A 72,089-nucleotide genomic window follows, 5' to 3' on the forward strand; every position below is an offset into this window, starting at 1 on the left:
TGTTCATTTCTAAAGAAGGCAGATAAGCCAGTGTAAAACTAATTAGTTGGATCTTTAATTGTATAACTAAGGTGCTTTATGAGTAGCCATGTGGCTCATGGTAGTTAAGAAATTTCTTACAATTCACAGAGAAGACTATGGGAATGAGTTGGGGATGTTTCTATTTCTTCATGTTTATCATACTCATATCAGAATCTTACCATGTGTATTGAGGTCAGACTCTGGAGTAGAGTCTTATGCATAATACATATTTCTAAGTTCTTTCATTTTCATCCTATGACATAAGACAAGAATATTTGAAACTCTTGACAATTGGGATGAGTTTGATATTCTCACATTGTTCAATGGATGACATTGAATTAACCAGATAAGACATTTATTGACATTTAGATTCCAAATTTAATTATTTTCTTAAGACATTTTTATTTCTTAAATGATTTTCTTTTTTAAAATAAAAGACTCATTTTCATTACGTTTAATGTGTATTGTGGTAAAAAAGAGGAGAGCTGGATTATTTTCATTTCAGTTTTTATATTTAAATTCTAAGATTCTTTGTGCATAGAGTGTGCACAGGCCAGTAGGTATGATAGGTTAGTGTGTATATCAAAAGCATGCTCCCTGCTGGGCCCTTTGTCATGTCTCAGAATAGGCCAACATACTAGTATTTTGAAGATAGAGCTGACAGTACTTGCATCTTTATTGATTGAGTCTAATGAAAGGAGAGAATCAAGGAGTCTTCTGTTTTTAGCAGGAAAAAGGTGTTAAATGTGGTACATATTTACTAGGAGAAAAGTGAAACTGAGAGAGTGCATTGAGACTGAATTTTTGTACCATCTCCCCTAATTCATATGTATGTCCTATTCATCAATGTGATGTTATTTGGAGGTGGGATCTTTAGGAGATAATCATGAATGTGGAGCCCTCAGTAATGGTATTAATGCCTATATAAAATGAAACATGAGAGACTTTACTTCCTCTCTTTCTGCTCTCCACCATGTGAGGCTACAAAGAGAAAATAGCTGTGGTCTGCTAACCAGGAAGCAGGCTCTCACCAAACATGGGATATGCTAATGCCTTGATCTTCAACTTTTCAGCCTCTAGAACTGTAAGAAATTAATGTTTATTATTTAAACCTTCCACCCTCCCCCGCATTGGCTCCCCCACAAAAATTAGTTAGCCTCAGGAAGGGCAGCCTTTCTTTAGCCAAAAAGTTTTTTAAGATGTCCAACATAAAACTATATAATAAAGAGGTAATATGCAAAATGACCATCACTCCAACACACAAGATGGCTGCCCCCATGTGGACAAAAGATGGCCTGCAGGGGAGGGCAGTTGGGAGGGACCAGGCCTGCAGGGGAGGGCAGTTAGGAGGAACCAGGCCTGCAAGGGAGGGCAGTTGGGGCCACCAGGCCTGCAGGGGAGGACAGTTGGGGAGGACCAGGCCTACAGGGGAGGGCAGTTGGGGGGACCAGGCCAGCAGGAGAGGGCAGTTAGGGGTGACCAGGCTGTCAGGAGAGGGCAGTTAGGGGCAATCAGGCCACAGGGGGATGGTTAGGGTTTGATCAGGCCGGCAGGCAGAAGCAGTTAGGGGCAATCAGACAGGCAGACGAGCAGTTGGGAGCCAGCAGTCCTGGATTGTGAGAGGGCTGTATTGTGAGGTGGAATTGAGCCTAATCAGGCAATTGGACATCCCTCGAGGGGTCCCAGATTGGAGAGGGTGCAGGCTTGGCTGAGGGACACACATCCCAATCCCCATGCAAGAATTTTGTGCGCTGAGCCTCTAGTTATATATAAAACGTCAAACATATATACAATACTCAGTAGATAAACCAATCTCAACATCAGTGAGGCAGAGATGTATATACTTTTTTTCAGGAGGCCCTGAAAAATCACATAGCATTAGGTAGAGCTGTACAATTCACATACAGAGAAGTGGAGCAAATATTTGGGAGCAAGAGTATAATCTATCACTAGAGTTAAAGACAGTTCATAAAAGCATGAATAAGAATGACTAGCAAAATACACATATTTAGCTAAAGTAGTAAAAACATATAAATTAATAACATAATGGTAATTTCTGGTGCAGATGGAAAAATAAATTATTTTAACTTCCCTGATGATGACTTGACCTTAAATATTGGGATCTTTACTCTCAGAATTCCATCTTGATCAGAAGCAAAGAATATAATAAAATACATTTCAAAAATTACCATAATTACATTAATCACAAAGCCAGTTGAAACTCTATTTTGTGAAGTAACACACTTGAATGCATTGAGGAACCCATTATATTACCTGTGATTATTTCTGTTTATTTGAATAATGGATGACCTCTTTGAATCAATTTGCATTTTTCTGATTATTTTATAAGTAACAGACATTGTATGAGATTAAAAATATATTTTTAAGAAGTTGAACCATGCAAACTCATAATTTTTAGTAAACATTGCCTACACAGGACAAAACATTTTGTCTCTGTGTATAAATCTAAGGAAAGACAAGTTAAAAACAGTTATCAAGGCTGGCTACATGGGATAACCTCTTCTAGGGCTCTGTCAAGTGAAACATTTTTAGACATTTCAGACACATACACACTGTGCACCACTCACTTGCTCCCTGTCAGAGCCTTTGTGTCCTATAATTTTAAACTCTAAAAATACTCAGTGGTGAAATATTGATTTCCTCTCTAGTTTCTGCGCAGATTTTACTTGGAGACCTGGTAAGGATTACACTCTCTGAGATCAGTACTTGACCCCACACTTTGTTCTTTAGTGAAGACACACGTTGTATCTTTATATGTTCACCTCAGATAGTCTATGTCTTTTTCCTGCCATTTGTGTTATAGTATATTCATAGGAGGATCATTGTTTTATTTTAAAAACAGCTAATGATAAATATCCAAGGTGTGTACAGGTTTTCTAAGAAGGCAAACACAGATTAACAAGTCAGTAACTATATTTATTTGTTTATTCATAAGTAAATGGCCATAGGTTAAACTAAACAATGTTTATAATTTTGTAATATTATCTGAGTATTATTTATAATGAGTAACTAAATTATTATCTCCCTGAAAGCAGGAAGATTTATTTAATCATTTTTGATTCATATATAGTATATATTTAGTCTCTCTCTCTCTCTCTCTCTCTCTCTATATATATATATATATATATATATTATATTATATTTAGTATAAAGCCGGTGCATCATAGAAGAGAAAAAATATCTAGTAGCAAACACAGCATATTCAAGAATTTAATATATAATTCACTCATTTAATCATTTATTTTCTCAACATATATTTATTTAATTATAGACTTAGTTAATTATTAATTTATTAAATAGTTTAGTGTAAGACTATAAGATAAACAATGCTTTCAAACAGTTGAAAGAGATAATCAATGAGTAAATAATATTGGGACAATTTGGATAAGCCAAACCCAATGTCACTGAGGCCAAGATGCATACACTTTCTATAGGAGGTCCTGAAAGTCGTAAGACATTGAACGATACAATGTAGGATAAAACAGGTTCCTGATAGGTGAAAAACATTTTAAAGTTTTTATAAACTATGTTCTAACACATTTGACTACAGATAAGATTGTATAAAGCAAATCCTCATTTTATTTGGAAATCTACCAAGATAGCATTCAAGCTTTTAGCATGCAAGCTTTTTAAAAAAATAACAAAAATGAAAAAGTATTAGTTTTATGGCATGAGGAGGATTACAACTACATGATTCCTAATTTAATTAGTGTTCCACTGTTATGTTTCTTTGTCCTCATTGAATTTTCAATTATTCGAAGTCACATCTTGGGAATCAATAAGTATGAAAATTAACACATTCACCCCATTTCTTTCTGCCTGTGAAACACAGAAGATTCTTGTGGATCAAGATATATTTCTGATGTCTAAATATTGCTTAATTTCACATTGGTAACTATAAGATTTACATGATGTCTTCTTTGATCTGAGATTTTTATGATATTTATTAGAGATGAATTGAACTTTATTTGATACACATTAGTTGATTACTATCTCTTATGGGGTTTGAGAAAATTAGGAAAATGATTTCTAAATAGGTATTTCATTCTTAAAATTTATTAAAAATGAAGTTTTACCTCATGTGACAATAGCAAATTCCCTATTTCATAAATTATTAAATTAGAAAATTTATTGATTTATTTTCTTTATGTAATGTTTTTTAACTTCTATTATTTTATTGTGTCGATGTATCTTTCTATCTAATAAAAGAGAAACATGGTAATTAGCCATACCTCCACTACCCTTCCCATTGGCTAATCAGGGAGATATGCAAATTAACTGCCAACCAAGATGGTGGCCGGCAGCCAGGCAGTTTGAAGAGAACAGGGAGGCTTGCTTGCTTCAGTGATGGAGGAAGCCAAGCTTCCCCGCCTGCCTTGCCGGCCTCTGAGCTGCAACTCTAAGAAACATTGTAACAAATATAGAAGCTAAACCAAACCCCAGAAACCTGCTTTAGTCAGCCAGGCTTCAGCCAGCAGGACCACAACATTGTTTCAAATACAGAAGGTAAACAATGGCCAGAAACCTGCTTTCAGCAGCCAAGGCCTCAGAACTAAAGCTGGCCCAGAATAAAAAAAAATAAAAAAATAAAAAGGAGCGGTTGGGAGCTTTAGTCACCCTCCAGCCTGAAAACGGCCCTCAGCCCCTCACCCAGACTGGCCAGGTACCCCAGTGGGGACCCCCACCCTGATCCAAGACACCCTTCAGGGCAAACCAGCCAGCCCCCACCCGTGCACCAGGCCTCTATTCTATATAGTAAAAGGGTAATATGCCTCCCGGCACCGGATCAGCGTGACAGGGGGCAGCGCCCAAACCCCCTGATCGCCCTGCGGCTCTGTGTGTGACAGGGGGCGGGGCCACAACCCCCTGATCAGCCCTGCTCTGTGCCTGATAGGGGGGAGCTCCCCAACCCCCTGATCGCCCTGCGGCTCTGTGTGTGACAGGGTGCAGTGCCCTAACCCCCTGATCGGCCCTGCTCTGTGGGTGATAGAGGGCGGCGCCCCCCCCCCCCACGGGCCCTGCTCTGTGTGTGACGGGGTAGAGCCATAACCTCCCCATCGGCCCTGCCCTGAGTGTGACAGTGGTGGCGCCCCAACCCCCTGATCTGCCCTACTCTGTGTGTGACAGGGGGCGGTGCCCCAACTCCCCTATTGTCCTTACTCTGTGAGTGACAGGGGGGAGCTCCTCAACCCCCTGATTGGCTCTGCTCTGTGTGTGACAGGGTACGGAGTCCCAAGCCCCCTGATGGGCCCTGCTCTGTGCATGACAGGTGGTGTCGCCGCAATTTCCCTATCGACCCTGCCTTGAGTGTGACAGGGGGCGGTGCCCCAACCCCTCAATCGGCCATACCCTGAGCGTGACTAGGGGTGGCATCGCAACCTCCCGATCTGCCCTGCTCTGTGCATGACAGGAGGCAGCGCCCCAACTCCCCTATTGGCCCTGCTCTGAGCCCGACAAGGGGCTGCACCTAGGGATTGGGCCTGCCTTCTGCCACCCGGGAGCAGGCCTAAGCCAGCAGGTCGTTATCTCCTGAGGGGTCCCAGACTTCGAGAAGGCACAGGCTGGGCTGAGAGACCCCCCCCGCCCCCCGAGTGCACAAATTTTTGTGCACCGGGCCTCTAGTATTTAAAGAAAACTCAAAACATTAATGGATAGGAAATTAGAAGTATCTAAATACTTTGTACTAAACATTACAGTGATGAATAAATTCTTAAAGTAGTCTGTTAGTTTAACTTAGGTGAACTTTCAAAGAAATAGAAATATTTGCCAATAATTGAAACACTGTAAGATAATAAAAAGGGGAAATATCCCAAAAGTATGATGTTTAACTTTTAATCACTAAATGTTCAGAAATGTGGAGAAATAGCAGATTACTTGAAGAGTAAAATTATTTGAAGAGTTATTTAAAGTGTTCAAAATCTCATTTTCTAAAGTAAATATCTTAAAGATTTTTTGGACTTTTATATAAATGTTTTGAAAAAGGACTATTATGAAAATTTCTTTTTTAAGATGTTATTTACCTTTGCTTCTGGGGGAAAAAAATCATCCTTGCTCTATTTGTAGATGCTTTATACATTTCAATATAAATTATTTAGCAAAGTAGTTAAGGCTAAATATCTTCTACTGAACATTTTCATCATAATATCTTTTAAAAGTTATAGATATTAAGTAATAATTCAAGGATTGCAATGACTGCTATGGCTATGGCAATTATTATTGCTTTTTGAGAGGCAGGGGTTACCCATTATCAGAGTTATAAGTTCCATTCTATTACTTTATTGTGAAACAAAGTAAAACAAAACATTTTCATGAATTAATTTAGAATGTTATCAAATAATTTTTCTGAATGTTTTTGTGATGGCGTTATTTTTCTTCATAGTAATATAGTGAGTGACATTGATTGATTTTCAAATATTAAACCAAATCATTTCTTTTTAAAAAAATTAAATTTATTGTTCAATCTAATATGTAGGCTTCAGGTGTGGGTTTCTGTCACAAGATCTGTATATTGCACTGTGTGCCCACCACCAATAAACTCTACTGGGTCTTGCAGCAGCAATACTCTCCAGTCTGATGGATTCAGTTTAGTATAGTGTCAGAAAGGATTTTTGCTTCTACAATCATGGGAAGTTTGGCAAGTAATTTTCCTTTCTTATAAAAGCCATATCATGTTTTGTTCTTAGGGCTGAGTTGTTTTTATAAAACAATTGATTTCTCTTTGGAAGGAAATTTTCATAGGAAGATTTTAAATTACAAATGCATTTCTAATATATTAACTACTATTTTATGTTAATTCTAGTGTCAGTTTTTAAATTTAAATGTGTGTTTTCAACAAATTTGTATATTTTATATAATTTTTCAAATTTATTGGCATGAATTTGTTTATAATATACTTTCTTTTTTTTTTTTAAGTTTTTATTTCTTTTTTTTTTTTTTTTTCGCTAAAAGTATTACAAAGGGTATTACATAAGTGTCCTTTTTTTCCCCCCACCCTTGACAAGCCCCTGCCCTCCCTTACTCCCCAGTGTCTTATGTCCATTAGTTATGGTTATATGGATGCATACAAGTCCTTCAGTTGATCTCTTATATACTTTCATTACCTTTTAATGTTTATAGAATTTTTAGTGTATCTTCTTTTCATTTCTGTTGTTGATAGAAATTTTTCTTGATTAATATTTGTAGGAGTTTGTTAACTGTATTAGTCATTTTAAAAAATAACTTTCAAATTTGTGGAATTTATTATATTTTTCTTTTCTATTCCACTGATATTTACTATTATTATTTTTTCCTTTTATTTTATCTTATTTTAACTTAGTATTCTTTTTCTAGCTTCTTGAAATGCTTATGTCATTGATTTCCAGCTTGAGTATTATTGAAATTTCATTCTAAAAAATACCTTATTTGTATTCCAAATGTTTTAATGGGTTGCATTTTCATTACTACTAAAGTTCACATTTCTAATTTCCATTTCAGTTATTTAGAAAAATATTATTTAATTTTCAAAATAAAAAAAATTATCAATTTATTATTGATTTCTAATTGTGTTGTTCAATTTTATATGTTTCTGGGTATTTTTGTGTTTGTCCTATCAGCCTAAGAGACATATGTTAAAATTTCTAGTCAGTATGTAGATCTATCTGTTAGTAATGTTTCTGTTCATTCTGTGCTTCATTTATTTTTTAGCTTGTATGACTAAGTTTATACCGATTCACAGAACTAATTAAATGCTAATTAATGTTTATTGAATCAAAAATACTTGAGTTTTTGTCAAATATTTAATTTTCACATGCAATTTGGAATATTAGTACAACTTTGTATATTACTATTGGAGAATAATGTGTTTGTATAATACCATTTGTGGCCTGGTGCATGAAATTTGTGCACATTAAAAGGGGATTAATTAGAGGAAATATTTTAATATTGCTAGTTGCCCTTTCTCTATAATAGAAGTGTCAGAGATGAAAGAAAATTAGTAATATGTATATAAAAATTTTCCTCCTGTCAGAATCTGGGGCACACCACGGGACCCAGAGTCAAGTCCTCGCCCACCCACGTGCACCTCAAAATCTTGTGAGGCCCAGACCTGGCCGACCCCCCTCATTGAGATAGATCCAGACCTGGCCATTTCCACCCTTGCCAAGCCCTGTCGGGTGGGGGCGCAACCTGAGGTCCCCTGTCAAGCCCCAACGGGTGGGGGTCATGCCTTGAGGTCTCCGTCAAGCCCCGCCAGGCGGGGACACAGCCTCAGGTCCCACGTTAAGCCCTACTGGGCGGCGGGCATGGCCTGAGGTCCCCCGGCCTGGGGTGAGGGGAGTAGCCTGAGGCCCCCCATCAAGCCCTGCCAGGTGGGAGGTGTGGCTTCAGGCCCCCTGGCCTGGTGCCAGGGTGGGGGTGTGTGGCCTCAGGTACCTTGGCAAGGTGCCAGGGTTGGAGGCGTGGCCTGAGGTCCCCCGTTTAGCCCCGCCGGGTGGAGGACGTGGCCTGAGGTCCCTTGGCCTGGCGCTGGGCAGGGGACACAGCCTGAGGTCCCCTGGTCTGGCACTGGGGGAGGGGGCATGGTCTGAGGTCCCCTGTCAAGTCCTGCAGGGCAGGGGACACAGCCTCAGGTCCCATGTTAAGTTCCATCGGGAGGGAGGGCACAGCTTCAGGTCTCCCGTCAAGCTCTGCTGGGTGGGGGGCACGGCCTGAGGTCCCCTGGCCCAGGGTCATGGCCTGAAGTCCCCTGTCAAGCCCCATAAGGGTTTGGGGGGTGCAGCCTCTAGTGTCTACTGATTACTCATTAAGGCTCATTATGGGAACTTAGCCTCTGCTGTGGGTGTAGCCATCTTTGTGGCAGAGTGATGGTCAATTTGCATATTCCTTATTTATCATATAGGATATTAAGAATTTTTGTAATTTTTAATATATTATATGCACTTAAGCCTTATAAAGTATCTGAACCTAGCTCCCAGAAGTCAATAATCTAATATCTTGTGGTAGAAACTTGCTCAGACTTACATGTAGATAAAATTTTATAACCTGTCCTTCTTTATAGGTAATACTAGAGACCCAGTGCACAAAATTTGTGCATGCGGGAGAGGGGTAGTGTGTGTTCCTCAGCCCAGCCTGCACCCTCTCCAATCTGAGACCCCTCGGCGGATGCCCGACTGCCGGTTTAGGCCTGATCCCTGTGGGCAGTTGGATATCCCTCTCACAAACCGGGACCGCTGGCTCGTAACAGCTTGCCTGCCTGCCTGCCTGATCACCCCTAACCACCTCTGACTGCCTGCCTGGTTGCCCTTAACCGCCTCTGTCTGCCTGCCTTATCACCCCTAACTGTCTTTGCCTGCCTGCCTGATCACTTCTAACCTCCTCTGCCTAACTGCCTGATTGCTCCCTAACCACTCCCCTGCTGGCCTGATCACGCTCCTAACTGCTTGCTCCCCCACCCCAGCTTGATTGTGTCCCTAACTGTTTGCTCCCCCATGCCAGCCTGATCATGCCCCTAGCTGCTTGCTCCCCCACGCTGGCCTGGTTGCCCCCTAACTGCTTGCTCCCCTGCTGGCCTGCTGACCCTTAACCATCGCTGCTTCAGCCCCTGCCACTGTGGCTTTGTGAGGGAGGAAGTAGGACACCTAGAAGATGTCCGCTCGACCTGGTCTAATTAGCATATTACTCTTTTATTAGTATAGATTTTGATGAAAATGTAGAGCAAGTTTATCTGAAGGAAACTAGAGCTTTTAGATTCCTAATGCTAATGGCGGAAAATTTGACTGCACTAAATATGTTGAAAATTTAGCCTTGACAGCTTGAAAAGATAAATGAAATCCAATTTTGCTACTGAGTCATTATTTAAGTTTTTGCTTGGGGTTAAGGTAAGCCTTGAAGCCATCACCTTCATAGATCACCTGCATTGCTTCTGGATGCTAGGAAAATTGGCTCAGCACAGATGATTTATAGGGAATGATATTTCTTGTATACCATGTACATGTCACTAAATTATACCAGGAAATTTAAAAAGAAATAAATTTAGGAAAAAAATTAAGTATATAAATAATTTTAGAAATCCTAGAAGTTAGTAAATAGTTCAGTTTCATTGGGAATCTTACAAACTAAAAGCCCTAAACATAACTTCTTAAGCAACTGCTCAGAAATCTGACTTTTAAAAATTGTCAAAGAGCAGAGAACCGGAGTAGAAATCATACATTTCTGTATATGTCAAAAGAATAAGGTTATGTAATTTTTCCCCCTCTGGATCGGATATCATAGAGGTTAGAGTCTTGGTTTCCTATGTAAATGTATACAATTCATGTTTAATGCCTAAATACTAAATGAATGACTCAATTTATGCTTCACCATTGAATTAAACATGATAATTATAGGCCTTTTCTTTCAACTTAATAATAATAGTCTATATGAATTGAGCACATATCCATTATGTGTGAGGTACTGAGGGAAATGAACAGATAAGGAATGCACAGGATCTGCTTTTAAGGAATCATGGTTTAGTAGAAGACAGAAAACAGACACTCAGGAAAAGATGGATCATGTTCTAAGTACAGATGTTCCCCTATCTTACAATGGTTCAACTTACAATTTTTCAACTTTACAATGGTGTGAAAGCAATATGCATTCAGCTGACGCCATATTTCAAATTTTGAATTTTCATCATTTCCTGGACAAACAATGCGAGGTCATACTCTGTCAGGATGCTGGACAGTGGCAGCGAGCTGCAGCTCCCAGTCAGCAATACCATCATTAGGGTCAACAACGAATACTCCATAGTTATTGTGTTGCCAGCAATTTTTAGATATTGTGTTTTGTCTTTTCACATCTCATCACATCTATAAAATGCCAATCTGTGTCTCCTGCTTCTGGTGAGAAGAGGAAACCAATTACTCTTGAGTTGAAATTCAGAGGTGACACTAGAACTCATTTCTTGGTTGATTTTTCTTTGTTAAATGGCATTTTGAATATATAAAATAAATATCAAAAATATAAGTCTTTTTGTTTTACTATGGTTGCAAATATCAAAAAATTTCTATATGTGAAGTGGCACCAGAGTTAAGTTAGGGTTTTTCAAAATGCTGACACGCCGAGCTCAAAAGGTTCGCCATCACTGGTTTAGGCTAAGCTATGATGTTCGGTAGGTTAGGTGTATTAAATGCATCTTTGACTTACTATATTTCCCATTTACGATGTATTTATCAGGATGTAACCCCATCTTACATCAAAGAGCATCTGTAGTAAATTAATGACCATCATTAAGTAATAAAATCATGCTGAGGCACTAAAAAATAGAATACTTCCAGCTCTGTTAGTCAGGTTTTCCTTTTGTTTTAAATGGGGGTCATGAAGGCAATTATATTTGAACTGTCTCTTGAAGAATGAGTAAGATTTAAATGAATGTAAATTACTGGGAATTTTTCCACAGAGGTGTATTAGTAAACATGCAAAGAGGAAAACATAGGCTACTGATGACAATTCATGGAAGACAGGTGTGAGACAACTGTGAAGGGAAGTTGGAACCTTGTTTAGAATGGGCATTGGATCCTGAGACAGCAATGTAGATCCAGAAGTAACACTAGTTCTCCATTTCTCTGAATAGAAACAAAAATACACCAATTTTAGAAGATGAGAGCAAGAGAGCATTTCAGGAAACAATTTACTGTGTCTATTACCCAATCAATGAGTCTTCTTTTATAATCTGCAAGGGAGTTGTATGATTGAAACAGTGCTCTGATAGTTCTAGAAACATTGCGAGGGGAGCAGTGAAGCAAGAAGGCCATAAAGATGCCGTTTAGTGCCTCATCACCACGTCTTAAGCTAAAGGGAAACGAGGACAGGGGATTCTTAAATCTATTTGTATGAAAAATGAATAAAACTTGGAAAGTGATTATTGTAGATCTTAGAAATAATTCCAAGAAAAGTAATGACTCCATGAATAAAATACACAGATCGGGAGAGACAACTGGAAAGGGCAATACAAATGGAAATTCCCACCACATTGTTTCTTACCAGGGAAGCAATTTGGGGGCTAAGTCATTGCTGAAGGAAAATATTTGTAGTCATCAGTATAGTTATGAAGATCGAAGCCAAGAGTGTGAGCAGGCTTCTTACCGAGTTTATACAGGATGAGAAGAGTCATATAGCAAAGGCTATATGCTTAGTGCTTTCTCCCAATTAATTCTATAAATAATCCAGTAAAGGGCAAGGAAATGAGTTTTCAGATAATTAAAAGGATGACAGGAGATGGAGTATAACTGAATTCAATAAAATTTTAAAAGGAAAAGTTGGTAGTTATATGAGGTACAACAGAGAGATGGACAAAAGTAAGGACTGGTAGTCAAGCATTCTAATGTATAGTAGTGAGGCACCTGTGGGATTCCAAGAGTGCAGTTTTCAGAAATTGAAGAATTCAGGCATGACAAGGTATCAATTTTGTTTTTTCTCCATCAGTCATTCACAACATATTTGTGAAGAACTGCCAATGAGTTTTAGGTATTGGGGATATGGTTGTGAATAAGAATTCCTTCTCTCATGCTTCTTACATTCTCATGGGGAAACTGTCAATAAACAAATATGTAGTAGGTGGTTATGAATAAGAATAAAAATAGGAAAGGATGGAGAGAGCTATGGAATTTATAGTCCCCAACTTAAAAGGAGATGCTTTTCTTCAGTCATGTCTCAAGGCTCCACCCTGGAGTCAGAAACAAGCATGACCACAGGCTTGTTTCATCAATTAAAAAATTGCAAAGTGGCATTGGAGAGGATAACTCCTTAGTTTTTCCCTTTCTTACAGAGAACAGTCCTCAGAATGTATAGGACTCTGTTCTTTCATTTATACGTGAGAATAGCCTTTCTGCAAAAATTTAACAGCTTTGTAGATGTTGTGAAGTGAGTAGCAAAATAAAATTGCAGAATATATTGGCAGTACCCAAATACCTTTTTTGCCTCTGTCTGTCTTAAACAGATCTGGAAGAAGAGCAAGTTATTTCATTTTAAATTACTAGTTGCCTTAAATATATTAAGGGCCAAGTTAACAGAATAATGCACTTGCCTCCTACTGACATGGCTTGATCATATTCTCAACTAAATTCAATGAAATTAACAAATATGAAACCTCTTGTAATGATATATGGGTCCATGTTGGGAGAGTTATAGACTTTAGCATGCACAAATAAGAAATTCCTAAGCAGGCTTTGATTTAATTTAATACTTTGACAAGTTCAGGTTGTTTAATTAAGCATCACAGTTCAAGAACAATCAAAGCTAGGCATTGGGGAGAAGGCCCTTTCACTATCTTGATTAGCTTTGCACTATTTTCTTTCGCATATATATAAATATACATTTATATATATATATATATATATTTATATATATTATTGATTTCAAAGAGGAAGGGAGAGGAAGAGAGAGAGATAGAAACATCAATGATGAGAGAGAATCACTGATGACTGCCTCCTGCACGCCCCCTAATGGGGATGGAGCCCACAACCCAGGCATGTGCCATTGACTGGAATCAAACCCAGGACCCTTCAGTCCGCAGGCCGACACTCTATCCAGTGAGCCAAACCAGCTAGAGCTGCACTATTTTCTTAAAATGAAAATATCTGTAAACCAGAAGGTAATTAAAATTGCCTTATATACTGTTTAGTGGAAGGTATGTAATGACACTCTTCCTTTATTTAAAACCACCTTTGGTATTAGATGTTGTCCTAACTAAAAAGTAATACACCACAATGACTTTTATTACAGAAGATAATTTATGAAATAGGTAGCCAATGGAATTGATGTCAGACTTGTATCCACAAGCTTTATTTACTTTCATTTTGCTCACTATTTACTAAGGTTTGTTATTGTAGTAGTCACTATCTCAACTGACATTCTGCCTGTTTATATTTTTTAAAGTGGTTTTGTTTCTTTATTCTCACAGAGCACTGGAGCTAATTACAGCTGCTCGCTCTTCTATTTCAACCCTCAATGCTCTCAGTTTTCTCTGGGTTTTGCTTTCACTGACAGTCACAATAGTTTTTTCCATTTTGTGTCTGATCCTCTTTCATATACAGCCAGGAGAGGAGCATCCTATGCCGCAGAGAATGAAAAGGCTTTTAGAACTAATTTTCATTTTCTGTGCAATGCCCATGGCATTCTCAGAGTGTGTGATGTGCTATCATCAGGCTTTGATTATGCAATTGAAATGCAAAAAGTTTAAAAGCTCAGCTTTATTGGCCTTATCAGCAGTTTGCACTCTTCCAAAAGCTCTTTTAGAACAAATACATGGTCAATTTTGGTCAAAAATTACTACATGTTTTAGGAAAAGGATTCTAATAGATGATGCTTAGAGAGGAACTGGCATTTTGAAATGTTATAGTCTATTTTATACCAATTTTATTAAGTTTTTTCCTATTAAAAACTGTATAATTTGAATATGATTGGAATTTGGGAAAAGTACCCAAATGTACCTTTTTTCTCAATTTGCTGGCAAAGACTTAGAAGAATAGATCTTTATAAACATATCCTATATAGAGGGAAATGAAGTGAAAACTTGCAAGTCTTCCTCTTTGCGGAAGCTATTCTGAACTGGAGTGGACCTTGAATAACTAAAAAGCAAAGCAATCTAGCCTGCCTCAGGAAGGACCTGAACGTGTGTGTGTGTGTGTGTGTGTGTGTGCGCGCGCACGTGCGCTCATGTACATGCTCACATAATTCTAGACTGGTCCAGAAAAGACTTCAATAAAAATGCAGAATCCGAGAAACATCAACTGGGATTTATGAATCTTGCAGTTGCTTCCTTAAGACAAGAGTAGAACTAAAAAAATGAGCTAGTGAAAAATGTGAATTGCTGTATTTTTTTCTTCCTCTACTGATTGAGATATTGCTTGGAGCATATAGAAGCTGATATAGGGTAAAAGATTGGACTATACCAAAATAAAGGATAGTTTTATTTCTTTTCAAAAACTGATATATTGTTATTCGCATTAAAATGATGTTGTGGCCCTGGCTGATGTAGTTCAGTTGGCTGGGCATCATCCAGTGCACTGAAAGGTTGCCCATTTGATTCCTATCAGGGCACATGCTGGGATTGCAGGCTCGATCCTTGGTAGGGAGAGTGCAGGAGCCAGCTGCTTGATGCTTTGCTCTCACATCCATGTTTCTTTCTCTCTCTCCCTCTTAATCGCTACAAAAAAATCAATTAAAAGTCTTTTTAAAAATGATATTGAGGCCATTTCAGAAATTGGAGAGTAAATGCTGAATTACAGAATTACTATCTAGCTTATCCTATCTAATAAAAGAGTAATATGCAAATTAACCATCACTCTGTGACAAAAGATGGTGACGCCCATAGTGGCGGGGCAGGATGCTGGCGGCGTCACCCTGGCAACATGAGCTCAGCAGGCATTGCCTCTGCGACCTGCAGGCAGGTCACCTGGCACTCGAGCAGGCAAGCATGGCCTGCAGGCAGCCCCCAGCAGGGCCTGCTCGCGGGTTGCTGTGGGGATCCGCAAGCAGGAAAGTGCAGCCCACAGGCAGCCCCCAGCAGGTCCTGCTCGTAGGTCGCCATGGCAATCCGCAAGCAGGCAAGTGTGGCCCACAGGCAGCCCCCAGCAGGCAGTACCCAGCAGGGACTGCTCCCGGGTAGCCGCAGTGATTCATGAGCAGGCAAGCATGGCCCGCAGGCAGCACCCTGCCCTGGCCACAGCTCAAGGGAGAGAACAACATGCAGGGGAGGCCAGGAGCCTGAGAGATCAACACAGAGGGGCGCCTGCTCCAAGCCTCTGCGGTGTGGCTGGGGGCAGGCCCCCAGAGGACACACACACACACACACACACACACACACACACACACAGGGCGCCCGCTCCAAGCCTCTGCTGCCAGACTGTGGCCATCAGTAGGACATCCACTGAGGGCTCCTGGACTGTGAGAGGGGGCAGGCTGGGCTGAGGGACCCCCACCCCCCAGTGCACAAATTTCATGCACCGGGCCTCTAGTCCTATATAATAAAAGCCTAATATTCAAATTGCCTCCTTGGGTGGCCATTTGACGGGGAGTTCAACTGCTCGCTATGATTTGCGCTGACCACCAGGGGGCAGTGCGGAACATGGAAGGTGTCGGCAATGCAGCACTGGCAGTGGGCAGCAGTGAAGGTGCTACTGGTCCTAATGAGCTCCAACGAGAGGGGCACTTTGGTGGGATGGTGCAGCAGGTGAGTGGGTGGTGCCAGGCCAAGGCGGGTGTGAGCGGGGGCCCAATTGCCCCACCAATCACCCCACAGACAGTGACCAGTGGCAGCGGCAGGGGGTAGGGCCACTGCCTGACTCCCAGGCACTGAGGGAGCCAGGTGGGGGGCCAGGCCCTGATCGATCACCCTGCTGGTGGAGCAGGTGAGGGGGCGGCACCAGACCAAGGCAGGGTGCCAGGTAGGTGGCAGGGCTTCAAGGCTGGGGGCATGAGCTGGGGCTGCGAGGCTGGAAGCATGAGCTGGGGCCGGATCTCTGCAGGCCAACCCGAGGGATCCCACCTGTGCACAAATTTGTGCACTGGGCCTCTAGTCTGTATATGTAAAAGCTTAAGTGACTGAATGACTGAAGACTGAATGACCAATCGCTATGACACACACTGACCACCAGGGGCAGATGCTCAATGCAGGAGCTACCCCCTGGTGGTCAGTGCACCCCCAGAGCAGGAGTGCTGCTCAGTTGACAGATGGTCACCAGACGCAAGGCTCACGGTTGGCCACCACAGCCCGGAGACTGCAGCGGAGCTGCAGCGAGCCTACCAAGTGGTGGCGGCAGGCACAGCTGGGCCAGAATGAGCAGGAGTGGCTGGCAGGAATGTAGGTGGCATTGGACTGCCGGTTTTGGTCCGATCCCCACAGGCTACTCCAAGGGACCCCACCAGTGCACGAATCCGTGCACCAGGCCTCTAGTTTTTATATAAGACATCATGTCCTTAGATCTTAGAAGAACACATGTCACATTTTTACAGGATAGATTAAGTAGCCTTGGAAATAATAGTGATCAAGTTACCCTTCCTCAACCATGAATATAAACTGCCATATTAGATTAGCAATATTGACCTCACTACATTAGGTTCTACTCATGAAAATGAGATCTGTATGTGACAAAGTCCTAGCACCAAGGAAACCTGGGGGAGAAAATGAACTGCAGATTCCTTACAGAATGAAAGATCAAAAGATATGTTCTATTAAACTTTAAACCAGAGAAATTCATCTGTCTGCCCCAGTGCCTGGTGTCAATCAATGACTCAGCTTTAACTGGATTATGGTTAAGCCAGAATGGTCATGCAAGAGAGGATTTCAGACAACCAGTCCCTGAAGAGATTGCTATTCTAAGACTCAACATGAAAGAGAAAGGTTTTTGCTGCTAGCAAAGAAACCTCATTCACCTCTCAAGATATAGCAAAAAGAACTGTACACCATATTTGCCATACTCACACACAAAAATAGGATAATTATTAGAAATGTGACACAAATGGATAGATATTTTGTGTCTTATTTCTTTCTACGGATTTGTGGCCTTTCTCTTCCTTTTAATTTGATTAGTATAATTTAAATTAAGATTCCCATAGGCTATGGAGCTAAGCAAACTGGTGATAATCTAAAGTCTCAATGTAAAGCTATAGCTTTTATAGTTATTAACAGTTTATTAAGGAATTCCAACTCATTGCAATATCAAGAGGAAACTTTTTTTCAGTAACTATCTGCTACCTGTGCTTTGTTGAATCTCCCCTTTCCACTGATTGGGCCATTTCTTTGCAACAATTTAGTCAAATTCCTGTAACTTTTTAGTTGTGCCAGTTGTTAGAAAAGTCTCAATTTTGTTATTAAAACCCAGGCCTATTCATTACAAAAGTTTAATATGTCAATTTCAATGTTATGGTTCACTTTGAAAAATGCAGATTCAGAAAGTCACATTGAGATTCATACATGTTCAATGGCATCATGTGAGAAGTTGATCTTGTGGTACAAGTAGAAATTACAGATAAAATAATGTCTGAATTAAAATATTTTTATTTTAATCTTCACATAAAACCAATGAAATAGATTAAGTCTGCATATTTTCTGTTGGTTAGTTGCAATTTGGTTTTTCACTTTTATGTCAGAAGAGAAATTTAATTTAGCGCATACATTGACTACATGAAATGAGTCAAGATTTGTGACTCCTTTGGCCATAATTACATATAAAATCTTTGAAACATGAATAAGTTTCTTTTTTTAAGCAGAGTGTGGGGAGATTTTAAATTGATATTGTTTGAATTTATATACATTATATATATTGACTATATATGTTATATATAATTTTATAGTGAATTAATGAGGCTGACATGTCAACCTTTTAGGTATGATTCAATTTTATTATCAACACTCAGTAGATAAAATATTAATCTGTATAAATATTTCAAAACTGGGTAACTCTTTGACTTATTCAAAAGTATTTGAAAAAAATTATTTTCTAATAGAAAGCTGGTCAAATATTAACATTTTTATCCTAGTTGCAGAAACACCCATGAGATGGAAAGCATGCTGACCTGCGTTCTGCATCATGGGTTAAACAGGAAAATAGATGAAGGATAACTAGAGATCATGGTGAGATTGAAGTGCCATCTGTGTATCTCCGCAGCGTCTGTCATCGTGGCACCTGGGCGTGACAGGGAAATATGCCTGTGCACATTTGCAGCACAACTTTGAGGTGCAGAGTCCTGGTGACCTCAAAGAACTGAGGACTTGGAGTGGTTTTATGGATTTCCCTTTCCAGTCTCTGGCTCAGCTTCCAATATATCTCATTAACAAATAGTAATCAAATAATAGTTTTCACTTGGCTGCTTATAATAAAATGACCCTCTCCACTTTATGGCTTCTACTCAGACAAAAAGCGCTAAATGCCAAAGTAGAACTATAGCTCCTGTTTATAGTCTTTTTGCATATAAGGAATGCAACTGTGACTGATGTTTATAGCTAAGCCTTTTAATTAAATAACGGTCTTTCTTTGAACAGTGAAAAAATTTGAAAGGTAATTTGTGTTCATTAAAAACATTGCCTTACTTTCTTCCAAACACTCCAGTGTTTTCTTCTAAAAGATGTTGTTTTGTCATCTTCTGATTCAGCGTCTTAATTATTTTACTTTAATGGAAGAAACTCTGATAGCAAAAAGTAACCGCTTATTAAAACAGCTTATTTATCTATGACTCTTTATAATCAGTTCAATTGGATTATGATTTAGGTTATAATGCCTGTAGCATGTTTACTTATTAAAGGGCAATCATCAGGAATGACTTGTGTTTGTATTTTGACCTTCCTTCTAAACATTTAATACCACCTTTAAGACAGTGCACTAATAAAAGTACAGGTGAAATTCATTTGAGCACTGTGTAATGAAGAGGATTATATAAAAGCATCTAACTCCACAATACCTAGCCCATAGCTTATCTCTTTACTTCCTTTTCCCCATTTCTAGATATTGAGAATTTTGAATTTTTAAAATATTTCAGTAAGATAATTGACATATAATATTGTGCAATTTTAAGGTGTACAACATTTTTATTTGATACATTTATATATTAAAAATAGAGGCCCAATGCATGAAATTCATGCAAGAGTAGGCCTTCTTTCCCCCAGCTGCCAGCACCAGCTTCCTTATGGCACCCGGGACCCAGGCTTCCCTTGCAGCCGGGCTTCATCTGAAAGGCCATCCGGAAGGATGCCGGGTCTAATTAGCATGTCACACTTTTATTATTATAGATATGGTTACCACTGTAGCATTAGCTAACATCTCTAACATGTAAAAATAATTATCAGTTTTTTTATGTGGTGAGGACAAGTAATCTAGTTTCTTGAAGTTTATAATACAATATTAGTGGCCTGGTGCACGAAATTCATGCACGGAAGGGATGGTTCCCTCAGCAAGGATAGGGCCTAAACCAGCAGTCGGACATCCCTCTCGAAATCTGGGACTGCTGGCTCCTAACTGCTCACCTGCCTGCCTGCCTGATCGCCCCTAACTGCCTCTGCCTGCCTTCCTGATTTCCCCTAACCCCTCTGCCTGCCTGCCTGATCACACCTAACCTCTCTGCCTGCCTGCCTAATCACCCTTAACCTCTCTGCTTCCTTGCCTGATCACCTCTAATCTCTCTGCTTGCCGGCCTGGTTGCTCTCAACTGCCCTCCCCTGCTGGCCTGATCTCACCACCAATTGCCCTCCCCTGCAGGCCTGATCTTGGCCCCAACAGCCCTCCTCCTTCTAGGCAGCATTGGCTCCTCACAGTTGACCCAGATTTTGTTCTTATTGGTCCGTTTCTATGCCAGTCAGTATCAAAAGCTCCGCCTCCTAGGCAGCCATAGGCTCCTCACAGTTGACCCAGATTTGGTTCTGACTGGTTGGTTTCTATGCCAGTCAGCATCTCTGGGCCTATCAACAGGGCCTGATCAGAAAGGCGGGGCTGATCAGCAGCCCTGGTGAAGGCCTGGAGAGAAATGGAGGTGTGGCTGCTGGCCCAGCGGGGAGAGAAAGAGAGAGGCAAGTGCTGATCAACAGCTGCCACACAGGCTATGGATCAGACCCTGCTTCTCTCTTTAGGCCTCTCTCTGGGCCTGATTCACAGTCAGTGCTGGGTCACTGCGCCTGCAGCCACAGCAGTCATTACTGGGTCACCATGGAAACCCAGCGCTGACTGCAGGACTGACTTCCGGTTGGTGGAGCCTCCAGTAGTGACAGACCCAGGGTTTTTACATATTAGGATTATTGACTATAATCTCTAGAACTCCAGGTCTTATTTATCCATTAGTTATAAGTTTGTACCCTTATACTATATCTCTTCAATTTCTCCCACCTTCTAAACTCTGTTTTCAGGATTTTAAAAAATTCTAGATATAAGTGAAATCATATAGTATTTTTCTTTCACTGTCTGACTTATCTCAGCATAATACCTTCAAGTTCATCCATGTTTTATAAATGTCAGGATTTCCTTCTTACTTATAACTGAATAAGATTCCATTGGTTGAACACATTTAATTGAATACCTCGCATGTTGAAGATGCCCTGGGAAGTACTATAGGGAATACAAAGATGAATCAGGCACTAACAAGTATGTGGGGAAGATGGACATGGAAAAGCTTCTTGAAGAGAGATAACATGCCTTTTCTTTGTGTAATCTCAGAAAACTAGCTTAGTACATGATCAATATTTGGTACTCAAAAATTGATTGATTCAGTAAGTTTAATTTGTAAGAAATAATAATAAGTGGAACCATATACAATATACTGTAAACCCTAAGTTAATACATTTTATTTGAAGAACAAAGGTATTGAAGAGTGGCATTTATTTAGGATCTTAAAATATTGGTAAATTATGATAGGGGAATAGGGCATAGAATATGTAAAAATTACCTATATATGGATATGGTAGTATTGGTGTAGTTTTGCACTAGGAGTGGTTGCGATTTTTGTCATTAAAGTTGCATATGTGAGGAAAGACTCAGTGAGATTGAATCTGGAATGTCAGGTTCAAATCAATAACTTGAAGACTTCAAACTTTTTTGCATCCCACGTCTATGAAAAATGAAAGAATAATAGGCCACGTGCATGTACTCTCTGAACTTGACTCCCGCTTTTCCTATTAAAGCTGAGTTGTTCTTTCTATGCTTTGTAATGTTTTTATGTTTGTTCTCACTTTTAGATAAGTAGTGACCTTGTTTTTAGTCTATCTCCAGTTCCCAGAAAAATCTTTGGTGCAAAATATGAACTCAATAAATATTCTTAAATCACTGAATATGTAAGTAATTCCACATGATTCCATATGAAATTGTCAGCTATTGAAGATTTTTTGAGTAAAGACATCTCACCTCTGTTTCATTAAAGTCACCTTAAAAGTTGGCTTGAACACATCTATCCATTGAATTGCGTTTGTGCTTATTATGGATGAACTGAATGGTCTATTATCAAAGATTAATCTTTCTATTTCCCATTTGCCTATCCAAGGTCATTGCTGTAGAAATATTTCTTACATTCAATTTTGACCTCTCTTTGGACCATTTCCATTGTCAAGGAAACATGCTGTTATTTTCCCATCTTAAAAAACAACAACATAGCATACAACTATCTTGACTCTATTTCCTCTGTAACTACTTTCAATGGCATTTCATAGGGTTGGACACTGTTTTTAAGATAATTTCTTCCTTTGGCTTGTGGGCATCATATTCCTTTTATTAGTTCCTTCTCAATTTCATTATCTGCCTCCTCCTTACCCTTCTAATATATTAATTTTGGAGTGCTTTAAGGCTCAGTTCTATATCACTTTTAACACTCATCCCTTTGGTGAGCCCACCCAATATTATGACTTTTTATACCAATCCTACATTAATGGCTCCTAAGGTTACATACAGCAGAAACTTTTGTCTGAAATTAAGACTTGTGTGTCTGATGGCCTTTGCAATATCTCTTTATTGCTCTCTAGGGAATATTTCCAGTATCTCCAATTAAACTAAAACCTTTTATTCCTATCCTTTCAAACTTCACCATCTTAGTAAAAGTCAACAACTTAGTTCTAGTTGATCAAGTTCAAGACTTTAGAATCATTCCTGATTTTCTTTTACACCTTTCATCCTATCCATAAATAAATAATGTTAGATCTACTTTCAAGAATATTTCTTACCTCTCTGCTACCATCTTTCAAAACTGATAATTGGAATATTTTCATAATTTGTATTATTTTACCCATCTCTACTTTGCCTCCTTAGTCAATTCCCATCCCCACAACTAAAGCGAACCTTAGAAATGAAGTCAAATCATATTACTTCTCTGCTAAAATCTCCCAATGTATTTCCATCTCATTCAAAGAAACAGTCAAAATCTCTACACAATCTAGCACTCATCATTTTCTCATCCCTGTTTTCATCTACTCACCCTATTATCTCTTCCAGTTTTTCCACACTCCTAATTCCTAACACACATCAGGCATGCTCTTGTCTCTGAGAAAGAAGACTAGAGAAAAAGAACCACAACGAGTAATATAAAATAAGGGATTTATTATAGGCACTGACCATATGCAGTAGTGAGTATTTGTTAAATAGTCTATTGAGTTACAGTCAAGTTGGTGACATAGGTAAATACTTGAAGTACAACTAAACTACGCCCATCATTCAGAACCACCTGAAATCTAGCTGAACAGAAGTCCTACAAATAAGGATATAAAGAAGAAACCACATCAGGAGTGGGAGGGGTAGAGATACAGAATGAGCTGGGTCCACACCCATATGTGGTGGATTAAAGGATAAAAATTGGAGGTATATCTCAGGTGGAGTTTCCTCCCTGAGATGAAAGGGGTCCAAGCTGCATACCAGCCCCCTTGTCCAACTGCCCCCAGGCCAGGGTTTCAGTGTGAGTAAAAGAAGTCCCCATAACTTCTGGCTGTAAAAATTAGTGGGGATGTGGCTGAGAGAGATGGAGGGTTGCTGGAGTCTCAGAAGTTTTTCTTGAAGGTCCTCACTTGAACTTATTCAGACTTAGTTTCTCTAAACTCAAGCACTGGAGCAGCAGCGAGAAAGACACCAGGGACACATGGGAGGAACTAAATTGTCTGACACAAGGGTGAGAGCTGGAGGGGCAGCTTTCTCCTTAAACAGAAGTGCTAGATGACACCATTGTTTCTTTTCTGGTCCCTTCCCTCACAGAGTCAGCAGGCAGGGATCATATCTGAGTCTCCATCAACCTGGTTAACACTATCTGCCTCACCATGGTGATTCCCTGAAACCCCACCCCACCAAAGTTTCTGGCTCATAAAAGCTGTTTTCTAATGGCTTTTCTATACAAATGACTTATCTCGGCTTCTGCTTCAGACTTTCTAAAATCTCTCAAACAAGCGGCATCTGGACTCACCATGCCCAGTACCTCTCAATAAGTGTCCCCAGGCCCAGCACTAGTGACAACCAGTCTTGTTTTCCATCTTGGCCTCTCCTGGGCACCTCAAAGTCCAGCACAAGTAGCAGCCATCTGAATATCACTTTATAGCTCATACTAGGTAGACTTGGGCAGGACACAGGTGGCAGGTGACCTTGGTTGCACCTCCTGGGAGGTGTCAGAACCATGTCCACAAGTGACACACTCAAGGGGTGGACTCAGTGGACATCAGAGCTTCGCTAAAATAAGTCCTACTCCATGAGGTGGGCTCTTGAACACTGGACTTCCACGATGGTCACTTGTAGTAGATTGGCCCGGGGGCAAATCCCACTGATATGCCAACAGCAATCAAGGCTCAACTACAACAGAAGGATGTACACAGACTACATGGAGGAGGGGGGTGCACCTGGAGTACCCAGCTTGGGTGATCGGGAAGATTGTGTCACTGGACTCTATGGAACACCTACTACATAAAGCCATTCTACTAATACAGAGAAACCAACATAGGAAGTCTGCTAAAATGAGAAGCAAGAAAACATGCTCCAAGTAAAAGAATAGAACAAAACTCAGGAAAAAGAACTTAATAAAATGGAGACAAGCAATCTTCCAGATGCAGAGTTCAAAACACTAGTTATAAGGATGCTCAGTGAATTTAGGGGAGGAGAGGTGAATTTAGTGAGAACTACAACAAAACATAAAAACATAAAATTGGAATTAGAAAACATGAAAAAGAACCAATCAGAAATGAAGACACTCTAACTGAAACAAAGAATACATTATAAGGAATCAACTGTGGAATAGATGAAGCAGAATATTAAATCAGAGATTTTAAAGATAAGAAAGCAGAAAACAATCAGAACAGAAAAAGAATCTTAAAAAAAATGAGGGCAGTATAAGGAACCTCTGGAAAAACTTCAAGACTACCAACATTGGCATAATCGGGGTGCCAGAAGGAGAGGAGAGAGAGAAATCAAGAAATTGGAACCTGTGTGAAAAAAATAATGACAGAAAATACCCCTAACCTAGTGAAGGAAATAAAAATACAAGTCCAGGAAATGCAGAGAGTCCAAAACAAGATGAACCTAAAGAGCCCTACACCAAGACACATCATAACTAAATGCCAAAAGTTAAAGACAAAGAGAGAATCTTTTAAAAAAATATATTTTATTGTGTTGTTTTTGTTTTTTTTTTTTTACAGAGAGGGAAGGAGAAGGATAAAGAATTAGAAACAATGATGAGAGAGAAACATTGATCAACTGCCTCCTGCACACCCCCAACTGGGGATGTGCCCTCAACCAAGGTACATGCCCTTGACCAGAATCAAACCTGGGACCCTTCAGTTTGCAGACCAAGGCTCTATCCATTGAGCCAAACCAGTTAGGGCAAAAAGAGAATCTTAAAAGCAGCAAGAAAAAAGCAGTTAGTTATCTACAAGGGACCTCCCATAAGACTGTCAGCTCATTTCTCAACAGAAACTTTGCAGGCCAGAAGGGATTGACACAAAATAATCAGTGATGAAAAGCAAGGACCCACAACCAAGATTATTCTACCCAGCAAAACAGTCATTTAGAATCAAGGGATAAATAAAGAGCTTCCCAGACAAGAAAAAGCTAGAGGACTTCAAACCAATATTATAAGAACTGTTAAAAAGTATTTTTTTTAAGACTTTTAAGATTACCTCTCACACTTAAATTAGACATGGCCATTGACCTGCTGTGGCAAATGAAATATGTGCACAAATGAAGTGTGTCAGTTTCTGGTAGGAGGATTTAATTGTAGGCAATTGGCTTTAAAATTCTTTTTTCTCCCAGGTGGTGCTTGTAGTAGCCAGGGCTGAGATGGAGCCTTCATGAGCCTTGGGCTTTGCGTGAACAATGAGCTGAATATTATACTGCTCTATTTGGACACTGAGGGCAAGTGAGATATAAACATTTGTTGTATTAAGCCACTGAGAATAGATGGTGTCTGTTATTGAAGCCTAACGTAGCCCATCCTGACTAGTAAAGATGGTGATTTGTAGTGCATGTATCCTAAAGAAGAACCATCCCAGAATGTGCAGTTTAAAGTCACTTAGTCTCTTGTCATAAAATTCATACAGTGAGGAAGGGACCACAGATCCACAGATGGTGGGCAAATTCCTTGGTGGTTGGTATTAAGAGAACAAGTGTTAAGCCTAGGGAGAATGTGTGGGTAGCCATCTGTCTTTGGCCATGTGAACATACTAATGTTCCAGGTCTTTAAGCAAAAGCAGAAAAGAGATGACAGCTTTCAGCTCAACAGATAATTTCAAGATGCCAAGCTGTTTTTGCTCTATTCCTTATTTCTCTAAGAAACCTTCAGATCCGTTATTCTCAATTATCAACAAATAACTATATGTAAGCATAAACTTATTTTTATCTTATTGCTTGCAATAAATGTTTTGGAGCATTTGATTAGCTTGACCATGCATATTTGATGAAAAATGTGCACTGTTAAGATAATGTCACAAAACTCTTAGCATATTTAATTTACTTTATGTTGAAAAAGCAATACAATATTGTGGGAATTACCCTAAAAATGTTTCATAGAAAGATGAATATTAAGTACATTTGGAATATGCTTAATCTCTTTATTTTGAACAATAACATTTAAAATGATTATTAATTTAATAGAAACTATTAATGACTAGTGCTTCACAATTATTGCTGAGAGAATTGGAATGCTTGTTAATTCCATGCTACTATAGTCTTTAGGACAATGCAATTTTATTTTTTTCAGACTAAACTAATGTGCATGCATAAAGTAGTATAATACAGCCCTAACTGGTTTGGCTCAGTGGATAGAGCATTGGCCTACAAACTGAAGGGTTCCGGGTTCAATTCTGGTCAAGAGCATTACCTTGGTTGTGGGCTCCATCCCAGGAAGTGACATAGAGGAGACAGCTGATCAATATTTCTCTCTCATTGATGTTTCTAACTCTCTCTCCCTTCCTCTCTGTGAAATCATTAAAAAATATTTTTTAAAAACTTAAAGTAGCCCTAGCCGGTTTGGCTCGGTGGATAGAGCATCGGCCTGTGGACTGAAGGGTCGCAGGTTCGATTCCGGTCAGGGGCATGTGCCTTGGTTGCGGGCACATCCCCAGTGGGGAGTGTGCAGGAGGCAGCTGGTCGATGGTTCTCTCTCATCGATGTTTCTAACTCTCTGTTCCCTCTCCCTTCCTCTCTGTAAAAAATCAATAAAATATATAAAAAAAAAAAAAAAAAAAAAAAAAAAAAAAACTTAAAGTAGTGTAATACAGTTACTAGTCAAAGTCCATAATAACTTTACCAGCCCATCTATTTAAAATTGCCTGGACTTTCCTTACATTTGATTAGGAAAGAGAGGTTTTTGTAAAATTTCTCAGGGGATATTAAAAGATCTCATATAACTTTTACACTAATACCTATGTCAAAGCCAATAAACACTTAATATGAACACATTATATGTCAAACACTGTGCTAAATACAAAGACACAGTGAAGAGCACAAAAAGGACCCATTTGAATGTACTTTATAGACCACATTCAGATCAATATTAAGCAATTAATTACACAAATAATTTGTTATGTTCTGATAAGTGCTACAAAGGGGGGCATGTAAGCTATTGTGAAAGAAAGTAATAAACATTTTTATCTGTAGTTCAGAGCAGTTTTTCTAGAAGAATAAAGTCTAAGCTAAGAGAACTACTTGAAAGATAGAAAGAAAGCAGGGGGAAAAAATCTTCCAGCTAGTGGAATCAGCTTTGCAAAAGCTAGGTAACTGGAAGTAGTATGATTCACTCAAGGAAAATAAGTGGAGAGAGAGAGAGAGAGAGAGAGCAGGGGAGATGGTGTTAGCAGACTGGTTTGGGAATATACCTTTGTGGCTTGCTGAATATATATATATATATAATGAGTGAATTAATTTTCCTAGGGAGTGCATTTAGAAAGAGAACAAAGAACCTCTTCAGGACTTAGAAATCAGTGTTGAGGAAATCTTATGTTTAAAGTTGGAGGGTGATGCCAGGCTGGCATGGGCCAGTGTAGAGCATCGCCCTATGGGAAAGAAACTGTCAGTGAATCAGGAAGAAAAGAAAGAATACTGTCACAGAAAGCAAAGAAAGTCTTTCAAGAAAATGGAGTGGTGGCTGGGCCCCATCTCAAGCCAAATATTTTCACATAGAAATAGAGATCCTGTGTTGTGAGATCTGATTTTATTTTTTTAAAAGCAGAAATCTAGATTATGTGAAATCCCTCAATTTTAATCAAGACTTAACTGGTAAAATTGTACAGATTCTGCCAATGAGTTTAAAATGGTGCCATTTATGTTGTCTTATACCAAGATTTATAACCCATAGTGATAGCTATTTGGTTCAATCAGATATCTAGAAAATTAGCAAAAAGATTTGACTGTGATTCTTAATTTAACAGACATTGAAATGTTGTACAAGCAGAAACAGGAACCTACTGAAAAGAGAAAATCTATTGAAGTTTTACAACCAGAAATGTTCAATTAATTGACAACTCTTGGTTGGAAGGCCTACTCTATACATGAGAGCATTAGATGTAGTCATAGTCTTAAAACTAGGAAAAAATGTGTACATAAGCAAAACTAGGCTTTATTACATATTCTTTTACTGCTTGCTCTACCTAATGCATAAGAAGAAAACCTCTTTCATCTTCCCTAATTCTAATTTCATCAGACAGACCCTTAAGTACAAGAAAATTTGTTGACATCTTTGATAACGTAATTGTTACCTTCTCAGCAGAATGGCCAGCACTGCTGTGCACAGCCTGCATCTCTACAAGGATGTATTCCAGGAAATGCTAGTATATAAATCTCTCAGATTCCAGGCTGCAATGTGTATGGTGGAGCTCTGCTTCTGCATTGGCCTCAACTGAAGCGTGACTCCTTCTCTGGAAGTCCCAAGTACTTTTTCTTTTACTTGACATTAGACTGGTTGCTGTATGTGAACAGCGACTCTTTCCTCCCTGCTAAAATCTGAAATGCACCTAAAAGCAGGAGGGAAGCCTGCCAATGTGTACTTACATTAGACTTTGAAGGAGGTTGACAAAGAAAGAATTTGAATAGAAAAGCTGACTACTAACTCAGTACCCAGGTCAAGTTCAAAATAATCTCTCCTCTTCTAAATCTAGACTTTGAAATAATACGTTTGATGTTTCTAGCAGCTATAAGCAGACCGCTCATTAATTAGAGCTTGAGAAGTTGTAACATTTTTTTTAATTTAAAATTACCTGACGTGCATTAGTATAACAGGAGATAGAGATGATAAAAGAACTGGACTGAATATTTGATCCTTTTGCTATATTAGAGTCACCTCCTGAAATTATAAACCATAATTTGATGAGCACATCCTTTTGTTTTTTACTTTTTAATATTATTTCTTAATATGCATGGAAACAGTAAGAATTGTGGTCACCAGAGTCTTCATTTCCATGCAATGTAAATGAGTTTTCAAATGAGATTTGACATTAAAGTAAGATTTCTAATGTCTATGTTTCAATTATTTCCACACCTATGAAATTTGAAATAACTTCACTAAATTGAAAGGTAAATAAATTGAATTTGCTGACAAGTCTAAAATGTAGTAATGCATATAGTGAAGTCAGTGGAGGCTAGATTATTTTTCATTCATCATGTATAATTAAACAGGTGACATGTTATTATGTCACTGAATATAAAACATAACTTTATTTCTGCAAGATAAAAATGTCCAAACACACTGGAGTGCGATTGGGAGATCTATGACCCTAGTAATAATGGTCAGTACTGGTTTGACCCCTGAGAACAGTGGTTCTCAACCTTGGCTGCACATTAGAATCACCTGGGAATCTTTTTAAAATCCTGATTTATGGACCTCATCCTCCGGAAATTCTGTTTCTTTGTTATGGGGTGGGGCCACAACATTAGTAACAAAGAAACAGAATTTCCGGAGGATGAGGTCCATAAATCAGGATTTTAAAAAGATTCCCAGGTGATTCTAATGTGCAGCCAAGGTTGAGAACCACTGCCTTAGAAGAAAGTCCTATTTCTTCATGACTACTTCCTGGTTATATGTGTTTTTCTGAAACTTTTGGTTTGGAGAAAGTAGGGAACCTTTCTTGATATACAATGACCTTACAAAGTAAGGTAAATAGAATTTGGTTGAGTATAGACTATCAACCAACCAACAGAAAAACCACAGTTCTTTTAGACATGAAATCTATATCAGGTGGGAGCCCAGCTCTAATTTAACTCAGTTGGTTCAAATGAAGGTAATTTAATGAAGGAACTGTGGATTTTAAAGAATCATGGGCAGTAAAAAAGGGGCTACTTAAAAAAACTAAAATGGCTTTGCCTCAAAGTCCTTTCCAAAGGAGACATCAACACGTCTCCACATGAACCTGAGTGTTATAACAGCTTCCGCTGGAGCCCAGATGTTTATGTCCTGCATCTAATGCCCTGTTAAACTAGGAGCTGAGCAGGTTCTGGAAGAGGGAGGAGGAATTCGGTATTTGTTGTGGTACCTCATCAGCCCACCCAGAGGGCACTGCAAGAATCCAAGAGGGTGAACATTCAACTTCCACCTGAAGTAAGTCAGATTTTGTACATAAACAATCTTCCCTACAAAGTCACAGCAGAAGAAATGTGTAGTTGGGAAATGCGAACCTTATTCATCAAATAAGAGTAGAGAACACAACCGAAACCAGAACAGGTTCTAGGGTGTAAGAAGAGATCTTTGATGCAAAAAATGGGTGTGATTCCTCAGGACTCAAGGTCTGTAACAGATACCTTGTGACGAGCACTCTGCCACCAACAGGGCATTTGGGAAGAGGGACACAAAGAAGAAGGAAGAACAGTTGAAGTTTCTCAAAGAGAAATATGGCATCAACACAGATCTACCAAAGTAAACGGTTTCTGCATGTTCATTTTGGGCTGAAACCCGTGCATCACCACCACCACCCTTTTTCAGTTCTGAAATAATAGTGAGTTTTGTGATTTCTTATTTGATATTTGAAATGTCCTCCTTGAAACTTTAATACGTGTTAGATTATATTACGTCAGTAAACTTGTAGCTTTTTGTAAAACAAAAAAACCGAAATGAACATTGAGTGAGGCACCGGAGGTGTAGAGTTTTAGTGAGCTACACTTCCCTCAGTGTTAAGGGGCAAAGGGGTGTGGGTGTGGGTGTGGGTGTGGGAAGGAGGGGCCAGCCAGTGGGAGCAGTAGTTATAGAGAACAGGGCCTTGCAGGGAGACCTGGAAGAATAAGTGCCTGCATCTCTCCTCCCCTCCCTGATCCTGCCCTGCCTGCTAGGGTGAAAGCAACAGAAGTTAACAAGCAATGGGCCCTGGTTTTTGAGAGTTTTAATAGCTAGTAAGCAAAGAAACTGGTATTCAGGCTGAATTATCTTCAGCTCGGACCTTATCCTTTAATGCTTCGCTTTGGCATTTGAAAGTGTTTGTCAAACTCAAAGGAAAATAGGCAGCCACCCCTTCATCTTCCTTCCTGGGTGTCGCCACGACCACTTCAGTCAGCAGGGTCATCACTGGGGCCTTTAGACTTTCTCACCGTGGCTTTTTCAGAGCTGACTTCAGCCAGGCCTAGTCCTCACTTTTACTTTTTACCATCTGGTTCGCTTCTTGCCTGTTTTATTCTGGCTCCAGTTCTTTTGTCAATGACTTCTGACAAAAAAGAAGAAAAAAATCTTGGGTTTGGAAGAAATCTGGAATCAAAGGGGAAGAGGATGAAGGAACATTGAAGTATGCAAAGAAAAGGGTGAGAGCCCGGAAGAGCTGGCAGTTGTTCTGAAGTGGGCGAGGCGGGCTGGCTGACTCTGAAGCTCTGGGCACTCAGGGGGCCCCTCAGAGTGCTCCTGTCCGCTCTACTTCCTCAAAAGGACTGGAAGGAAGCAGAGCAGGGGGAACTGAAGTGAAACATGGAAGAGATAACTTCGCTGCCATCTCTTTTGTGTACTAGTGTGGCTGTTTGTTTCTCAGTTGGACATTTTTCTGAGAAAATGGGGAAGATCTAGCAGGACCTTACTTGCTGAAGAAGTAAAAATTACATAAAAGGCCCTTTCCTAATTCAGAATGCTGTTCAACTATAGAAACTTTGCTTTACAATAGAATCTATTACATTTACACTTTTGTATCACAGATGTATTGTCCTCTAAGATGCTTCTATCTGGTCTCTTTTCTGCTGAGGCAAAAGATGGTTTTCTTAAAGCTAAAGAATATTAATTTTAAGGGTGCCTTACTTGTCTGGGTTCCTTCCAAGACCTTATGTTTAATTTTCTGTGTAATTTGTATTTTTCTTAAAAGGACCCTTCAATGTTTAGAAGTGTCAGGCTCCACAAAACCTGGTTGCGGGGGAGGGGGGGAGAGAGGGGGGGGAGGGGGAGGTTTGGAGTTGAGCCTCAGGAAAGAACATGCTGTAGCAGAGACTACAAATCCTTTTAGCACCAGTTGGCACATTCTCTTCTCTTTGGTATGAATATTGTCAGAATTGTCACTTTCTACTTCACTTTTCTGCTCCAAGACACATCTGAAAAAGAGTTAATCAGTGACAGATTCTTAAGTGATAAATTGCCTCCGAGATCTTTTTCACAATACTCAGGCCAAGTAAAGGTTTAATGCATGCATGAATTAAGTGCCACATGCCTTCAAAGAAGCTTTCAAACCAATGAACTCTAAAATGCATGGAAAGGAAATGCAGAGTGAGTGCTTATAACGGATGTGTTATTGCTCTTAAAAAATATTACTCATCAGTATCTTTGGAATATTGCTTTCCTCACTTTATTTTCCCTACGGATCCACTCTATATTTAGGCCACATCTATGCACACAAACATGCATTAATAAAGAAACAATAACATATCTCTGGGCTCTGCTAACTTTTTCTGTGAGGGGTCAAATAGAAAATATTCTCATCTTTGCAGGCCATATAGTCCCTATGATAACTACTCAATTCTGATGCTGTAGTGTGAACATAGCCACAGACAGCAGTTAAGTAGATGGAGATGGCATTGTTCCAATACAATTTTACTTGTGGACACTGAAATTTAAATTTCATATAATTTTTATGTGTCAGGAAAGATTCTTCTTTTGTATTAAAAAAAGTAATTTAAAATGTAAAATCATTCTTAGCTCCCAGGCTATACAGAAACAAAAGGCAGGCTAAATCTGGCCTCTGAGTCATTGTTTGCAAACCCCTGATTTACAATAATAGTGGAAATCAGATTTGATTTCCACTATTCAATTTTGATTCTGTCACTATTAAGTAGATGAACTTGAACATCAGTTCACCACCTCCCCAGAGCCTTAACGTTCTCCTCTATAAAATGGGGTTGCAATACTCATCTCAGAGGGTTGTTGGTAAGATTACATGAAGCACGGTATGTCAATATACCTATCCGTCTATGGAGAGTAGTAGCTAAAATTAATATATTTGAATCCTGTTCTATTTTCTTTCCCCTTTTTAATATTATTTCAGGTGTACAACATATTGATTTGGTATTTGTATAGATTGTGAAATGATCACCACAATAAGTCTACCAAACATCAGTCACCTCACATAATTATAGAAAATTTCTTTTCTTGTGATGAAAACTTTTAAGTTTTACTCTCTTAGAAACTTTTAAATATACAATTCAGTATCATAAGTATCATCACCAGGCTGTACATTATAGCCCTCTGTTTTCTTATTTATTTGACTGACTTGACTAGTATAAGTATCTTGAACATAATTTTTACAGCCATAAAATTTTTAAAAAATGCGTTTTGAAATTAAACACCAAATCAGTTAAGTTTGCAGATAAATTAATGGAACAATATGGTGAAAATCTTAGTTGTATTCAAAATAAAATTTGAATTACCATTATTTTAATGTTGTTCTTTGGAGTTACAGAGTTCTCTCGGTATTATTAAAATTTTCATTTTTAAATAAAAACGTATTTTTAGAATTGGATATAATTAGTGTTAAGATAATTTGGTGTTTCTCCTGTGAAGTCTTATATCTGCTCCAATGGACTTATCCGGTATAAATCATGGGTAACATTGACAGTAATAGACTATTAATGCTACATGTCTACTAAGGTAGTTTTACCTATCAATGTGTGTGTCAGTGATATAATCCTACTAGTATATACTGAAATAGACACTGTTGACCAAGGTCACAAAGATCCTTGGGGAAAATAAGTTACTTCTAGGTAACGTGCATGGAATTTTCCATATGACTTTTTTATTTAAGCCAAATCTAGGACAATATTACACAGAGGAAAGAAGTCAACTTTAGTATCAACCAGAGAATTTTTTCAAAATATTCATATCCTGAATTTTCACCACTTGCCTTACCCATCCTCTCAGCATACAAACAACTCTGGGGTGGAGAGAGCAGTTTGATTATATGTGTTTTAAAAAAGAAAAGCTCCTTCAGTGATTCTGACACCCTTATAAACAAAGAAGCAGCTCTTCAGAAGGTCAGTGGCAGTGCTTTTCTATCTGTGTGAATTCCTCCTAGTGAAGAAGTTATTTTGCTTCAAAATCAACTCTGGATGTAGAGGTTTATTACCAGGGAGTTACATTCAGTTTTCTCCAGGGCAGCAGTCTGAATTTTGATCATTTTTTTTCTCCTTCAGTCTTTGATGCCGGAAATAGTTATTGAGCATTCATTGTAGGCAAGGCATTGACACACACTGTAAGGTATAAAAAAATGATGAATGCTACTGCTCATCTTTAAGGAGGTGCAGTATACTAGAGCAGATATGACAGCTACACACCTAAGTACAACATTAGGAGAGAGATATGCAAAAAGAAGTAGAATGCCCTATTGGAAATTAGAAGATCATGAGATCATTTATGACTTCAAGAACCAAGAAAGGCTTAATATGCAATTGAAAATGGGATTTCAAATGTTGCCAATTTTCAGGAAAATTAGTAAGTAGGCATTTGTTTATAATGCAACATCGTTCATAAATTTAAGATTCAATTCATGGTATGGAAGTGTTAGGTACTTCTTGATTAAAAAAATATTTGAGTCAACCTCTTATGAGTAGCATCCATAAACATTTTAATGCATTTGAAGACAATGTCTTTCTAAAATAGTTCCTTTCATTACCTAAGAGCATATAGCTATAAAATCCAAACTTTCTTTAATTCTAATAAAAGTTTCTTGAAGGAATCAAACCATATTTGTTATATTTAGCTCCCTTCCCTCCAACGAAGGGTTCTGTCATGGTGTACTCTGGCTTTCCTGACTCTTTCATTTAACAGAAAATAAAATTCTTTTACAAAATCCAACTATATCTGCAATATATGAAATAAATAAAATATCTGTATATATATATTTTTTACAAAGCATGCATAGATAAATGGATTGTTGTTTTATTACTTTTACAAAGCATTGGGTCTTGGCTAATAATAAAAAATGCAATGTTACGTAGACAATGGCCATGTTCATAATACTCACAGTCATTTTTCTAGCACTGAACAATTTGTGTCAAGATTATTATTTCAATTTTTCCTAATTTCACGTTAGTAGCATGTTTAATATTTAAAGTGATGGTTACGTTAGACCATCTTAGATACTTACTAGATTTATTGTGGTGATTACTTTATAAGGTATATAAATGTCAAATCACTATGTTGTACACCTGAAATTAATATAATACTATATATCAATTATAATTAAATAAATTTAAAACATTCAAAGTGAATTAATTGCTATTCCTAAGTTGTTTTAATAATTTATTCATTCACTCACTTTTTTCAATAAAGCTTTATTTATTGCTTTATTTACTTTGTGCAACATTACTGTAGTACCAAATGATGTTCCAACTTTTATAAAATTAGGTGTGCAGAGTATATATTTTGGTCCCTATTAATAAACCAAAATTGTATGGCTTAAGTGATGGACAATACATAACTCACCCTGGCCAGTGTGGCTCACTTGGTTGGAGCATTGTCCTGTACACTGAAAGATTGTGGGTTTGATTCCCAGTCCGGATACCTTCCCAGGTTGTGGGTTCCATCTCTGGAGGCAACTGATGTTTCTCTCTCCCGTTCTCTCCTGCCTTTCTCTTTCTCTCTAAAATCAATAAAAATGAGAAAAGTAAAGAAAATACATAACTCTGGTTCTCCAAGTTTAAAACATCCCCTTCATGATATGAGAAAAGGTTCTGTAGTGCAATATTAAAAAAATTAAATGAAAACTTATCACCACCTATAAAATGCCTTACAGGCAGCTTGACAATGGCACATCTAAATCCTCATATTCACATTCTTTAAATTCCAGCTAATAAGTAGTCATTTCCATAGTGTGATTCTAGCACTAATGATCAAGGCCATCATGGCTATAGACCAAGGAAATATTAGCCAGAAATCTGAGTGGCATGTCTGTGTTTATCCTATTTGCTTTTTCTCTTATTTTTGAAGCCTTTTCTTTGATTTTGTAATCCTCCAATGATCTAGACCCTTGAGTCTTTGTCAGAAAGGTTTTTTAAAATCCAAAATTTTCTCCTTATAGAGCAGGTTTTCTTTTATTTCTATTTTTGTTCTTGTTGATATTAAACAGCTCAACTCATATCATGCAGAAACTATAGGCAGTAAATGCTCAAGAATGACTTTGTGAAAGTGCTCTAGAATGCCTGCAAATATCTATGAATTTTCTACAATTTCCTTGAAGCTTTTTTTTTTTTTCAAGGACACCCTAATGTTAGGAAAAAGTGATATGTTTCAGGCTAAGTAACTCTCTTCTGTTACTTACGCACTTTTTCTTTCTTCTATGGCTATTCCCTCCCTGTCTGCAGTTGTAAAAGATGGGAAGAATATTCTAAGTTTATAAACTTATTGTTTGAGGGCTGTTGTTGAACTCTTCATACCCATTAGTACTACTACAAGAGGAAGTCATTTTACATGAACAGATAGCAAATGAGGCAAAAAATTAAAAAAACCATACCTGAATGATCCAACCTCTGGACCAAGATATATTTTTAGTATAAATTGGTCACTATATATATATCCTTTCAAATGCATAGATTGAATGATAGGATTATAATGATTTACCCAGTTCTGTGTAATTTTGAACTGTTATCATTTGGAATAGGTCTTATCTACAGACATAAATTTATAATAGCTTCAAAGTATTGGCGTGAGGTATCACAGATTACCTGTATTAGTAGCAGTACTACAGCAGCTATCACCACTGCCATTTTTCACTTTAATAATTACTCTATTAGAACCTTTACATACATTTTTATTCAATCCTCACAATAACCCTCACAGAACCACAGAGAGATGATATTATACCTTAATTTTACAGATGAAGAAACTGAAACACAAAAAGGTTAATTTGGACAATGTCAGAAAATGGTAATGATGGAAGCAGATTTCCAATGGAGACAGTCTGGCTTCCGGAGTACATGCCTTACTTCTTCATTACATGTTTATTCTGTATTCACTCAACATTCAATAACAACATGTGTATTAACCATCAATACAGAAACATGCTCAATTATAATAATAAGAGATATCCTCAAGGCACCTTGCCTATAATAATGGAAGGTATGAAAGACAGTAAATGCAACAAAATGAGTTCAATAAAAGTATACACAAGGTACAATGAAATGTAAGAAACAGCTTAACTTTTGTGTGAGAGTAAAAATAAGAAAAGCCTTCATAGAGGACATGGATTTGTGAACTGTGTCTTAAAAGTAGATTAACATTTGTCTGGAGGACAGGAGAAATGAGTGGTCTAAAATGGAGTTGCCACATGAGTAAATATATAGCAAAAAAGAAGCCAAAAATCATAAAAAGTTTTTTTTCTTTCTTATGGCTCTATAGAAGTGACTCCAGAGAGTGACGAAGGAGCAAATCTTAGAACACTATGTAGAGTTTGAACTTTTTCTTGTGGAAATGATTCACTAGGGGTTTTAAGCCAAAATGATCTGGGTTTAAATGTCAAGCCCTTACAATGTGTGATTCTGTGCAAGTTCCTGGATCTCTATAAGCCTCAGTTCTCTCATTTGAGAAGTGCAGGTTATTAACACTTATCTCATTGTCTGTTGTGATCAGTGAGACAAATACATGTAACATTCATTTGCTCCCTTCTCTCCTAATTGAGAGAGAAAGGAGAAGCAGAAATAGGGTGTATGTCTGTCTGTCTGTGGGTATAGATCAGTGTTGGTGGTTTTAGTAGTTGTGGAGGTGGTGGGGACTGGCAGTTGGTAGGGCGGTCCACAACATTTGCTTTTTCCAGCTCCTTATGGATTATGGCAGTATTATAGTTCCTTTCTCTTAGAACTAGGACATGGCCATGGACAGGCTTGCCTATTGAAATATTTGCAGGAGCACTGAGTGCAATTTTAAATGGCTGCATTTAACTACCAGAATAAGACTCTGCATCACTCTTTCCCTCTGCTGTGGTATTCATAAGGGCTTCTATGGAGGTAGAACTTTGGTATCCTACTGGGACCTGAGTGATTATCAGCCCAACTACCAACTTTTGCTGGGCCTGTATTATTCGAGAGAAAACAATTCTTGTTGAGATAAACCACTGAGAATTTGGAACTGGTTACCAAGGCATAACGTATTCCAACTAATATATAGAACAAGCAGAGTGTAGGCTGTTTATGGGGTTTCATGGAATTGGGATTGGAGTAGGGAGTCTGTCTTATGTTATGGGGTGAGTGGTCACTGAATGATGAATGGGAACTTGAGATTCAAATACCTCCAAACTCAAGAGACTAATTCAAACCCAGGCATCTTTGTTCCAAAAGAAAGTCCCTGCAATAGAAAACTGGGAGAAAGCTGAGCCAACCACTAGCAGTCTGTGTGTAACCCACAGTATCACTGATACATGTGTCTGAGGCCATGAATTGTAATAACCTCATTTTAAGATGCAAGATGGGTTTCTTTCCTGCAGCGACTGTGTCAAGCAGCAAGGATGGACTGGCTTCCGGCACTGATCCACCAAGAGGTCACCAGTTCGATTCCCAATCAGGGCACATGCCCGGGTTGCAGGCTGTGCAGGAGGCAGCCAATTGATATTAATGCTTATCTCTCATCAATGTTTCTACCTCTCTCTTCCTCTCCTTCCCTCTCCTTCTCTCTAAAACAATAAAAACATTTAAAAAAATAAAAAATAATAAAAAAAAAGATGCAAGATGGGACCAGCATGGTGTCTGGCATATAACTTAAGCTTAAACAATGTTATCTGCCTTGTTCATCTTCTCTTTCTTCTTTTATAAGATCCCGTATTTGCTATTTATTTACCAAATGGCTGAATAGCCCTAAAAATGCTACCTATATAATGATTTACTCCTGCATTTTAGTGTTTCTCTAATAAGTGCTTCTCATGCAATCATAAATGTGCCAGAATTATTCTCTTGTCTCCATTCATTTATTCAGTAGTGCATAACGCGTGACATCATAATTTTTAGGCTAGAAGAGTAAATGCACCAAACATTTCCTTCACACCATAAAGCTTTATTCCTTTGTTGTTGCATTCATATGGATACCTGCAGAATGTTTTTAATTAAAGCATTTCATTTGGTGTCTACATGAGGGCAGATACTTTGTTAAGGTAAGGAGAAGGTTAAGATACCTTAACAATTTACTCTGATGACTATACAGTCAGTGAAGGGCTCAGCAAGGAAAAGTCTGTGCATCTGGTTAACGTGCGGCTGTGGCAGTTTTGTGTAATCTATAATGTTATGTTAGAAACCATCTAGGAGACCATAGAATCAGAGATTGTGGAAGAACATCACGTGCTTAGGGATGGATAGGCAGAAAAGAATCACAAGGTGTGAGAGGTACAGAAACACATGTAAGCCTTCAGTAGAAAGGGTTTGAAACCTCAAATTTTGTCAGCATCAAGTATCCAGTGATCAAGATAAAACACAATTCACCAGTAACTGGCACCAGAGTCTCATCCTTTCCTCGCCTTTTTTTGTGTGTGTGGAAAGGTTCTGACAAGGCCAACATTTCTGTATCTGTCTACAGAATGCTCTACCTGAGCTAAAAAGATGAATTAAACATAATCCAGGACTTCACAGAATTTAAGCACGACAGTTAAGTTAATGTATAAGAATAGCCTAGCACAGGGTTTTAGAAAGAAAGATGAACTTAGTATTAACAGTTCCAGTTTAAATTATATGGAGGGAAACCATAATATCATAGAGTTAGTAGGAATCTTAGCAATCACCTCTTCTAATATTTTAGCCAATCAAGACTCTTTTGTACAGGGTCAAACAGCCTTTGTTTTAACATTTTCAAATGCTGACTTGAGAATACGTCATATTCAAACTTTGGGGTATGCTAGCCGGGCAGTTTATTGGCTTTAAATAGTTTATTTAGCAATTGTTTTTCTGATAAAGAGAAGGTTATAGATACATTTTAATTATACTATTTGAAGTCATACTAAAAAGAAATATTTGTTAATGTTTCATAAGCCAAATGTTTAATGTTTGCCTGCCAAAAATAAACATAAGGGCTAAAATCAAAATTGTAATATTTTTCCTAGAAATTAACTTTCAGAATTAAGACAACTACTATATGGGTTTAAAGATCTTTCCTAATAGTAATACACTTCATGCTATATGTATAAAGTTAGAGCATTAGAATTGTGAGCCTGGTCTAAACTTGTCCTTCAAAGTCCAGGAATCTTAGATATCAACCATAAAGTTCTTTAACATGATAAAGGGTAAAATGAAGTCTTGGTTGTCTGACTAATTTATTCAGAGATTTAAGGACTTGCTGTCCAATGCTGCCTCTAAAGTATTATCTTATGAGCTGGTCAAAGTTAGAAACCATACCCACTTTATTTTACTCTCACAATTGGTTGGTTTCTTGGTACATACTAGGTAATCTTTGCAACTTAGGGTTTCTAAAATAAATAAATATGTCTTAGATTGATGACTAATTATATTGGAAGTGCCTTTAAGTTACAGCAGTGGACAGAATTTAAGAGAGAATAAGAAAAGGATTGCCAAGAGCTGTTAACTGTTAAAGCAGGTGACATATTCGCTCAACGTCTTTATAATAAGATGGACAACTCATGCAAATTAAAATTAGCCAGTAGTGCAAAAGCAATAAAGTGATGTCTGAAAATGTAAGCCCATGTAAGAATTTTAATGAAATTTTAAAATGGGGTCTGCATTTACATTGAGTCATTAATCTCAATAAGACAGTTGACAGGTTTGTATAAAAGACAGGAGCCACATTACATTGTGTAGATGCAGTAATATTATTTAGAGGTAAGATTATTTAATACAGTAATGGATAAGGGTTTACTATAATCCTATAAATAATATAATAAACTTACATATTAAATTGCCTTTCAAATAAGTTACTTCAGGAGAACATATACTTTTTTTGAAGATCATTGAGATGTGGCTTTTAATTTTAAACTCATCACATTGAAATCGCCTTTACAGTCAGTTTATAATGCATTTGAAGAAGAATAAGGGTCATTACTAGGTAGTTACATCTTGTTGATGTCTGAGCTCTTCCTAAAGAAATGCATTTATTATAAAAGGATAAAACTTTGCCACCATTGACAATATTGAAAATAAAATGCTGCTGATCCAGAGGTAAGATGAAAGAGAACCTAATAAAGTGCTCTGAGCAATGACAGCATCACTGAAATATATGGACGTCTTTCCAAGGAAATTCTGTGTAGCTGACAATATTCATTTGTTCAGAAAAGCGGTGTCTGGTGGGTGCAAAAAGAGAGCTTCTATATTTATCATTCTCTTTCACAGCTGCTTCTTTCCTCACCAAGTCCTTAAATATGGGTGTCATCTAAGGTTCTGCCATTTGCTCTCTTTTTTTTCTCATTTGATGTCTGTTGTATCATTTAAGGTCCGTCGCTGGCTACAATTATCACTGTTACCACTACTAGCTGTGTACTGTCATGCCACCTTTTTCTTTCCAAGTTGACAGTACACCCAGCCTCTTGTTGGACTTTTCCACTTGGATATTGCACAAATATTTCAAGTTCAACATGATCAAAATAAAACTCATCCTTAACCTTCTTACAAGACCCTCAATCTGTTTTGTCCCAGCTCTGTGAAGAGAACCACTATCTGGCCAATCATCCCAGCCAAATCCATACGCTTATTCTAGATTCTTCCTTCTCTCCCATCCCCACCTCAGTGGGCCATTAAGTCATCTTCTAGAATATCTTCTCAGTATTCCCTCCTCCACATGCCCACTCACTTTATTCAGGTCCCTATAATTTCTGTTTGGAATATAACAGGCTTTGCATGGATCTCCTTGGCTCCTGCTGCTTTCTTATAACTCACTTTCAGCGGGGTTGCTAGAGAAACTCCTCTAAAATGAAAATAATATGCCATTTGCCCCATCACTCCAAATGCCAATGCATTTCCTTGAACTTTTGCAGAGAACAGGTTTTATTTCCTCTAAATGTACTTCTTATCTGACCACTGTCTGCTGTATACAATAATGGTGAGGAACCAAGCACTGGATGGGGGGAGGGGGACAGCTTTTCTCTGATTTTTGTTTCTTACTTTCATGAGACTCAGTTTAGTGCCACCTCATGTAAGATGCCTATCTAGAGTAACAAGAATGAGTTAGTAACTTTGATGTCTGGCACTTGCTTCTTTTCTCTAATAAACAGGATTTCTCTTGAGGGCATTTTTTTCTTTTTATTTATTCATTCATTTTTATTATAATATATATATTTAAATCTTTATTGTTGAAAGTATTACATATGTCCCCTTATTTCTCTATTGGCCCCTCTAGCCTAACCCCACCCCAGGCCTTCACCACCCTATTGTCTGTGCACATGGTTTATGCATAGATGCATACAAATTCTTTGGTTGATCTCTTCCCCCACCCCCAACCCCACCCCTACCTAATCTTTCTCCAGAACCTACCCAAGAGGCATGAGGTGTTCACTGACGGCATAAATGAGTATGGCTTTCCCATTTCCCAGGAAATGTAAAACTGACAAGATAAAAGACATATCCTTTTTAAAAAGGGTTGTTTTTAGCTCATTGCAAATGATCTAATTGCACATTTATTTCAACAAAAGAAGATACAGTAAAAATTAAAATTATGTTGTGGTGAAATAGTCTATTATTTTAAATATAAAGGAGATTAGACTGTATAATTCATTTAAATCTATTAGGCAGAATAATTATCAGAACGTTTTAAAATTATGGATAAATTTAGGGACCCTATTAACATTTTTAATGCAGAACTTGACAAAATCATGTAAGAAATCTACATTTTATAATTTTTAAAGGGATAAACATGTTTATATGTGAATACTAGCATAGCTAGATGTTATCATCTGCCACAGAGCAGTGCTTATAATGAAACATCATAAGAGTATATTTTATTAGCTCATATTAGTCCTGCAAAAAGGAAAATATAATGGAAACCAATCCTATATCATAAAAGGCTAATATGCAAATTGTCCCCTCTACCGGAAGTTCAACTGGGAGTTCGACCAGGGGGGCGGGGCTGGCTGGCCAACCACCTGTGGCACCTCCCCCTGGCCGGGCCTGCTCCCAATCGTCCCCCCCCCACCCTGATCGAGGCAGGGCCGGCCAGCCAACCTCCCACGTCCCCTCCCTCCTTACCAGCCCAGGCCTATAGGGCCTGATTGGGGTGAGCCAGCTGGACCCCACTGTGCACCAGGCCTCTAGTATATAATAAAAAAGAAAACTTTAGATTTTATAATCTGCTCTTCTTTCTCAAGTGTTTTCATAATAGAATAAAGATTAACTCAAATCTGATAATATAAAAAAAGAAGGCTTAGTTTTACTTTAAGTTATGTATATTGCAAATGTGCATATAGGTAACATCTGTAAATATATTTATACTAGTGCCCTGGTGCACGAAATTCGTTCCTGGGGGTGGGTGGGGGGGAAGGGTGTCCCTCAGCCCAGCCTGCACCCTCTCCAATTAGGGACCCTTTGGGGGATGGACATCCCTCTCGCAATCTGGGACCGCTGGCTCCTAACCACTCACCTGCCTGCCTACCTGATTGCCTTTAACCACTCTGCCTGCCTGGCTGAACGCCCCAACTGCGCCCCCTTCTGGCCTGGTCACCTCTAACTGTCCCTCCCTGCTGGCCCTGCTCACCCCCAACTGTCCCCCCTGTCTGCCTGATCGCCCCTAACCGCCTCTGCCTCGATCCCGCCACCATGGCTTTGTCCAGAAAGTCTCCCAGTCTAATTAGCATATTATTCTTTTATTAGTATAGATAGGTATTTTAATAATTTTCTCCTACATTTATATAATTTTTAAAAAATGATTTTAATCAAGTAATTCAGAATAACAACCCACATAATCTAAACATCTTATTCAACACAACTATAAAATTTTCCAAAAAATTTTCTGGGTATATTCCCTATTGAGCAAATACACGTTTTCACAAAGTCATTTTATGTCATATTAAGGAAACCACAATGAATTAATAACCATTGGAAACCTTGAACTTCAAGGTTTTAGGATATTTGAAAGTAAATATTTACATCATATCTCTCACATAGGAACTTTCATAGGTTTATCTTTATGAAGAATCAATAGTGACATTGGGGGATATTACGGCTTTAATTAAAAATTTTAAATCATTATTACATTAGGTAAATAGAAAATGTTATAAATACAGAATTATATGAAATTTTAGAAAAATTAAAAGTTTCACAGAAATATTATGCTTCTTGGGTCTCCTTGGTCTCCATTTCCCCAAGTCCTAGGATAAGGGCCTACTCTCCTCTGCCATTATAGATAATTACATGAAAAAATTTGAGAAGGGTTAGCAGGAAGCTTACGTTGAATTGTACATTGCAAATCCAACCAAGGCTATTTATTTCTCAATTATTCATGAGAATACAGAAGCAGTGGTACAATTCCTCTATTCTTATTCTGTGGCTGGGCGATTTTAGATGAAGGGAACTGATGGCAACTCAGCTTCCATTTTGACCCACAGAGATTCTTCCTGCATTTATATACCCTCAGGTACCTTGTCCAAGAGTAGGAACTTAATAATATTCTCAATAGCTTTATTCCCTGAGTGACAATCACCTGCTTAGAAATTGGTACTTATCATCACCACAGTAGTGTATTACCAGTATAGTACTTTATAACTTATTTCCAATATCTCAAACCTAAATTTTTTATGTTTTTTACTGTTTTTATTTTTTCCCCATCACACTACATAATTAGCACTGCTGATATTGCTGACAATGTCAACAGGAAATTTGATTTTATAACATCACAATAGCTTCAATGAACTAGATCAGTATTATACCTTGTTCTTAATGTATCCAAAAACAATAAATAAATTAAACTATTTTTAAAAGTACATATGTAGTCCAGCCAGTGTTGTCAGTGATTGAGCATCAAACTATGAACCAGGAGGTCACTGTTCGATTCCTGATCAGGGCACATACCAGGATTGCAGGCTCGATCCCCAGTATGGGGTGTGCAGGAGGCAGCCAATCAAAGATTCTCTCACATCATTGATGTTTCTGTCTTTCTCTCCCTCTCCCTTCCTCTATGAAAGCAATAAAAAATATATTTAAACAATATAAAATAAACACACACGTTTTATAATTTCTAAAATTTGAATTAGTATATATGTTCATATATATAAACATGCATATATAGTTTTTATATATTCTATTTATATTGTGTTTTTGAAATATTCAACTTATTTATTTTATACTTTATCATAGATAAGAAAATACTATTAGTAATACTTCACCATATTTCAATTTTCTATATAAATGTTTAGGGGCAATTGAGTTATTTAATAATGTAAATAAATGTTATCCTGAAAATAGATATTAAGCATAAGAAATTATATCTAAATTAATTTTAATTAATATATATTTTCTAGTATATTAAAAAAGGGATGATGTCAGAAATTATAATCTCTCAAATTTGGTTTCTATATAAAGGTAGAAATTACTTTTATAAAAGAAATGATAAGTCTTCTGTGATGTGGTTCTTCTGAATTGGTCAGCTGTAGGCATCTGTACTATATATTTGAGCAAATACTCTCATGTCTATTTGTAGAAGGAACCAAAACCATGCCTATAAGATAACCATAAAAAGACATGTTATGGAAAAAAGCTGGATTTGAACAGAGACAAATCTGCATTCTAATTTCACCCTGTGCCACTTATTTTACCAAGGCCAAGGGAAATAATTATTGAGCAGCAGGCTCTAAAGAGATTAGGAAGGAGTGGGGACTAACAAACAAACAAAATAAAGGGCATTGTGGAATTGTGTTCAGGAGAAAAACAGTAGAAAATGTGTTTTGCATTACTGATGGTATGGATATTGGTTTTACATGCTTTTGTTTTAAATTGTCCTTGTGAAAATTGATGATGCCAGCTACAGATATAAATGCTGGTGGAAAAGAGTCCACTTTAAATTTTTCTCACTGATGTTACGAGTTATTGGATGCTATTAGGAGCTCTTTTAGAAAGATTTATGGTAATAAGTATTCATCACAAAGCACATCACTCCCAAGAACAAAAAGTGATGCTGCATTCATTTTGTATGATTAAAAATTCACACGTAATGAGGAAAAACTCTCAGGACTAATTTACAATTGTAAATGGAAAGGAACTTTATAAGAGATTTTTTCTTGTTAATGTCAACAAGAGAAAGAAATTCTGTGTATGCACAGTTTTTGCAAGTATGTACATCAGCTAACAACAAACATTATATCAAGTAATAAGACAATCTGTTAATTTGTATCATAATTGAAAATTTGCATTCTGTAATATTGCAGAATTCTAAGCATGAGAAATAAAATTTAGGTGGTGTATTTCTTTTGCTACCCCAGATATGATATTAATGAATTGGCTGATTCAAGTCCAATTTGCATAGGAAGTTAATATAATTAAAATCAATCTTTCATTGAAAGTTCACCAAAAATATTTAATCTATATTGTGTTTGCTGGAAGCCAAGTGGCAGAGATTTTTTTTTTTAAATTCTAGAACATTCACAAGATTAGTTGTACAAGGAAACAAATTAGGCATATTGTTTGGTTATTTCCTTGCCACATGTCTTATGCATCATGCTCATATATTTCAGGGGAATATGGTCTAAACTTTATTGGTGTTAAACCTCTTAAGTGTAAAATGAGAGATGTTTGTTTTCATTGCTGGTGTAGACTCTTTCTTTCTTTCTTTCTTTCTTTCTTTCTTTCTTTCTTTCTTTCTTTCTTTCTTTCTTTCTTTCTTTCTTTCTTTCTTCCTTCCTTCCTTCCTTCCTTCCTTCCTTCCTTCCTTCCTTCCTTCCTTCCTTCCTTCCTTCTTTCTTTCTCCCTCTCTCTCTCTCTCTCTCTCTCTCTCCCTCCCTCCCTCCCTCCCTCCCTCCCTCCCTTCCTTCCTTCCTTCCTTCCTTCCTTCCTTCCTTCCTTCCTTCCTTCCTCTCTCTCTCTCTCTCTCTCTCTCTCTCTCTCTCTCTCTTCTTCTTTTTTACCTGTGTGAATGGATTTCCTAGTTTGAATTACACCCCCTATGGTGGGGAAACATAGTGAAATGGGAAAATTGAACTGGAATGCATGATGTTCCTTTGGGCAGGATGATTCCCAGGTTCTTGCCCAGGTGCAGTCGAAAAATGAAACCACGAACAGAAAGTGGTATAGTAAACGATGGAGATTTATTGAGAAACAAGCACAGACTCTCACATGGGGAGGAGGAGAGAGTCCCACTAAGTCCCTATTTTTCCATGGTTTATAAAGGCTGCAGTTCTTTGTGTTCTGACATCCCCTCTGATTGGTCACTATCCCCTCTGATTTGCTCACTATAGCAACTTCAGAGCTCAAACCTCAGGTGAGGTAGGTGAGGTTCTCCTCTGCTTCTCCCTTATTGTTTTCCTATTCCCTTTGGGCTTTCCTCTTCCCTCTCTGAATGAGGGGCTTCCTTCCCTTTCTTCTGTAAATGTTTACCTTCTGCAGCTCCCAGCTCCCTTATTCTATGGAAATGTACCTTCTGCAGCTCTGTAGCCCTGTGCTTTTTCCAGGGACCCCTTAATTCCTAATATTTCCTAAAACTGTCTATTTTATCCCTAAAAACTCCTTTCAGTAGTTTACAACCAATTACATATCACATCTAAAATATTATATTCTCATAAGAAAAAACAACCTAATTCACTCTTTAAAGTTTTATTCAACCTTGAAAATATTATAGAAAAAAAAAACACAGAAAAATATTATTTTATTTTGTTTGAAATATTGATGGACAAATTCATTAGAAAAGATTAAAAAATCACGTACTCTTCACTAATAAAATGACTTCACTTTTCTAAATTCTTTCCGATCAGCTCTGTTTGCTTTCTCCTTCTCTGAATAGAGCTGAATCACTTTCAGGGTGTTATTTAACTGTGGTGGGTTAAAACAGGGGCATTGATTGTCTGCTTTCTGATTAATTTTTAAAGCTGTCTTCCTTTGAGTCTCAGGATAAAATCTATATCCCTCAGTTTTCCAAGGTCTCATTCTGAATACAATTTTTCCTTTCTTCCTCTTCTTTTACTGGCCTTCTATGGCTCTATTCTCAAATGGCCTGCCTCCTTTCCAATGAAGACCCCTTTTCCTCTTGTTTCATATTGACTTCTGGTACTAGTACACTTATGACTCTATATAGATTAAATACCTTAGAGTACGCAATAAAGTTTCATTGATTGTCTGACTCAAAATCTCCTGTTACATTCTGACCCTTGATCTCTCTTGATCCACTCTCTGAAACTGACCTACTATATGTATTCAATTTTTATTTCCCTGCAACTTGAAGTATCAAATACATTGAGACAGACATCTCTTCTGGTGTGGTAAGAAGTGTTGAAGCAGGGTGACATCCAGATTAAAACAAAAACAAAAACAAGTGCAACTAATCACACCGCAGTTAACTCTTAGTCTCCTTACATTGTCAAACAAGGGGGTGAGGTTTCTTCCTTCTTGACTTTATCAATGTGGAGTATTCCTTCCAATTTCTTGAAACAACCTCACAGATGCTGTGTAGTCTAATCCCTAGAATGGCAGTATGCAAGGCCACAATGCAAGTTCAATTTCCAGTTCTTTTATCTATGACTTGTGCGAAATACAGTTGTACTGTCCAGAAATGGAGACCACTGAAATCCTTCAGGCTTCTTACTCTGCAGGGACCGACCCTATATAATTAGGGCATGGAGAAAGACAGGACTTTTGCTTCCTGGGGTAGGTAGATTTCCCTATAGAAGGAAGTGGAGGGAAGGGCTGACCCTAACAGCCTACTTCTCTAAATTTTACAGCAGCGGTTCTCAACCTGTGGGTCACGACCCCTTTGGGGGTCGAACGACCCTTTCACAGGGGTTGCCTAAATACATCCTGCATATCAGATATTTACATTATGTTTCATAATAGTAGCAAAAATTACAGTTATGAAGTAGCAATGAAAATAATGTTATGGTTGGGGGTCACCACAACATGAGGAACTGTATTAAAGGGTCGGGGCATTAGGAAGGTTGAGAACCACTGTTTTACAGTTAGGTAAATCACTTCTGCCTTAGACAGGCACAACTGTAGGGAGGGGGCAAGAGATCTCCAGCATTATTCTAGAAGTCCCTGCACAGGGAAACCTGGAACCAATTGAGATAAGGTTTCCACACAGATTAAACACGAGGGATACACAAATTATTTTTTCTTGCAAACTACCAAGCTATTAAGGATATTTCACCTGGCCTCTAGAATCTTAGCTCAGTCTTTTTTAGCATCTTAAATATTTTTATTGGTAAAGTCTTATTATGCTAAAAATAGCGATCCTAGCCCCAAGTGTAGAAATAGCCATTATACAGAGGGTCTGAATTAATAAAAATCTTACAACCTTTTACATTTAGAAGTCATCAAACCTTGCACATTAGGAAAAAAATGAGGACACATTTGAGGAAATGTTACTCAAATGGAATTTTAATGATTGCTGGGCTTGGTGGCATATTTCCTCTTTCACTTTCCTGTTCTGCTTCACCATGATTCCATTTCTTCAGTTTCCGTACTCTTCCTTTCCTTTCCACTTTCTCTCTCCATGTTTTTGGTAACTACTTATGGAGGTATAAGTCACATAGCATACAATTAATCAGTTAAAGTACAAAATTCGATGCTTTAAGTATATTCACAGAGTCGTGCTCACCTCCTTCCCCTTCCCAGTTTTCATTCCATGGTCCATAATAGCACCGTTTCTTGCAATTCCCTTGTGCCACTCTCACTGCCATACTCCTTTGGTGGAATCACAACTGAAGTCCAATCCTCTGCCTATTCCATTGCTATCCTTTTGTAACTGAATGCAGCTTCAGGAAAACCCACAACCAATTTTGTTCACCTTACTTTAAATTCTTAATCACTAACCTCTTAATAGGCCTTAACTCTGACTAGTTAGGATAATTTATACTTTCTAGAGTACTCTTAAAAGCACCAATATAAGTATTGAATACTAGAGGCCCGGCGCACAAAATTCATGTGTGGGTACAGTTCCTAGGTCTGGCCTGCGCTCAGGGCCATCTTCCCCGGCTGCCCTCAACTGTCCCCGCCCCCCGCTGCCCCTACCCCCAGTTCCCCATTCACCATTGGGCAATTGAAGCCTGACGGCCAGGGGAAGGGACCAAGAGGTCAGCCGTTCCCACCCGCTTTCCAGCCCCAACCCTGCTGTCGGTTGCCCTCTGTGTGTGCAGCAACTGGTGGGGTGGGGTGGGGGCCTTGGCCTGGCGCCACCCCCATTTTCCCACCACCCACCCCTGATTCCCTGTTCGCCATTGGGCGATTGAAAGGGACCGAGAAGTGGTCAGTGCGCTTCATAGTGACTGGTCGAGTAGTCGTTCTGGTTGTTCTGCTGTTAGGGTCAATTTGCATATTATCCTTTTATTATATAGAATAGAGGTCCAGTGCATGGGTGGGGGCTCACCAGCCTGCCCTGATGGGGTGGGGTCCCCACTGGGGGGCAGGGCCATGGGTGGTTTGCATGTCCACCATGCCCCCAATTGGTGTGGGGGTCCCCGCTGGGAGTCAGGGCTGGCTGGGGGGAGGGGCGGGGGTGGTTTGCAGGCCGGCCATGCACCTGATCAGAGTAGGGGTCCCACTAGGGGGCGGAGCCGGCAGGGGCGAGGGACCACGGTGGTTCTGGTCTCTGGTCCTTCTGGTCATTCTGTCATTTCAGTCACTGGGCTTTTATTATATAGGATTTATTTCTGTCTCCTCAAGTCTTCAGCATGTCTTTCCCATCTTCACTCTCAGTTGATAATCTTCCTTCTATTTCATTGAACAGATGGAACGATCAGAGAACTTCAGTGTATTCTCACCAATTCATGTGTACCACATCCTGTCTTTTCTCACTTACTTATAATCATTTTCCTAGCAATTTTCTTCCCTGCCTTCCATATTGTCAAATTTCTTCCCTCTACATTATTTCCACCACCATATGAACAAGCTATTTATCCAATTATTTAAAAAGAGCAGAAACAAAACACTCAATGTTTTAATGATTTTTTTAAATTATAAAAATAATGCCTGAATATGTTTCTATTGCAAAATATTGAAACAAAATAGAAGATATTGCTTATATTTACCCCAATCCTGTTATTGCTTACTGTCCCCCATCCCAATCCCAGCAGTCCCTTAATGACAATTTTCCTCTGGATATCACCCATTTGCTTTTCTTTCATTTGCAAAACTCCTCAGAAGTTTTATGTACTATCAGTCTGCAATTCTGCTTTCATTTTCTCTTAAGCTCAATCTCATGGAGCTTTTATCTCCATTCTTCCCCAAAATAGCTTTTGTCAGGGATACTAATGACCTTCATGCTGCTAATATCTATGGTGAATTCCCAGCTCTTACCTTACAAATGCTTAGTAGTATTTGACATAGTTCATCACTTCCATCTTAACAGGGTTTCTTTCCATGGCTACCAGAATATCACACCTCCTACTACTGTTACCAGAGAGCACCCTGAGTCGAAGGGGGGGGGGGCGCTCTCTCCTCCTCAGCTCTTGTCAATCTTGAGAGAAAGAATTCAGTTAAGTTACAGAAAACAGCACTGAAGCAAAGCAAATTTATTAATGAAGCAAAGCAAGCATATTTATCAAGAATGTACTTAGTGTAAAGCACAAGCCGGCAACTCAGCTAGTCTGAGTGCCCTGCCCAATGGGGGTTCAAGGGATTTTTATACACTTTTCCCTATAGGTTTCAAAGCTCCCTTGCTGGGTATCTTGGGTAGTGGACTAGGTTTCAAAATCCCCTTCTATCTTGCTGTGGCTTATCTCAGAATGTTTGTACATACATCTGGTCATCTTGTTTGGCAAGTCCTAAGACAGTTGACTTATTTGTTCAGTAGGTGAGATAAACTTCCCCTTCTTTTTCCCCTTCTCCCCTTTCCCATTCCCTGCCCTAGTAGCTATCTATTCTGCTTAACACCACACTGTGGATTTTTCAGGTCTTTCTTAAGTTTTTATACATTTTTGCTTCATGTATTTTGAAGTTTTGTTTGCATAATTCAGGCATTTGTACATTGATAGCCAATAGCTAGATATGGATCAATGAATCATTTTTGCATTGTTTGCGTGGTGGTATAAAATGTTTGCGCAATCCACCATTCTCACTCATTTATATCCTTCCTGCATCATTAACATTATTATTTGCTTAGTTGAAAATAATAACAACTCCTGCTGTGTATCTGAGTTGGCGAATCTTGACTTATCAGTTATAAGTCTGTTATTCACTGGAACATTTCTAAGTTGATTTAAAAATAACTTCAAATTTTTCTGCTTTATTACTTTTCATTGCATTTTATTTAGCTCATTTTTATTATTTTTATACCTGATGGATTTTGTTAGGATTTACTAGTTGCTTCTCTCCCCCCGACCCCTTCTTTTCTTTATTTTTCAACTTTAGGTGTATTTTGTTTAATTGAGTCAGAATTCTTTTTTTTGACAAGATACTTACTACCTTCAAGGGTGGAGATTTATGTTTTTTTATATTTATTGTAATCACTCTTATGTTTGGAAGAAGCCTTACTGATTTACTTTTTTTTTTTTTTTGGAACAGTAAGTTATGTAGCTTCAATTTATTTATTTTAATTTAAATTCTTTATTGTTTAATGTATTACATACATCTCTTTTTCCCCCATTGACCTCTCCCTGGGTCCCCCCCAGCACATACCCCCTTCCCCCACCTGTGTCCATCTGTTATGCTCATACGCATGCATACAAGTCCTTTGGTTGATCTCTTACCTCCTCAACCCCCACCTTCCCTCATAGGTTGAACAGTCTGATCAATGCTTCTCTGTCTCTGGATCTGTTTTTGTTCATCAGTTTATGATGTTCATTATATTCCACAAATGAGTGAGATCATGTGATATTTATCTTTCTCTGACCAGCTTATTTCACTTAGCATAATGCTCTCCAGTTCCATCCATGCTGTTGCAAATGGTAAGAATTACTTCTTTGATTTTCTTTTTAAATTAATATTATATCTGAATTACTTTTTCTTTTCTAACCTTTTCTTGTATTATAACTATTATTATCCTATTTCTTTTCGTATACTGTGAAGAAAATACATATCATATTAATATTCCTTTGATGTCTATTTTATAAGTAATATTTATTTTTCTATCAACATGTGGATAGAATTTTCCCAATGAACAAGAATAGCCAGCATGTTTCTACTTCACTTCCTTTTCTGTGCCCTTCCTCTTTCCCCTTTATACTGTGCATATTTTGAATATCAATTACAAGTCATTACATTTATTTCATTTACTGATACATATTTAGCTAGCATTCATTTTAATGATTTGTTGGTGCATTGATTTTTTTTTTAATGGGACAAGAAAAGATGCTCATTTTCTCAGCTTCCCTAAAGGCCTTTTCTCAATTAATTTTCCTGGGGCTCTCAGGGACTCTTCTGATTACGATGGTGGAGCAGCTTTCCAAATACTCCTGCCGCCATGGTAATCCTCCCTGGCGCTGTGTCTGGAGGACTTCTAGCCCTGCCTATTTGTCAATCCAGTCCCGTCCGCTTTCTCTCATTAAGAATTCTTCAGACATTTTTTTCTTACATTTTTGGCACTATTTCTTGCTGTCCAGCATTACTATGAACTTAGACATTTAAAACATATTTTACTGCCCTGTCCAGTTTTGCTCAGTGGTAGAGCGTTGGCCTACGCATCCAAGGATTACGTGTTCAACTGCACGTCAAGGGCGTGTACCTGGGCTGCAGGTGAGTGCAGGAGACAGCCATCTTTGTCTAACATGGATGTTTCTTTCTCTCTCTCGTTCCTCCTTTCTCTCTCTCTCTTTCTACCACCTCCCTCCCTCCCTTCCATTCTCTCTAAGAATCAATGGTGAGGATTAACTAACTAACTAACTAATTAACTAAGTAACTAATTCTATTTTAAAAAACATATGTATTACTGTCATCTCAAATGAATTTACACAGAAGATGAAAAAGGATGTATGTACTCAGTTTGCTGTCACGATCTGATCCTATCCACTGACCATTTTACTTTTAATAGGTTTTGCTTCTTTTTGAAACATAGCATTGTTTTATTGGACTTAGGTTGTTCCGACCTTTGTAGCATAATGTTGCTTTTTTTTGCTAATATCTCCCTGGTTTTGTTTTATCCTGTTGCACACTAAATTCAGTTTCTGGTTTTTTACTTTCTCTTTATAACAGCCATTTCCTTTGTTTTCACTGTTTTATCATTCCCTGTTTTTCAATTTTATTATGTTAACTCATATCTCCTGCCAATGGATTGTCTGTTAGCAAATTCCCTCCAAAGTGTTAAATTACGGCTTTGATTTGCTTATTGCATGACTGTTTTAATGTGAAAAAGTGAATCTAATTTCTTTAAAATTTTTGATATTGAAGTATTTTTATTCTTGATTTTCTTCCTATTTAATATTCACAGTTCACGCATTTTAGGCGGAGAAATGAGTACGTTGACTGCAGATGTTCCTGTTGGAACCCTTTGCACCGCACTGCATTGTCAGAGAGAACAGATAGTTTGGTGCTTATTTTCATGATTTGATAGCATATACGCTATTATAATGTTCCACTCTTGTCTGCAACAAGTTTGAAATAAATTTGATTCATAATTCACCCCAGTGCTATGACTTCTCACAAGTGCATCTAAGATCCCTTTGGAGCCACTCCTGTCCCCAGATCTGTTTATGGCCGTGTGTTTTAATCTGTCACTTCCATTCTGAACTAACTCCACTAAGGATGACTACATAATGCAATATAATTTTCCCCTCAAAATTCTCAGTGTAGGAAACAAAAAATGATGGAATCTTGCAAATAAAGATGTAGGAGGAATTGTTACTATTTTTCAGGAACAATGTGTCTTTGGAGCTCTATTCTTGCTGTTATGAAACTAGTCTTTGGAAAAAAACAATTTGAATGCTTACCATGTACTATATACTGTGATAGACATTCTCTAACACACTCTAACTTTTCCATTTATCAGCCATTCCTTCAGTTAATCACAAAGCTAGATACTCAGAGAATGGGAAATATTATACAATGAAAAGAAGTTAATTTAAATTTCTAAGGGAAAATTAGATTATTTAACGGAGAGCTAGAGAAAAGATTTTTTTTAACTTGCATGAGGAGAATCAAATATCAAACAAGAGAATGTGTTTCCTTGAATCTCAGTTGGTTATAATTACAGAGGAAGGGCAAAGGAAGGCCAAATTCCATATAATAAGAGGAAGTACAAATTTCACAAGAGCTCATTCACCTGCTGTCTTAGGTAGATGCAATAGTATATTAAGCAAAAATCTGTAGATACTAGCATTTATTTAAGCCTTGCTTGTTGTGACACTTGCTCTTTCCTAATGCATACACTATGCTCCTTTGAAAAGTAAAAGAGCTCTACCAACCTTAATTACTGTCTTTTAGGACAGCAGGCGACTTTCTCTGTCCCCTTATCTTGTGTTAAAATTTCTAAAATCTGCACTCTTGTTTGTGCTGCTACCTTGTCTAGAATTCCTATTACTCCATTTCATGTTTTATGTGCAATATAAGTGTTAAAACCTCTTAAGAGTTTCATCTTCTTTGCAGTCCTCTTTGACTCCCTGGATATAAGTCGGAGAAAGACTGAGAGAGACTAACTCAGTGTTATTGGGGGATTTGGGGTATCCCTTTCCCCACTTGCATACTGGGGGTTGAATTCTTATGATATCTTGAAAAAAGAATTTTCTGAGACTTGCATGGGAAGATGAGTGATTTTTATTTGTGTGGAATTACATCCCTGGTTTTCCAAAGGCCCATTTCCCTTAAGCCAGTCCTGGAAGAAGTTCAGGTGGGGATTCAATAGAGCTAAAATCTGAGCCAGTGTCCAGAGTTTCCGTTCCATGTTGCAGCTGGGTCCAGTTCAGCATTAGGCTAGTTATAGTCCATTGGTCCATTGTGTGGGGGGTCCCCATGGCCATGGGGATGTGGGCAATGTGGGGGGATGTGGGGTCCACATGGCCATGGGGATGTGGGCAAGCACAGCCCCCTGCAACAAGAGTCCCAAGGGCAGCCAAGAGCACCAGTGCACAAGAGAGCACACTCCTTTGCTAGGGGATTAAATATGGCAAATTTGAGCCCTTGCAGTAGTCATGCCTACCCCAGCATATCCCCAAGCATGACTGACTGAACTAGTAGCTTCACTAGTCCCCCCAGCTTTACTGGGCATGCATCTCTCTCCTCCCAGTCCAGGCCCTTTCTCCCATGTTCTGCAGGGAATAGACCTGTGACTCCTTGGGGAGTATAATGCTGCAAATTCCTGGCAAAGCTGCCCAAATGACATGCCTATAATATTTGGCTTTTCATTTACTCCTTTCCTGTTCTCAATAACTAGGTTAATTACAATGGTATATTTATCACCTTAAATATAGGCCAGCAGAAGCTGAACTAAAAAAAAAAAAAATAGCTTTAGCCCAGCCGATGTGGCTCCGTGGTTGAGCATTGACCTATGAACCAGGAGGTCACAGTTCAATTCCTGGTCAGGGCACATGTCTGGGTTGTGGGCTCAATACCCAGTAGGGGGAGTGCAGGAGACAGCTGACCAATGATTCTCTTTCATAACTGATGTTTCTGTATCTCTTTTCCTCTCCCTTCCTCTCTGAAATCAATAAAAAAATATTTTTTAAAAATAGCAAGTATCACATGATCTCACTCATATGTGGAGTCTAAGTAACAAAATAAACTGATGAACGGAGTGGATCCAGAGACATGGAAGCATGGAACAAAGTGTGAAATCACAGAGGGTAGGCAGAGGAGGGTGGATGGGTGGGAGGTAATCAACCAAAAATCATGTATGCATATATGCATTACCCATGGACACAGACAATAGAGTGATGAAGGCTTAGGGTGGGGGCGGGCTGAAGGGAGTTGATGGGGGAAACAGGAGGGCATATGTAATACTTTTAACAATAAAGAATAAAAAATAAATTAAAAAAGTAGCTTTATATAAGAACCTTTAAAACCAAACCAAACATACCCACATAGATTACTGTCTCTGTTAAATCAAATTAAATAGTCTGGCTTCATTTCACTGACTACATCAACATGATTTTATTCTTCTATGAAACTTTTTCAGGGAGATAAATGTTGCAAGTAAACTTATCGTTACGGAGAAAATATTTTTGTTGAACATCAAACGATTGAACTCTTAAAAAGATAATATCAACAGTTTAGTCCAAACCTACCCCCTATCTAAACCTCTGCTTACCACACATATTGAAAGACCTGCTTTAAGTCAGATTTCAAAACCTTATGCATTTTCTGACTTCACCTTTCTCTTTCTGAGAGGCTACTAAACCCTGGCACGGTAGTGCATGCCCTTGTTAAGATCAGGCACACATAGCTTTGTCTGGCTAACAAGTCTCTGAATGGTATTTTGGGGTAGCCCATAGTCAACAAATAGCTTCACTTGATTTTTCAACTTTGGACACTAAAATGTTGAATTTATAAGGAGAACATAAAAATATTTAAGAAAGGATGAACCACATTATAATTATAATAAATATGTAAAATTACTATACAGGAGCTTAAGCATATTTCACATTATGGATGTGCTTTCATGTCTGAATTCTTGACTAACAAAAATGAAACATGTGTCTAAGGAAAAATTTCTGGTGATCAGAATCTAAATCTTCTTTTAAAAAATATTTTTTATTGATTTCAGAGAGGAAGAGAAAGAGAGAGAGGGAGAGAGAGAGAGAGGGAGAGAGAAACATCAATGATGAGAAAGAATCATTGATTGGCTGCTTCCTGCACCCCCCACCCCCGCTACTGGGGATGGAGCCTGTAACATGGGCATGTGCCCTTGACTGGAATCAAACCTGGGACGCTTCACAGTCTTCAGAAAAGCACGTTATCCACTCAGCCAAACGGCTAGGGCTACATCTTCTTTAGCAGTGCTGATTTTACACCATTGATTTGTTTTATATATTTCCTTTTTTTTCTGTTCACATTCAACACTATGCATTTAAGTGACTACTTCTAACTTTTGCTGCCTGTAAACTCAGAGAGAAGGTATAAGCAGATAAATGTTCCCAGAGGAAAAAATAAATAAAAATAAACACAAAAGACTGAAATTAAAAAAAAGAAAAGATTGCTTCCTTATTTTAACTTTTATTTCTGATAGCACTGCATTCTTTAATAAAGTTTGCTCCAAGGTTTCCTCAAAGTACAAAGTCTTTATTAACAACATTTCTGAGGAGATTTGCTTTTGTCCAGGATACAAAGCCTCCTAGAAGCTCTCTGCTCTGTCTCCTTCCCATATATATTTTTATTCTAACTCTTTTTTTTTAAATTTTTTTAAAATATATTTTTATTGATTTTTCACAGAGAGAAAGGGAGAGAGATAGAGAGTCAGAAACATCGATGAGAGAGAAACATCGACCAGCCGCCTCCTGCACACCTCCCACTGGGGATGAGCCCGAAACCCAAGGTACATGCCCCTGACCGGAATCGAACCTGGGACCCCTCAGTCCGCAGGCCGACGCTCTATCCACTGAGCCAAACCGGTCTTGGCTTTATTCCAACTCTTATCTCTGAGAGGGGAATTTATCTTTCAAAGCCCCTCTTTTTTAAAAAAAATTAACATGGATGTGAGATGGAAACATCAATCAATTGCCTCTTGTATGTTCCCCAACTGGGGATAAAACCAGAAACCTAGGTGTGTGTTCTGATGGGTAATTGAACCCTGCAACCCTTTGATGCATGGGACACACTCCAACCAATTGAGCAACCCGGCCAGGGCTAAAAGCCACCTTATTTTTAGGGGATAAGACAACTTTTAGATGAAATCTATTCCTAAACTGCAATATCCTTTTGGGGAAAAGAGTGTACATTATTAAGATACCTGTATATAATATTTATTCACATCCCTCTTGGATGGGAAAGCCAAAGCTCTTTAGGCTGTATTGGTGAAATTTTATTTTGTAGAATCTTTCTGAGCATCTAAGATGAGAAGAGAAGAGGTTCTTTCCATCTTCCTCACTCAAATAAACTGTTGTTTTTCCCGGTGGGGATTACTAATGTGCCTAAGAAATTATATTAGTGGTTAATCATTAGAAAAAATCAGATGCCAAAGATAATATATTAGCTCCACATTCTAGGCATACACTCTGTATGATTTCCCATCTGGTTTAGAAGTGGAATAAAATGATTACGGAGAATTAGTTAAATAAAGGAAGGAAACTGCATGGCAAGATGCAAAATTGACAAAGCACCTAAACTCCATTAGGCACATGCTGATGAATTAACTAGTCTCAAATAGACCTCCTATTAGAAGCTTAAAGTAGCTAAAAAGCAATAAAAAATGTAATCCATTCCTTGGCAAAGATGTTTAGATGCAGGATGCCCTAAAAATGAGAAGTATTAATGACAACATAAGTAAAATATTATTTTTTAGATAAAAATGGTTGATAATGTCTAAAGTATGTTTGTATTTTTGATAAATTTTTTTAGAAAAAATCAGTAAACATTTGGATTAAAAGGCATGTGCTGGGGGTAGGGGAGGCTAGGGGAAGGTCAATGGGGAAAAAAAGGAGACATGTACTACTATTTGTAATACTTTAAAAAAGAAAATAAAAAAAGAAGTAAACCAAATTATAAGTCATAAATAAACCCTTGTAATTCAGTTTTTTAAATTGTTTTTGCCATTTAGCTCAATGGTAAGTAATTACTATAAAGTCAATGAATGAAATTAAGTGAGCAATGACATCAATTTGTTTATCTATACATTTTTCTTAACATGTTTTGTGGATGCCAATTCTGTTTCCATCTCATGGTTTGCAGGAGCCTGAAGAATGACTGCTGGCTTGGGAGACTGGGTGGTTATGTATGTAAGTCACTCATTGGTAAGAAACATAAAGAACAGCTTTGAAAGATAAAATGATTAATTTAATTTTGGACTTTAGAGAAACTTTGATTTCTAGGGCAAGACTAGACATTATAATAAATAGAAGCCCAGACTTTATGAGGACATTTTGGGCTGGAGATATTTTGTGGAAAGCATGATCAACCTATGGCTCATAGAGAAATTTGGAGTGAATATGGCCTTCTTGTTACAGTGTGTAGAATGAGAATAAATGAAAACTAGAACAGAGTAAAGGAATAACAACATGATTGATTCAAGGAAGAGAAACAGGAAGGAGCCTTACATTTCTGAGAAGAAGGAAACATGTTGTGAAATTGTAACAGATACCTAAACAAATTGGATTACTATTTATAAGTCATTCTGGTGTGAATGAATAATGTAGAGAGTTTTGTCCTGCCTATTTATTTATTTATTTATTTATTACACTTTAATCTTGCTTTAACACCAGGAAAAGTATACTTCCACTTACAGAGGAGAAAATATGTCCTTAATCACCCCCTCCCTCCCCACTCCTCCTCCCCCGACTCCCCCCCGCCCCAATCTAACCAACCTGACCCTAACAGTTATTTGAACTTGACAAAGCCAGATTTGGATATATCAAAAAGGAGCATTGAACTTTTGCAGAGTAGGATATTAAGGATCTACCTGAGAATCCAATTTGATTGCCAGTACGGTTCTCAGAATATGGGAGAAATTCAATAATTCTTTATGCTGGGTTAAATGAAACTCCTTGGAGTTGCACACAGTATCAGTCTTTGACTCCTTCTGTGCCTTTATCACTTACTCTCTTCCTGTGTGGATGAAAGGAAGGCAGTGCATATATAGATGACTTAATATTTAGGATTTTGATAAATGAGTGAATTATTGCTATATTAATATTTCTTCATCTCATAGCTTTCTTTGGATTTCCCAGAGATTTGGGTCATTTTAAGATTTCCCAGAGACTTCAGATTTAGGGCTCATATAAGAGCATGAGAATTCCTGATTCAACTGATACTCAAGTCCTTATATTTTATTTTTCATGTAAAAATGTGAAAGAGATAAAAGCCTTGATGTTTAATTATCTGCCTCTATATTTTTGTCTTTTTTAAAGCATACCCCATTTTAACCAATAACCTTTTTTATGATTTGTCACAATCCACTGTGCTGTATCAAACTCTAAAAGAGTTTAAAGTTTGTGATGTGAAACTCAGTTTTGCATTTGTTTCATGTATAAGTTTTGTGACTTTTACAAGTTTCCTTTAGTTTATATGTTGGAAATAATGGATTTGTAGCCAAATTTTTCATGCATTAATGAGATCCCATGAAGCCTTAGATATTTTAGACTATCTAACTTGGTTTTGAACTAATAAATATTTTATAGTTCCTCTGAGTTTATATTTCAAACATTGCAGTAACAGCCCTCAGCTTAGATTTTTTTTCTTATTTCCTAACATATTTTTGTATTTTTGTAATCACACCAAGGAATGGGTACTCACTAAATATTTAATAAATATTTTAAATGAAAAACAAACTATTAAGCAAAGTGTTTTCAAACACCATATTTTGACTGTTTATAATTGATATCCACATTATGCTAACAGCAAAGTGTAATGTTTCATTTCACTTTGCCTCTGGCCTTTTCATTTTTATAGGTATTTCAAATTGAAATCAATGATGATAGTTTGAAAAGTCTTAGAAAAGAGATTGAAAAAAAATAAAAACACCCACAAAGATTCAGTGACTTCTTAGGGACCATTTTTTAAAAATACCATTTGTCTCTAGATTCTATAGCAACAGATGAAAAGCCACAAATAGCAAAGTCAATGCCAATTAATACAAATCTACTCAATGTTTTCTATTGAGGACATGTGTAGGGTGAGCCAGATGAGGTGCTGGTGATTCTATAAGTTCTGATACAGGAATCCATGGACAACAATCTAAATAAAATACATAGTCCTAGGATTCACCCAAAAGATACTAGACCAGTATTTAGTCAACAGATACTGTGACTGCCTCAGATACAACACTTAAGGGGCACCCAAAAAACAGCAATAAACATAAACAATATTTTAAAAAGTTAAAATTGTTGTAAAATGCAAAAAGGGTTGAACAAACTATAAAGATTTTAAACAAAGATGCGACAAGTATTATTGATCTTTTATTTTGCCTCAGGCAATGACATGGCTCAGCAGGGTACTGTGTCTTAAAACCAAAGAAACACAAAACTGTGAAATATTACCAGGAGTAGGCCACGCCTGAGGGCAAATGTTTCCCTACCTTCCCTGGTTTACCTTCCTCCTATGAAGAATTCCTGCAGTTTTGAGATGATTATTTGCTACAGCTGCTAGGATCTGCTCTCAGCCCAGCACTATCAGCCAAGAGTCAGGAAGGAGTGTTGAAAGACTACTGTCTTTGGAATTATGACTTCTGGACCTCATCTCAAGAACCTCAGAGGGAAGGTAGGGGAGGGTGGGGGTAAGCGGGAGAGATCAACCAAAGGACTTATATGCAAGAATTTAGGCCTAACCAATGGACACAGACAACAGGGGGGTGAGGGCATGAGTGGGGGGGTATGGGGGATAATGTGGGAATAAGGACACACATGTAATAACTTAATCAATAAAGAAATAAAAAAAGAGTGCTTACAAATTTCCCATTATTGGCATATGCCTATATTTATGTTTATCATCATTGTAGAAAGATTATAAATCTAAGGAATAATTCAGATCTAAATTCAACAGAAATGAATAATGTTATTACCAACATGTTTATTTCTTTGAAGATTTTTGGAACTTTCAACTATGGAATTCAGCTTAAACTATGACCAGGCAGAACATGCCTCCTCTTTTTAGTACCACTAATGCTCGTTAAAGTGAATCATGATACATTAATTGGGTGTTTTCTTTGGCATATATTGAATAGTAATATATAATTTAAATGTGTTTGCAAAACATTTGGTAGGAACAAAATAGCTTGAGCGCTTTTAAAAATCACCATAAATATTTTCAGAAGGAGCCCTGGCCTGTGTGGCTCAGCTGGTTGGAGCATTGTTTCATACATCCAAAGGTTGCTGGTTCAATTTCTGGTCAGAGCACATACCCAAGTTGTGGGTTCAATCCCTGATCAGGGAGCTTGCAGGAGGCAACTGGTCAATATTTTACTCTCACATCTGTTTCTCTCTCTCCCTCTCTCTCTCTAAAGTCAATTAAAATAAAGCATGTCCTTAGGTGAGGATTAAAAAAAATTTCAGTAGGATAAAAAGGTAAAATATGTGTGCTGTTTCTTATGTAGATTTGAATACATTTAAAAAAATAATAGTCATAATTATTTACCATCTACCTGACATGTATATATAAAATGGGAAGTGAACAAAGGCAAATTGCCATAATTTAAATATTTATTTATGCATAAAATAAAATGAACTCTATCGTAATATAAACAATTTACTATAGAAATCACTTGCAGAACAATAGAGAGGACCTTAATATTAACAATTCCACTCTGAGAAATACTAATAGAAGGTCTGGGGGAGGAAGACAATTTTCACTTTCTAGGTTCTTTTAGCTAGTCTAATAATTAATGACATGAGACAGATTAACAAGAGAAAAAACAACAAATTTAATTACCTATATACATATGGAAACCCCTCATACATGAGAGGTGTAGAGATGGAAAATTACAGAGATGCATATGGCATTCCAAACTAAGGTTGAGGTAAACTGACTTGGAGCTTCAGCGGGGAGAAAGCTCATTTGCAGGATGATAAGAGTACATATTCAATAACTGGAAGTTTGCCCTGCCCTATAAGTAGGGTATTTAAGGGAGAGCTAAAAGTTTCTCCTGAGCCTGCAGGGTCTTGATTACCTTCAGCTCATAATATTTCATATACCAAAGTGAACAGGAAAGACAAAGCAAACCCTTTCTAAGGGGTAAAAACAATGTCTAATTTCATGTCAAAACCTCAATTATCATGAAAATAAAATCTATTGTTGGATGGATGAGCCATTAACAGAAAAAAAGAGAAGAAATGTGCAGAAGCTGGAGTAGGATGAGAATAATGTAGCTAAGGTAAAAGAGGGGGAAAAAAGGAGTTAACGGAGGAGTAGCCATTATAGATTGTGGAGTTATGTTTCACTATATGTCAAGAATAAAGACTCAAGCAGTGTCACAATTCATTTTTTTTAAAATCTGTGTTTTGAAATCAATCTATTTTAGATTGACAATTTTTAGTTCATTTGGTAACTCCAAGGAGTGTGTGAACATCCTCTATTCAGTTGTTCCTCAGGTACAGTTGCCTGTCATAGGAGTAAAACCATGTGGGATTAATGACTGCAAGAGTGAGAAACTTCTGTAGGGGGGATCTGAGAGCCTGGGGCTGTTTGAAGACACCTGGTATTGCGTATTGCCTGGACTTGGAAATCCTTCATCCACATTCCTTTCTTGAGGTTGGGCAGCTTTCTTTAAATGCATATATAATTTGGGAAAACCAGGTGTACATTCTTTCCTGTATTCCAGTGGTTCTCAACCTTCCTAATGCCTCGACCCTTTAATATAGTTAGTTCCTCATGTTGTGGTGACCCCCAACCATAAAATTATTTTTGTTGCTACTTCATAACTGTAATTTTGCTACTGTTATGAATCGTAATGTAAATATCTGATGTGCAGGATGTATTTTCATTGTTACAAATTGAACATAATTAAGCTTAGTGATTAATCACAAAAACAATATGTAATTATGTATGTGTTTTCCGATGGTCTTAGGCGACCCCTGTGAAAGGGTCGTTTGACCCCCAAAGGGGTCGTGACCCACAGGTTGGCAACCCACAGGTTGAGAAACGCTGCTGTATTCATTCCCCACTCCTCTCCTATTATAAGGCTGATACTCAGGCTTCTTTAGGTCAGAAGTTGAAGTTGTACAGTATCTTGCTATAGTGGAGAGTGAAGAAGGGAGTGGAGAGTCAGTGAACCTCTCTCACCATGCGAGGGAGTGCCTTGAAATTAAGCCAAGAGACACAAGCATCTGGAATTGTTCATAAGAAGGAAAATCTAGAACTGATTGTGTCCCTTTCCCACAGGTGAAGAAACAGCAAGAAGGCTGATACCTTTTGTTTATGAGCATGCACGGCCATGGCGGGAGGTTAGCCTCACATCCCAGGAAGCAGTAAGGAAGCACCTATGGTGGAAGTGCAAGCTTTACTGGACGTCAGCATTATTACAGTGCTGGACCACAAACCACTTCTTTAAATGTGTTTTTCTTCTTCTTCATGATGAGTAACCATTTGTCTAGGCATATTTAAGTGATGCTCATGAGTTGATACCGTGTATTACATCACCTCTATCAGCCTGGCATGAGATAACTCTTTGGAATGAGTCAGAATGAAAACTAAGAAGATTTATTATGTTTTCCCCCTAAGTGTTGAAGCTAGAAAACTGTATGATCAGATTTTTATTGCAGAATCTCACTCTGACAGCACTTTAGAGTCAAACATGACTAGAGGCAGTCAGGAGGCCTAAAAATTCAGGTGGAAAACTGACATGGTCTCAGCCAAAGATTAGTAGTGAGACGAGAGGGGATTTAATAGATATTTGAAACTTAGAAGATGAGATTGAACTAGAATTTGACAACAGATTGTATATAGTGGATAATGGAGAGAAGTCTAAAGTAAATGTTAAGGTTCTTAGCAGAGTGTCTAGTGAAATGCTGATTCTGTTAAGAAAAATAGTATTTCATGAAAAAGTAGCAGGTTTTAAAAAGAAGTTTGAGGGATTTTGAGTTTGAAGGCCAAGGATGCCTAAACTTGGTTTTGAGTTCAGCTAAGAAAACAGTTACTGAGCCATAAATTTAGGATTGAATGCCTCACCGTCCTTGGGTTAGACATTTAGAACAGTGGCAATCATCTGGGATTATGTTAGAATCATTTGAAGGAAGAAAGTTACAGATTGTACATGTACTCTTCTTTCTTCTTCAAGATTATGATATAGTTGTAAATAGAATGTCCTTTACCAATTTCTCTGAGATTTTTGCTGTAATGAGTTGTTATTTATGATAGAAGTATGAGACACCTATCAAACAGCTTGAGGCATAAAATAAAAGATTAACAAACACTGGAACCAGGAACTCTGAAGTGTTCAACTCAGTAAATGTGTTTTGAATGATTTCTAAAAATTCTTTATAGTTACCTATTATGAAAAATAGTTGAATGACACTCCACTACACTATTTAATAGTTATAGTCTCTTAGGAAAATCTGACAAGAGGTTAACAATTTTAACATAATGAAGTGAAAGCAATGATAAAGATCTTCCTGTGATGTTATCGAAGATGTTATTGAAGAAGAGAGTACAAACTTTGTGTGTGCATGTGTGTGTGTGTGTGCACACTTGCACCATTAAGGTGATAGTGGTGATAATGCAGACTCCAGTGGAAGAGGAGACTGGAGCTTTGAAGGATGGGAGTTGGTGAAGCAGAAGATGGAATTTCCCAAATAGGTGGTCCTTGTGTTCTTTAAGATCGCTTTAGTCTGCAAGTGATGAAACACCAAAGCAGCAGTGGTGCTAACAATAGAGCCATTTAATTTTCTTTTATGACATGGAGAGTGGATATAGAACATAAATAATTTGGAATGATAATACATGACAAAATTGTTAACCTCAAACATAGCTGTATAAGCTTACTTTATGGAAATATAGAGGCAAATAATCAGAATAGTTGAATAAATCCCAGAGAATAGGATTTAGGGATGTTCTTCGATGATGTAAGAGATTGCTATTTTTCTGTGAAAACCTTGCAATACTATTTTTTAAAATGATAAAAAAATTAATGATAAAAATAAAGTTTGAATTTACATAATATTTTGAGTATGACTTGATATTTTCATTAGGGTGTTGACAAATTGAGTTTGAAGTTTTAGTTATATATCCTAATGGTAATACCACACAATTTTAAAACTCAGGCCTTGAGGTATGGTGTTTAAAAGTAAGAAACCCTCTGGAAGAATGAGAGAAGAAATGATCAAGGAGATAAAGTAAAATTATTAAATACAGCAATTTTATGTATGAAAATGTGATCTATAGTCCAAATAAAGTTCTAAAAATATACTATGTATTTCTCAAATGTTTAGCCATTGGTTAATTTGATGAGAGAAGCTGTTTATAATTTAATGCACATGTTGGACTACTCAGAAATATTAAAAATACACTTACTTAATCAAATGCAAATAATACTTTAAAAATATGTGAATCACCTTTTTCTCTTTTCTCTCTCTCACTTTCCCTTTTTAAAAACGATTTTTCCCCCAAAGGTATCAATACATATTTTACTAATGTAACTTTTGTTGTTTATTTCATTCCACATGAAGATGGCAATCTAACCATCCTCCCCTAAATCAAGCATGTGAATGTATCAAAAGAAAGCTTAGAACTTTGAAACTTGAGTTTGCATTTAAGCCATAGAATTAAGATGACTGAGCATATGATCCAATGAAATTCTCAAATCCACTATCTACTTCTAAACCACTTAGCAAACTGAAGTAAAATCTTTTTGCACAATTTCAAGAGGAGTCATGATAAAGAAAAAGGACAGGGTATTAGAATTGTATGTCTTAGCTCTCACCACCAATTCATAGTTGGAACCCACATTGTCTAACTGTGCAGCATATATTTAGGCATTGATGGAGTCTTACATTCAAGTGGAAATGCCAGAAATATAAACATTCCCTGTGGACTGTCATTGATATGTAATCGATCTAGAGTTCTTAGTAACACACATGAGGGAGCAAAAAGTTAGATGGGGAATTTTATACCTTTATGAAGCTGCCATTTTAAAGGGAGAGGCGACCCTGAATATAGTTACAAAATAGTTTAACTGAGGCAACACATGGAGACGTGTCCTGCCTGCCAAAATAGAAATGATGACAATAGACCAGTAAAAAACTATGATCCCAGGAGCTATAATCAAAGAGTGGCAGTGCTAACACAATACCCCAAGTCTTTTAGCAGCCTCTGAATTCATCAGCAAGAGACCGTGGTAGGTATAGAAGACAAGCAAAGACAAGAGACTAGCAGTCAGAAAATAAATTGTGCCATGTATTTCTCTTGAATCTAAATATCATGTTAAGAAGTAGGGAAAAGTTGGGAGAAATAATCCTGATTGAACTTTGAATAGTCTGAATACTAATGCAAAATCTATGCAAAAGAGGTTCAGTTAAAAATAATTTTAAGCAATGATAGTTATCTGTGTCTTATCTTCCTACTAGGTTGATGGCCTCTGATGAAGTTAGTTTGAATATAGTAGTATTTTTAAAGTTTTTCCCCCTGCTATCAGTTTTAGTTGTAGCTCGTGTACTTTGATACTGCTACAATCTGTTAGGTTAGAGATCAGCAAATAAGGAAACACAGGAGGAATGACGTGTTCTCATTTATATATCATCTCCGTTTTATTTTGCCCACTTCTTTCAAGATTGAATTTACTTTAAAATGTTTAAGGTATTGTCTAGGCCCAGTTCTCCTATGTGATCAGCTGTGGTATTAAATTGAAATGTTGTTAAAAACACAAAGAAGCTGGGATAAGCGATTTCCAAGTGTCAACTTGTTAAGGTAAGTTGTTATTAAGGAATCAGGAGTTTTCCACATGATTCTGCCATATTTTAGCATTTACCAGCTTCTCAGTTCCTGAATTCTGAGATATTCTACCTCATAAATATACTCTCTCTACCATGTTCTAGCCACTAGGACCAGGACTGACTTTAGTCAAGAGGGGTTTAAAATGCTCAAATCATCCAGTGACTCAACAGCAAGTCATTTTTCCAACTAGACTGGCTCCTACTCTAAATCTGTCCCCAGTTTAATATACTTTGCCTCTTCATTCATACCAGGTTTCTCCCTCTTCCACTCCCTCTCCCCCTCCCCCTCCTCACTCTCCCTCTCCTCCTCCCCCTCCTCACTCTCCCTCCCCCTCCTCACTCTCCCTCTCCTCCTCCCCCTCCTCACTCTTCCTCCCCCTTCTCTCCCCCTTCCCCTTCCCCTCCCCCTCCCTCTCCCTCTCCCTCTCCCTTTTCCTGTTATTTTAAGTGCCCAAGTCCTGATTTTGTCATCTAACTAGTAGCAGAGTCCGTCTAAGGCTGAGTTTCTGTTTTGCTCTTGTCTCCTCCTTCTAAGAATGGGATAATTCTTCCTAAACACTGGCTCTGTAGCGAGGACAGAACATTGTGACAGATTTATCATTTGCTCCGCTGAGTTTCAGAGTACTGCCTGTAGAGGCACCTTCATTACCTTGTGTTGAACAGTCAGGAGGCCAAATGTTTGCTTGCGTTGCCATCTGTTGTCTGCATTCTTCCTACTGAGTTGGACTTGAACTCATCAGCAATAGTCGACTCTTTCTACCTAGAGTCAGTTTACAGTTCCAGGTGCTTATCTCTTCCTGTGTAGCCTGCACTACATGCTTTTGGACACAATAATTATTCTTTTGGGAAAATCTGTGGATCAATTAGAATATGTTTGACTTTATATCATGGAAAATCTAGTTCAAACTGGCACAATGTATAAATCTATCAGTTTCCAAACCTGAAGTGAGTTGGGATCATTTCCATATCCACCCATGGAGATGTGAACATGGTGCAGTGAGAAAATACCAAGACAGTTTCAACAGCTTTCATTTTGGTTTGGAAACAGCTCACAAAGTGAGAATTGCCCTAATGAAATGTCTTATGAGGTCTCATTTAATTTAAAAACCAGATTTAAATGAGAATAAGTAAATTCATCTGAAAGTTTCAACCCTTCTATTTGGATAAATTGAGTAGAGTTAGTAATAAAGTTCATATTGGTACTTGTAAGGTAGGGATATAATTTAGTTACATTTTGGGAGTGAAATATATGAGGGCTAGTCTGGGAGTGTTTATGACATGTGTCTTTGATCTTATATCATTTTTTATTTTAATACACTATCTTTCCCCAAAAGTAGTACAGGGAGACTGACATGTATTATTTAGCTAATACATTAATGTAAGTTCAGAGGAAATATACATCCACTTGTGCAACAAGGAAACACCACCAAGTCTTGGTGATTTCTGACTCCGAATCAGAGATCCACGCTCCCTCTTATTCTTTGAATAAATTTTTTCAGGAATGTGTGTGTCTGGGTGTGGGAGGGATGTTTTCTTTTTCATAAATTATTGACTTTTAAGTTATTTAGTTGGGATCTTAACATGTTTAAGTTGAACCATAGTTAAGATAAACTTCTTAGACTTGAACATACAATGCTAAACAATCAATTGGATAAAACAATAGAATTATTTATGTTTCTAAAATTGGCACCTCAAGGACTTTTTTCCTCCCTACCCCTTTCCCATGCTTTACATAAAGTCTAATCCAGTTTGTTTATAAACTACATGCTGATGGAATGAAGATATAAGAATATAAAGAAGCCAACATGAATAGTAACATAAGCATATTTTGTATTCATTATCTTGATTTGTGAGAGAGTACTTTAAAAGATAACCAATGGATAATCAATGACTCCAGTATCTGTGATTGGAAAATATTTTCAGGAAGCTCTTTGAAAGAAGAGAGCATTTTTACCTCAGCTGTTAATCTACAAAATTCTGTATCCAGGTATATTGCTTTTGGCTCAGCATTATTAGATTAATCTGTATCAATTGATTCTTCCTAAATGGGGCTTTCTAGGGACAGATTATTTTTGGTGTAATTTTATCATAGCCTTATTCAATTTTCTCTCTAAAAATACCAATCTTAAGCCAATATTAATACTTACGATATCATCATTATCTGATTTCCTTTTTTTAATTTTATATATTCCTTTCAGTGCATCCATCTCCCATAATTATTTAGATTAAATTTAATGCTATTGTCATTTTTTTTTTTTTTTTTTAAATATATTTTATTGATTTTTACAGAGAGGAAGGGAGAGAGAGATAGAGAGTTAGAAACATCAATGAGAGAGAAACATTGATCAGCTGCCTCCTGCACACCCCCTACTTGGATGTGCCCGCAACCAAGGTACATGCCCTTGGCTGGAATCGAACCTGGGACCCTCCAGTCCACAGGCCGACGCTCCATCCACTGAGCCAAACCAGCCAGGGCTATTGTCATTTTTTTATCCTAGATATTTTCAAACAATAAAATTGAAAGAATGGAAAATTATCTCTTTTTTAGTTTGATCACAAAGCTACTTATCAGGGGCTGGAGGTCAAGACAGAGGGAGGTTCCATAAACAGAAGGGTTTCATGTGCAAAAAAACATTTTCATGTGTATCATTGCTTTTGATCTCTACAACAGTTTGATTTTGATCTTTACAATCAGTTTGGAGATTATATTCTGTAGCTTCCTACGGATAATTAGATATAGTAGAAAGTGTGTGGAACTTGAATCCCTAGACCTTTCCTTACATGTCAGATCTGTCTTTACATTAAGACTCCAAAATAATTTTTATTTATGGCAGAGTTTCCCAAAAGATTATTAAAATAGTAATATATATATATATATATATATATATATATATATATATATTGCAAATTGTGGGAGTTGTTGAGTGGATCAGTTGAAATAATGAGAGTCCTCAGAATCAAAGTATTCTACTAATGTAAATAAGAGGCATAGACTGAAGGAAACCTGACAGAAATGACCTAGGTAAATCAAATATGTTTGCTCACATGAAATGAAGAAAGAAGCCAGCCAGTTAGCATATACAGCTGGGAAATTCACACTACTTTTAATCACAGACAAAGGTTTAACATCCCAGGCTTCAGAAGTGGATACACATGCAAATCTTAAGTC

At 37.8% G+C, this 72,089-nt stretch overlaps 1 pseudogene; it reads left to right on the top strand.

Annotated features, from left to right (window-relative positions):
* Positions 1 to 16,123: 16,123 nt before the first annotated feature.
* On the top strand, positions 16,124 to 30,841 carry LOC139006128 (splicing factor 3B subunit 6 pseudogene; annotated as a pseudogene).
* Positions 30,842 to 72,089: the final 41,248 nt, after the last annotated feature.

The sequence above is a fragment of the Myotis yumanensis genome, unplaced genomic scaffold, assembly GCF_028538775.1.
Source record: "Myotis yumanensis isolate MYYU_CA2020_CCGP unplaced genomic scaffold, mMyoYum1.0.hap1 SCAF_3, whole genome shotgun sequence".
NCBI classification, from domain to species: Eukaryota; Metazoa; Chordata; class Mammalia; order Chiroptera; family Vespertilionidae; genus Myotis; species Myotis yumanensis.